Here is a 72,089-nt window from a genome sequence, read left to right on the forward strand (position 1 = left end):
TTTTCATGTAAATTAAACAGCCTCTAAAGCCAGACCTAACTTTTTTCCCCCCAGTGGGCAGTGGAGTAAATGCTGGATGTGTCCAATAGGTGGCAATGTTGCATTGGGAAATGGCTCTCAGTTTCCCAACAGCCATTAAGAATTTGAATAAACCTAATTCCTACCTGTTTCTTGGATAAGACAAGTTCCTCTCTGATCACTGGAGAGGGAACAGGTAGAAGGTAGAGAGGGGCAAGGGTGATATTGCTCTATGACATCTCATAAGTGGTGGTCCCTGAATGGGAGAATCTTCTCTAATACTCATGTCATGGGAGGTCCAAACACCTATCACATCAACACTAGTGGTATATTCAGCAGTGCACATTAATACAGCAATAGATAATCTGCTCTATGTTTCCACCCACAAAGTCACTTTAGTTTTCCTCACTACTGTGCTCCTCAACAAATTCCTCTTAGTTCAATTCAAGTGTCCCCCTGCCCTCATGCAAACTGCTTGGGTGCTGACTTTTTGTTCCTGTACCCTACAGAGTTCTATCAATTTCCATCCCGTCTCCTCAAGTCCGCTAGCATTCTTGGGTGGATGTGCATGGCCTTCTCTCTCTTTGAGGAACGAGGAGAACTTGTCCACTCTCCAGTCAGCTTTCTCCATTAAGCAACTGGGATTGAGTTAGGAAGTCCAGTGGAGGAATTAGAGGATATAAATTAGAGGATATAAATTAGAGGATTGGGGCTTCGTGCAAACAGGCATGGCACTTTTTTTCTGGCTTTTATTTGCCTCTACACTGCATATATCTAAACTTCTGAAGTTTTTGTTCCACTACAAGCTCTGTACTGAATAACAGCTTTCCATATTTATTCCCGTTTAGAGACTCCTTGGGTTAGAAGCCACGGTCATATCGCCTTTTGGTTTGGGCCCTTGAGCTGGCTAACCTAGTTTGGTGATAAGGTGCTTTTTTCTGTCAGAGAAGAAGTAACAAAACCAAAGACACCATCTGGGCAGCACATTTCAACCACACTTCTCACTGCCCAGCCTCCCTACACGAATTTAATGCTTCTTCATCAAGAGATATGACAATGGAGCTCCCATCCCCTGCACACAGCTTTCATTTAGGTGAACATATTCACTAGAGGGTCCCAGAGGTTGTCGCCTTCTGGAAACTCATCCTTCTACCAGCATCTCATCCGCATTGACAAAGTCAATCCTGTGAAGGATCTGAGATCTTACCTATTTTCAAGTTAAGAATTTAGCCTAAAAGAGCTTCATGGATGCTGTCATGAAAGACAAAATTTTTAGGTCAGAGGCAAAGGCATTTATTTATTACTCATGGCACAGCAAGCGTCGTGAACATTGACATATTTGCATCCGTTTCCCTTGCCCCCAGAGTCCCATAATAGAGATGCAGATGGACCCATATAAATGCCCGCATATGAGCTGGGTTGCATTAAATGAGAGAAAGCCAGAGTTTAGACCATCTGAATATTTTCTAATGGGCAGTCAGCATGCCTGAGCTTTGCTGTGGGATCACTTGTAAAGTCTATGATACTGGACAATAAGCACACCTGCCCTTGTTCTGAAGGGAGATGGTATCTGTCTGCCAAAGCTGACTGCTCTATGAACGTTCTTAAAAAGGCAGCTTAGAACAAAGTTCGGACAGGGCCTAGACTCATAAGACATGTGGAAATATAAGACATTAATAGAGAACTCTTTCCTAAGACAGGTACATAGAAGTATAGAATAAAGGGGAAAAAATACTTTTGTTCAATGTTATTAAAAAGTGTTAGTTAAGAGGAGTACTACATATCTTATCATTTTTTTTTACCTTTAAAAATTCCTGTATTGGTATTTCAATGTTATTGTGGATTTGATCCATATTTTTATAAATGCAAGAATTTGTTAATTCTAGGCATTCTCATCTATTTTTACTTGTGTCAAAAATATATATGTGTGGAGTGTATATATATTTTTCTGAAGTATTGTATTTTAAATGTGAGTATATACATATGCAGACAAAAATATAAATACTTGTAGAAACATATAATTCAGAATGTTTGAGTCACATGCTCATTTTCCTATAGACTTGATTGAAATTTCATTTTATAAAATATAGTTACTGATGACACAAAGAAATACAATTTATTTAAATTATAAAAACAATACATATAGACTTAAAAATACATTGTATAACTATGTGCTTTCTCTATGAGAAATTCTACATACACGAACTTTAAAAGTTTTATGCCAGGTATGTGACAAAAACAGCAGTTTTAAGTGTGTGTTGACATCTCAGTTTGGAAAATTATGTCCTGAAACACATAAAAATAGGCTCCATATTAAGGAAAACAATTTGCCGATCACACAGAGTTTTTATGTATTGAAACACGACATGGGGCGACTAGCTGACTTTATTGTACTTTTCCTCTTTGGAAGTTGCATCCCGAGCGTCGCTCAGAGAAGGTTCTTCTGGCTGCTTTAACCATCTGGTCCAGGATACTCTTATTTGCCATTTCAAAATTTCAATGTATAAAAAAAGCTTATTCATCAAACCCTTTTCCCCCTTAATTGTAAATATGCTGTACAGTTTATAGGGAAATGAAAAGGCAAGGTTTATAAACGAATGAGTCAGTTTGTGTAATAAAATAACAATTTCACAATAAAGTAAATATTATAGAGGTTGTCAACTGAATGAGGTAGAGAGGTAACTATGCTTGCTCCCTATTAGTGTCACACCTGCTTAGAGATTAAATTGCACTATTTTATGCTACATTAAAATGGCATTTTCTGGAGTGATATTTTACATTTCTGATAGGCAGTTGTGAATGCTTTGGTGCATTCAGCAACATTCTGTTTTCTACAGTGAACATTTCTATTAGTAACAATTCACGCATAATTTTATTTCAGAAAAAAGGCAATGTCAGCCAGGACACATGTACATACACAGTCTTTTTTCTAAACCGGAGCAATAAGAAATTTTACCATTGTTAATAACTTCTAAACTCAGGCAGATGGAACTTCAATTTAATGCTTCATCTGAATGCCACCGCCTACAAACATTAATTCTGAATGAAAACCTGTATTTTGAAGAAAGAACACAATTTACTGTAATTTTAAATTAGATTATTTTTTAAAACACTGAGGTTATTGACATCATCAGTTATGTGTATGTTTTATTTCTGCTTGAAAAATTTTGATCCTGTGTGCCTATTACGTGGTAATTTTTCCTTCCTTATTTTATTTATAACTGAATATTTATTTGTATTTGATTTACATTCTTGGAATTACAACTACTCAATGTCTAATGACACCATATGTTTAAATCAGATTTCTAGCATAAGTAATTTATTTAAACATCATATATTTTAATGTAAAAATTATGCTTATTATTACTGGGGGGAAAAGGTCCCAGTGTACTCATTAAAATGCTCATGAATATCATGGTTTTTACTCATCCACACAGTTCTTAGTTCATGCTGAGAACTTCCATAGATGGTTTCCTAATAAATATAGGAGTATATACATTTTCATTGGAATTCTAAATTTTGATAGAAACTGCCAATTTAAGGGACACATCTATTCTAAGCATTTTCATATAATTTGGAAAAACAAATCAAATTATGGGTTATTATGTTTAGAATGACTTATCTACATAGAAAAGAAGGAAGGAAGAGGAATGAAACAAAGAGAACATGGATCCAGGTCAGTACGAAGAAACCCTGTAGAATTTTCAGGAAGATGCTCACTTTTTTCCCCCTTAGTATATTTTCAGGAACCAATTAAAATACTTAGAAAAGCTATTCATTCATTTAGTAAAACCATTTTACTGGTTAGTGAAGATTCAATTTCTGCCCTACTTAGGGAACATATTTGAAGTATAATTTTCAAGGCTTCCCATTCTTTTTTTAAGGACCAACAGTGTGATACTTATCGAAGCAATATGCCCAGGGAGTTAAATTATTTCAATGAGAAAATAATGCTGCAATAGCAAAGTAATTTTATTTAAGAAAATTTGCTACTAACAAAGGCAAACAAATTACATTAATATGTACCAAGACATGTAGAACACTGCTATTAGCAAATTAAATGAAGAAATCAAGTGTCTCAGTAAGACCAATTCCTTTTTGGAATCTTGAATACACACCACTCAGCTTTTCTTTTGCTATTTTAAAAGACATATTTAGGAAGTTTATCTATTGAAATGAGTACTTAGCTTTGAAAAATACTCAATCAACTCTTTTATTTGATGTAAAATTCTCCATTTAAGACTCAGTCTATTAACTATTTTAATCTTTAGTAAGAAACATGAAACATGATATTCTAATAATTTCAAAGTTCTATGTTCCATTGATCATTTGGTCTCACATACAAAACTGCTAACAGTGTTAAGCGTTCAAGCATCTGACAATCATTTCCTTTCTCTATTGTTGCTCTGTCTGCTCCCCATAATACTTAAATTTCACTAACTGAAGCAAAATAAAACTAAACTAAACTAAACTGGCTAGGAAAGTCTTCACAGAATTTGAAAATATGGAATTGTGAAGACAGGTCTCAGAAATGCAAGTGAACTCACCTGTCCATTGCTGTACGTCATGTCTGACAGTATTTATGCTAATGAAAGATGATACATTAAACCCGCATCAAAGGCTAAGGGACCTATGGAAAGATTATAGTATTCTCTAGGACTCTATAAAAAGAAAAATAATCTTGGTTAACTAAAAAAAAAAAAAAAAAAAGATCCAGGATGGCTGGATGTCTAGGTTCTCTTTTCAACTGTTACCTATTTAGAAATATGAAATCAAGCAAAAATATATTCACTCTCAGTACATGCAATCTTTAGATATCAGGACCCTGTTTTAGGGCTTATTGGCAGAAGAAATGTTGCATAATACAACAACAATTTTTGTCCATTCTATTTCCAAAATGTGTTTCTAATTTATCCATTTCTCTGATACACCCACTACAATTAACATGAACCAGGCTCCAATTATCGTTCATTGGGTTGATATTAACAAATTCACTGCTTAGACTCTTGTCCTCCTCCCATCTCTTCCGACAGAGCAGTCAGAGGGATTGCTGTAAACGTGAAAATGACCTGTCATAGTCTCCAATTAAAATGCTCCTCTGAGATCTGATTAGATATAAATTAATACTCAACATCTTTACCATTTTATCGGTATACTTCAAGAATAAAAGTTAACCTACAGAAATGATCATATAAATGGGTTAATTTTAGGAAGATATAAAATCACTCTTATATCAACTCCATTTAGGGTAAGCCATGCTGAAGTAACAAGGGAGGCAAAATTCTCACTGATTTATAACCACACATTTTAATTTCTTGCTGACATCAAGTGTCATTTCTTGGGTATGCACTTACCTTTAGATTACACAGTTTGAAGTGTTCTCAACTAATTCTATTTATTTTATTCAGAAATCCATAAGCTAAAAATCTTTCTGAGTATAATTATTAATGTCCCATGAGAGTAGGAGAAGGGACAACCTTATGCACACATACGTTCACACACGTACGTTTAGTGCATAACCTAGTGCTTTATTCATCATAGGTGCTCTATAAATATCTGTTGAATGAATAATCTTATTTAAATTAATCCAAATACGACCTTAAGATTTTGGTATAGGGAAGATCAGATAAACAGTGTATCTTACTTTAAGCAAGTTTAATTCACTCATTAATTATAATACTTCACTTTCTTGCATAGGTTGGGAAAAGCTGCTGTGTCTCTTTATCATGTAGGAGAGTCAACCAATTACAAAATTCAGTTGGCTACTCCTAATGGAAGCTTCTTCAGCAAAGGTCTTCAAATATTTTGTGGACATGTACACTATTAGAAAAAGATGCACATTTACCTCTAATATGTGCATATATTTTTGTCTATAAGTTCTATGCATGGGATAATGATCCAATAAATAATGTAAAATTTAGATTTCACAAAATATAACCTAAAATGATGAAATAATAAATATAGAAATTATTGTCCTGATAGCTTCTCCCAACTGGAACCACTGTCCTACAACATCAGTGGACACTGGGGGAAGTTGGGAACCCTATGTCCAAGAATATGAAAAAGAGTGAATGTTGTTGGTTGGAGTCACATCAAGAAACCCAAGTTAGGGATGCCTGGGTGGCTCAGTTGGTTAAGCAGCTGCCTTCGGCTCAGGTCATGATCCCAGCGTCCTGGGATCGAGTCCCACATCGGGCTCCTTGCTCAGCAGGGAGCCTGCTTCTCCCTCTGCCTCTGCCTGCCATTCTGTCTGCCTGTGCTTGCTCTCTCCCTCTCTCTCTCTGATAAATAAATAAAATCTTTAAAAAAAAAAAAAAAAGAAACCCAAGTTAGAACATTTTATATTATTCTCTTCAAATGCACAGAATATTATCCAATGGGAACAAATGAGATCCAGATCTAAGATTAGATTCATGAAGTATTTTAACAGTATCACTTTTATCTCCTTCAATCTCCTTCCTTAGTGTATGATTCATGTCATACAGATATCCATTCAAAAAGGTGAAAATGTTAATATTTCCATAAGTTTTTCAGTGAGCTACAAAGATGTCCTCTGATGATTGAATGAAATGACACAGAAAAAAGCCTGAGTCAGTGTTAATATGTGTTCTCATTAGAATGCATGGATCTCTTTCCCACTATAGATTTTGCTTCTGGCTAAACACACAGGATATACTTTTCTTTCTTTTTTAATGCACTCTATAGGATTTTTTTTTTAGTGGAAAGTTTTTTGAGAAATCACACTCTGGTGAAACACTCTATGGAAAAGTGTTATTTGTTTTGTTCATCCTCAATTTTGTCTAGGAACTAATACTTCTTTTATTTTCCTACTGAAGATACATAAAATTGTTACATTGGATTTTCATCTACAAAGTGTTCTGGTGGCTATATTATCATTTATATGGAAAATATTATCTTTACAGATGAATACACATTATATTTATATTTTTATTCTATCTAACAAGCAGGATAAGTGCATGATGTTAACTCAGAGTCTAGAAGAATATCAAGTTGTGTATTCTGTAAGATGCTAACTGCCCATTGAAATACATATATATGGTGCCTACATAAATTCTCAATCATTAAAGGAAAGCATTTTGGCAATAAATCTTAGCATTTGCTGAAAACTGCACATCTATAGGTGAGTTTTAAAGAGCAAATGGGAAAGGTGAATGGAGTCTGTTCTCAGGGAAGTCATTGTTGGGAATACAGTGGATTTTGCATCATACAAACACAGCTTACTCCATGAAAGGGGATAGGACTGGTGGGGTTTTAAATAAAAAGAGCTAGACACATAAAGATAAGACTACCAGCAACAGGAAGTTCATTGCTTAAAATTAGCTAATTATCAAAGAATACTTTTCCATTGAACTGAGAAAATTTATTCAAAGCTTACTATGTCCCAAGCAATTTGGATACAGAATAAATAAAATAGTGTCCCTTCTTCAAGGGATTTACATTATATTGCTAGGCACAGAAAACCTAAGTCATAATTGTCCTAGAGTAGAATAAGTGCCATAGATCCGTATTCAGAATATTATGGAATGACATAAGAGAGGCAGACCCTCAATAATTTTGGGAAAAGTGGCATAAAACTGAATCCTGAAAGCCAAGCCAAAGCTAGCTCAAAACAGAGTTGGGAGGAGCATTTTCAGGAAGTGGGAGTAAAGTGTAGAAAGGTTGAGATTCAGGAGAAATTGGACATAAAGTATAAATGGGCGAGTGGTGAGCAAAGCAGGGCAGATCATAGGCATCAATATATGGATTCTCATTTGTTTGCAGGCGATAGACAACCATTGACAAGAAGTGTGTTCCATGAAGATTAATCTTGTAGCTCGTGAAGTATAGAGAATTCAGGACAACATCCCAGCAGACAAAAACCTCAGTCTACTACTGATATGTTTCATCAGATTTCTTTCTTCTCTGAAAATTTTGCAGAATTAGATTTAAATAGATTTTTTAGAAGAATGAAGCAAATACATATATTTCACATATACATTACAAAGGAAATAACAAAATAACATCTAGTTTTTAGTCTTTGTTTTTTTGTCCTATTAATATTTAAATATCTTCCAGCTTCAGAGCTGCTATATATTTGGAAGGTGTGAAGTTGCTAATCCACTACTGTCTATGTTTTGTAATCTGTTTGAAGTATTGGCAATACAGGAGTCTGATCTAAATTATTAATTTCATTTACTGACAAATCTAGATTGCTAAACTCTGCAGGGCCAAAGCTAACCTAGCTTTCAGAAAACGTCCCCTCAAATAAAACTTTCGTATATATCCCCAGCACAGCACTACAACACTTAGAGTAGAACAAAGGAATTTTCAGATAGGTGCTCCATGATGGAAAAAAAAAAAAAAATTTCAAAGAGGCCTATTAGTAGTAAAGTTATCATCATTTACCTAAGGATATTTGTGTTAAATGTGGATAATGAAAATTACTAATAATGCAATATTTTACTTTAACCATTAGTCTTTGACCACAAGGATTCTAGGTATGGTAAGAGAAGAAATACAGATAGAATATGGAATTGGGTAATTGTTTTTCCTAGTCCTGAATTTTATGTGTAACTATCAGTATACATTTATGACTCTTTTGTGTAATACTTTCTTATCACTATCCATGGAAATGCTTAGAAAAGTGAAAGAGGACTCTTCCATGAAATACTCAGTGCCAAAGATCACTACAAGTGTGCAAATTGTGGTCTTGAAATGTACTGTAAATAAATAAGAAACACAGTAACAGGGCTCCCCATATAACCAATTTATTCTATGTTTGGGGTAGAATTTTAACAAATTGAGTCTGGATTATTTTCATTACCAATTAGCATAGAGTTATAATAACTATTAGGGACTTATCAAAAAAAAACTAAGGAGAAAATGAAACAGCATTTGCTGGAAAAAGATGAAAAATCTGAGCATCAAAATCTTTTTTACCATAGGGTAACCTCAGGTCTGTAAGGGAAAACTTCTCATTACATAAGCCTTATTTTATAACAAAAGGAGAAGAATGATGTAATTAGTATGGGATCATTTTTGTAATAGAAATAATTAATGTATTAATGGATCTAGCCTTGAGGATCAGCTAATATCACAAGAAGAGGTACAGTGAGTATCATGAGACTTCTGTTAAAAGAAAACAATATGAAGTAGTCTTGTCAAAAAAAAATCACATAGGAGCAAGATTGAGTCTCTAGTCAAAGCTATCAGTTTATAGATGAAAGGAATGAACAGAGAAACATGTTAAAATATATTCTGAGATGGAATTTGCAAGAAAGAATGAAGGAAATTCTATCTGGTTTTCTCAACAAACGTATTTCAAGGAAAATACAAGCAGAGAGCCGCAGTCTTGCTGAGTGGAGAATATATGAATTTTAATGTCGAGGTAGCTAAATGTGAGGGGTACAATATTGGAGAAAAGCAGATTAAACAGAGAATGAGACCCAGGTATTTGCTGAAGACTAGGCAAGACTGAAAAATACTTAAAAAAAAGAAAAGATTTATTTATTTATTGGGGGTGGGAGGAGAGAAGGAGATAATCTCAAGCAGACTCCCTGCTGAGCACAATCTCCTTCCACAGGGCTTGAACTCAGGACCCTGAGATCATGACCTGAGCCAAAGTCAAGAATCAGATGCTTAACTGACTGTACTACCCAGACACCCCTGAAAAATATGTTGTGTAATCAGAACAATTCAGATAAGAACTCTGAAAAGTCCTATCTTACCAGCTGAGCTAAATTAGTTTTAAGGGAAAAAGAGTTTAGACTTGCCCCAATAAAACTTAAATATAATCCTTGAAAAAATTAGGCTCATTCACAATTATTAATTGCTTGACAAAAACTTTAATAATTTTTAAAAGAAAGAAGAAAAATTCAGACTCTCAACAATATAGCATCTGTATTTTCAGCATCCAATAGAAAATTACACATGCAAAGAAAACATGTGATCCATAATTATGAGGAAACTTATGAATAGGAAAGAACAATAGCACAAAGAATAAAAAGGAACAAGTGAAAGTATTCTTGAAAGTTTCTTACAATACATATGGAGTGTTAAAATGTAATTTGTAGGAAGACTGTGATAAGTTAAAAATACATATCATAAACCCCAAGTTAAAGAGGACCCAAGGAGTATGTAACATAAGCCAATATAAGACATTCAAATGGCAGAATTTTTAAAAAGACCAAAAAAGATAAAAGAGAACAAAGATAAACTTGAGGACATTTAAAATAACTACCAAGATGGTAGGCCTAACCCATGTGTATCAGTAATTGCATTAAATATAAATGATTTCATATTCAAAAGTTAGTAAAAGGCAAAAGTTGTCAGAATGTAATCTGCAGTAAACTCCTTCTACAAAGTAAAAGGATGGAAAGAGATATACAATAAGATATCTCACTATAAGAAACCTTGGCTATCTAATTTAATATATGAAAAAGTAAACATCAGGGTACCTGGGTGGTGCAGTCAGTGAGCATACAATTCTTGGTTTCAGCTCAGGTCATGATCTCAGGGGCCTGAGATCAAGCCCACATCCAGTGCTAGCCCAGACTCCTGTGCTCAGCATGAACTTGGTTTTGATTTCTCTAGCCCTTTTCCTCTGCCCCTTCCCACCCAAAATAAATACATATTTAAAAATATATAGAGAGAAAGCAAACATCTGGAGAAGGAATAGTACCAGATATTAGTAAGAGGATTTTATTATTAAAACGGGATGAACTCAGCAAAAAGAAATAAAAAATCTAAAGCTCTGTATAATGGAGCTTCAAAACACACAAAGCATTATCTGAACCTGTTGAAAACGAAATAGACAAAAGTAAAAAAAATCTACAATTTTGGTTAGAGATTTTCACAGTCCTCTCCTAGTTATGACTAGAACAAACAGAAAGAAAATAAATATGAATATAGAAAATACGTGCCACAGTATCATTCAACTTGACCTGATTGACATTCAGAGAGTGCTACACCAAATTATAGGGAAGTATATAGTGTTTTCAGGTATAGGTGTTATGCACATTTAATTGGTTATATTCTGGGTTATAAGTCTTAAAATGTTAAATGAATGAGAAAGTATCATGCTTTTTCACACAAAGGAAATTAAATTAGAAATTAATTAAAAAGTTATCTAGAATATAAGCAAATAGTTGGACATTAGACCAACATAATTATATACAAGTTATTGATCAAAGGAAAAAAATCACAATAACAGAAAATATTTTAATTGAGTAATAATAATAATAACACAAATAATCAAAATACTTATAATGCAGCTAAAGAAGTGATTAGGTAAAATTATATAACATTAAAATGCTAGAACATTGTATGCTCAGTATCAATTGTATAAACTCTTTCATGAGAAGCTAAATAAAAACAAATCAAATTAAATCTAGTGTAAGTAAAACAAAGGAAATAGTAAAGATGAATGATGGAACATATTAACTAGAGAACAAATAATAAATAAATAAATAATAAAAATAAAATAAATAAAAAATTAAAATACACTTTTTGAAGGAAAAAAAAGTCTTGTTAAAATAATAAACAAAACCAGTAAACTTATGATTAGACCAGTCCAAAAAAAATATACAAATTGCAAGTATAAGAAAATAGAAATTGCAAGTAATACTCCATACAGAGTCATAACTAAAGTTCCTAAAGACCCTGAAAGAACAAAAACATTCTGAATAAGTTTATGTCAACATAATGTACAGATTTCTTGATGTCACAAGTCACTAAAACTGACATAAAAAAAATAGAAAGTCTGAGTATATCCAAATTTATTAATAATTGGAATTGCATTTAAAACTTTCTTATAAAGTCTGTGCCCAGATGTCTGATGAATTCTATCAAACATGCTAAGAAGAAATAAACATTAATTCTGTACAAATTCTTTCAGAAAAAAGATTATATGATCTAGTCCAGGAATAGCAAACCTGCAACAAAAATGAGGCAGAAATTTCATATATATATATAAATTAAAATAATAAATAATATTATAATAAAACTGATAAATTGAGACATGTTTCATACATACATTCATATGTAAGCATCATTATATGAATATAATAGTATTAAAATAATAAATATATTAAACATACAAGACATTTATTTAGGAATACAACCCACTAAGAATAAAAGTGAAGGAAAAAGGATAAAACAGGCAAATTATTAAGGCATTCTATCATCTGTTAAAGAGACGGAGGGAAAATTTGCACAGGAAGACCATCAGCCTACAGCACAGCTTTTCAAAATCTTGATAACATGGGTAGGAATTTCCTGGGCAAGAGTTGTCCACAGAAAGATTTCCATAACAAGTGAGAAGATGCCTATGCTAGGACCCCTGCAACGCCTGTTGGTCAGCTTGGAGCAGCCCAGGGTGAGCATGACCTTTCATTCCCCTGAGCTCCCTGAAGTAGGTCCTCTTAAAGAAAATTTGAGCAGCATTATTTTCATGGCTGTCAAAATAAATACCTGTGGCCCATCCTAAGAGGATTAGAGTTGGTTTAACACTTAAAAATTATATAATAGGTTTCATTGTGTTAACAGAAGAAAGAAGAAAAGCCATTTAATTTCCCCAACATAACCTTTAAAATTTTTAATAAAATCAACCATTCATATTAAAAAAAAAACTAAAAATTCTAGGAATGGAAGACAAATTCTTTATGCTAGATAAATGATATCTATCAAAACGTTAGATCTAAAATTATGCTTAGTTAAAAAAAGAATTTTTTAAAAGATTTTATTTGTTTATTTGTCAGAAAGAGATGGGGCAGGGCACAAGCAGGGAGAGCAGCAGGCAAAGGGAGGAGCAGTCCCTCCACCTAGCAAGGAGCTCCAAATGGGGTTTGATCCCAGGACCCTGGAATACTGACCTGAGCTGCAGACAGATGCTCAACCAACTGAGCCACCCAGGTGTCTCAAAAAATAACTTTTTTATATATAAGATCAGGAACAAGGCAAAGCTGTCTGCCTTCACTACTTTAAATTATGCTCCTAAAGTCCTAGAAAGTACAGGAAAGAAAAAAAATTATATATATATATATATATATATATATATATACACACACACACACACACACACACACACACACACATATATATAAAATTTAGAAATAAAACATTAAATTTTCCTTGTTCATGAGGACATGAGGCAGGTATAAAATATCATAAAAGATCAAAAAAGATATTAGACCATATCATTTTATTTCATGAGTCCATAAGATAATAGGTCAATATACCAAATTCAATTATAGTCTGTAGAGAATAACCATAAATAGAATATAAAAATCAATGCCATTGACAATATCATCCAAAAATGCTATCTAGGGATAAAGTTAACAAAATTTATTTAAATACTATAAAAAGAAAACTAAGAAACATTGCTGAGAGAAATTAAAGATGACCTAAAAACTATAAGTGGAGAGATGGACTATTTTCAAGAACTGCAAGCCTCAATATTGTTACAACATTAGTTCTTCCCAAATTAATTTACAGGGATTCAAAGCATTCTGAAGCAAAATCTCAGCAAGATTTTTTATTTCAGAAATTAGCACTAATTCTACAATTTATAATTAAATATAAATGATATGGAATACCAAATTTTTTTTTTTAAGTAAACTTGGAGGATTTAAACTGCCTACTTTTAAGATTTCTTCTTAAACCACACTAAGTATATTCCCCATGTAAAAACAGACATAAAGATACTGATGTATAATACAGAAATCATAAACATGGGAAAGATAGGAAAAATATAAGAAAACATAAGAAAGGTCTTCATGAAGAAGAAAATTTAGAAAAAAAAATGTTCTGACCTTAGGTTAGGCAAAGACTTTCTTGATAGGATACAAAAGCATTAAGCATTCAAAAATATGATACAATTTATCTAACCTTATTACTCTTTCCTGTAAGACAACTTTTAAAAATGAAAGGGAAGCCTGAGATGGAAAGAAAATAATTGACATAGATTATTAAACAAAGTACTTGGGTACACACCTTAGAAGATCTCTACAACTTCAAGATCAACAGTCCAATGAAACATGGGCAAACATTTGAACATGCACTTCCCCAAAGAAGATACATGAATATCTCATAATCACAAGAGGAGACTGAACATTAATAGTAGTCAGAAAGATGCAAATTAAACCACAATGGAGCACCACTCCATGCCACTAGAATGGCTCATACCAAGACTTGTCAGGTGTTGGTGAGGATGTGGAACAACTTAGTCTCTCATATATTGCTGGTTGCAGTGGGAAATGGTTGGAAAGTTTCACATAAACTTTGTCCATATAATGAGGTAATTTCATTTCTAGGTATTTGGCCAAGAGAAAGTTAAACTAATATACAGAAAATAACTTGCACATGAATATTCACAGTGGTTTTACTTAAAAAAACAAAACAAAAACAAAAAAACTCCAAACTGAAAAAAATACAAATATCAACTGAGTGAATGAATAAACCACAGAACTGTATACAAAATAACACTACTTGGTAATGAACGAATAAACTGCTAATAAACATGAAAGCAAAGACGCAACAAAAACAGCCTGCTCAGCGAAAGAAGCCAGATACAGAAGAACAGAACTTCTAAGATTTTAACCTTTTAATTAGAGAAAGCAGAGAATTGGTTGCCTCAGGCAGAAGAATGATATGTGAAGGATGTGGATATTTGGAAAGAAACCTGTATGGACTATAGAAATGTTTTATAATAATAAGTAAGATGATAGTTCCAAGGTTATATCTGTTTTTACCCTTAATCAAAACATACACCAAAGCATACAACTGTGTACTTTTTATGGAAAGTATACCTCAATAGTGTTAGCTATTTTTAATTTTAAAATACAAGGTAATGGGATGATATTTTTGGTGGCACAATCTTGCAAACATAAAATCAGTTTGTGGTGTCGTATTTCAGACATTTGTGTACATTAATGCATCGATTTAAATATTAATAAAACTGAAAAAAATTAAAAATCTCTCAAATTCATTATGAAGCCTTGACTTCCATGTAAAATTAAGTAGTTGAACCATGTTCCTACATTTCAGTAGTCAGCATTCACATAATAGTCACATTGTCATATAGAAAAAAATAGAACTATTTTCAAAGCAATTTGAGGTTCCTGTGTAAAGATAAATTACACTGCAATACAACAATATTCGTGATGTATTAACTGGTTAATAACATTTTTCTTTTAGTTTTCTGTTCTACTTCTAAGTTCAGCAAAATTGTTTATTCTTTAAACAAAATTATACATACTAAAAGAGTGACTATATCCTTTATAGATATTATCATCAGGATGAAACAATAAAAACACTCCAAAATCCCCAAACTTCTGTGGGTATTATGCTAGTTTATTTGGAAAGTAAAGTCTGTTTGACAAATAATTTTTATGCTTTTATTTTTAAAAAGAACAATTTAAACAGGTCATCTACGAAAAAAGAGATAAAACATCTGTGTTGGCACAGCAAAAGTAACACAAGATTTCATCTCAAGTTCAGTGAAGCTATATGAAAAATCTCAATTGAATGTTAAAGCAAGTAATGAGAAATGCTTTTAGGCTCAAACAACAGTTAGCAGAAAAACCAACCAAAAATAAAACCCACAATTTTAGCGTAAGCAGGAATCGAGAAAACCTGACAACAACTTAAAAACTATTTTGCAGTGAGAATAAAAATGTGAAGGTGATTCTGAGGCATCCAATTAAAGGAAAGGCACATGAACCAGGATTTAAAGGATTGGGGAAGTCATGACAGCGCTTCTGCTGAATAATTCTAGACTAACAACCCAGAGTTTCTTTTCAGATGATATCTTGATTCTGCCTAACTTTCTTTTTAAGCTTTCTTCCTTTTATTCCTTCCTTCCTCCCTCCCTCCCTTCTTTCTCTTCTCTTTTTTTCTTCTTTCTTTCTTTCTTTCTTTCTTTCTTTCTTTCCCTTTCTTTCTTTCTTTCTTCTCATGGTTAAAAACACATAACATGAGATCTACCTTGTTCACAAATTCTGAGAGAAATACAAACTTCTTAACTATAAGCATGATGTTTTACAACCTATCTCCAGAGTTTCATCTTGCGTGGCTAAAACCTATACTCATTATACAACAACTCCCCTTTCCCCCCGAACCCCAAAAGCCCTTGGCCACAATCATTTATTCTCGAGTGTGACTGCTTTCAATAACACATATCCATGGAATCATAGACTATCTTATTTCAATACTTACCGTATATGTTTATTTAACTTTCTTATTTTACTTAGCAAAATGTCTTCAAATTATGTCAGTATACATTTTCGATCTTTCATCTCTTAGCTCTTATGGGTAATGATCAATAAACACGGCATCGCAACTATCTCTTCGAGATTCTGATTTCAACTCTTCTGAATAAACACAGAGAAATGGGATGGCTGGATCACATGGTAGTTCTACTTATAGTTTTTTTTTTTCCAATTTATTTATTTTCAGAAAAACAGTATTCATTATTTTTTCACCACATCCAGTGCTCCATGCAAGCCGTGCCCTCTATAATACCCACCACCTGGTACCCCAACCTCCCACCCCCCCCGCCACTTCAAACCCCTCAGATTGTTTTTCAGAGTCCATAGTCTCTCATGGTTCACCTCCCCTTCCAATTTACCCAAAAGCACATACCCTCCCCAATGTCCATAACCCTACTTATAGTTTTTGAAGAACCTCTATACTGTTTTCCATAGTGGCTCCACCAATTTACATTTCCACAAATGGCAACAGAACATTTGAACAAATGTTCAGATTTCTCCACATTCTTGCCCAAACGTGCCTTTTAAAAAATAAATAAATAAATAAATAAATCATCTTAACTCGTCTGAGGTGACACTGCATTTTCTATTGCTCTTCCCCTACGATTAGTGATGTAGAGCATCATTTCATGTTAATCTTTTTTTATCTTCTTTGAGATGCCTGGATGACTCAGTCCGTTAAGCATCTGCCTTTGGTTCAGGTCATGATCTCAGGGTCCTGAGATTGAGTTCTGCTTTGGGCTCCTTACTCGAGGGGAGCCAGCTTCTCCCTCTGTCTGCTGCTCCCCCTGCTTGTGCTCACTCTCTCTCTCTCTCTCTCTGACAGAGAAAGTAATACAATCTTAAAAAAAAAAATCAGTGAAAAATTGTCAAACACATTAAAATAGCCTGCAATTTACTATCAACACTAATTTGACAATTTTTAAAATTTTACCTTTTTTGGCACTTCTAAACTTTTGATTTTGTAGTAACATATGTCCAATTGCAACTTCTAGACAACTTGTAAATTAAGCATATTTAAGAAAATGCCTTCCCCTGATCAGTCAATTAATACAATATAGCAACAGGAAAAGACTGTTTCTAGTAATGACAGCCAATGCCACAAACAGCGAAATATTTAATGATCAGAACAGATAAGTTTCTTTTTCTGGCTCATACTATTCAAGAGTTTTGCTGGTTTATGTCTCACTGTCCTTCTAGACGTGATTCAGAAATTAAGGATTTTTTTCAACTTGGGACTTTTCCTTAACAGGTGACTTGGGAATTCACCATTAAGCTGACAGAAGGGGAAATAATAAAATAATTAATATAAGAAGGTTTGATGACCAAGACCTGAAAGTTATGCATGTTTTTCCACTTACTCATAATTCACTATCAGTCATAGGGCTGTATTTCACTTCAAAGAAGTATGAAAAATGTATTGCACAATGCATTATTGAAGAAAATAAAACAGGTTTTGGTGAACATCTAGCAATCTCTCCCACCAGATTTTTAAATCCATCTGTTCTTTTCTATTTTCTTTTTCTTTCTGTCTTTCCTTTTTTTTTTTTTTTTGAGAGAAAGTGCTAGCAGGAGGAGGGGCTAGTAGGGGCAGAGAGAGAGAGAGAATTTCAAGCAGGCTCCATGCTCAGCACAGAGTCCAATGTGGGGCTGGATCCCAGGACCCCACAATTATCACCTGAGCTAAAATCAAGAGTTGAAATGATTAACTGACTGAGCCACCCAGGTGCCCTTCCAACTATTCTTAAATTAAAAATCATAGCTATAAATGAACAAACTTTAATGACTGAAAATAAGTTCTAGAATCAAACAGTTAAAAAAAAAGAAGAAGAAAATGTTAAGCTAAAAAACAGATATAAATGTTATCTACAGAAATAATAATAAACAAATTTCTAATCCAGAACAACAAATGGCAGAGATCAACAAAATAATATGTTCAAATATAGTAAGGTAAAGACTCGTCTAACAGGAAATCTAAAGATGACCAGGTTAACATTCTAAAGGAAAGATGACCAACATCTGGGTGGCTCAGTCCGTTAAGCTTCTGATGCTTGGTTTTGGCTCATATCATGGCCTCAGGGTTTTGAGATTGAGCCCTGTGTCAGGCTCCAACCTCAGCATGGAACCTGCTTATCCTGTTCCCTCTGCTCCTACCCTGCTGTCTCAGTCTCTCTCTCTCATATATAAATAAAAATCTTTTAAAAATAATTTTTTATTTATTTTAAGATATTTAATATATGTTAACATATATTTATATGTTTAATGTATGTTAACATAAATATTTTTTAAAAAGATATATTAAAATACAAAAACAAAAGTACTTTATGGCTCCAGATCCCACCAGAAATATATAACTAAACATGTATTTTACTAAAAGGAAAAATGCAAGAAAGAAATTGAGCAAATAATTTAGTAGAGCTAAATGACATTTAACTGCCAAAATAATTGAATAAGCAGTGCATATATTTTGAGATTATGTTACTGTTATGATTGTTCAATCTAAAGAAAAATTACAATAACTAAGTCAATCCAAGCTTCATACATAAAAGAATTTCCCCTTTAGTACCTGATTTTTTTTTTTTAATTATTTATTTATTTGACAGGGAGAGAGAGATCACAAGTAGGCAGAGAAGCAGGCAGAGGAAGAGAGAGGGGGAAGCAGGCTCTCCACTGAGCAGAGAGCCCAATGCAGGGCTCGATCCCAGGACCCTGGGACCATGACCCGAGCCAAAGGCAGAGGCTTAACCCTGAGATACTCAGGCACCCCTACTTGATTCCGACAAATACTGCCACTACTCTCTATTCTCTCTTACACACACAGTTTCTTCCCAGTCAATAAATAATAAGTGAGGCAGTAGAGAAATTGTAGAAGTATATTCCTTAGGGGATTCAGTATGCCATGTATTCTGTACATACAGTTTGAATATGTTGACTGTGGACTGCATGTGCAAACATATTTGCCATAGTTAAGAGTACAAGTGTATTTCTACTCTGGCATTATTACACCAAAACAGGTGAGAAGTTTTCAAATGAACTTCCACTTACATGTTCCATATGGATAGCTATTCCTCAAATGATTTCTTCAGCCACTTAAATATATAATATATCAGAGGGGGGAAAAAAATCTTGGCAGTTCATGCTGAATGTATGTCCATCATGTACAAAATTCAAGCTAACAAAATACTCTTTTTGTGATAAAGTAAAATGAAATAATTCTCAGAAAAAAATTGTTAAATGATTTATCTGATGTAGCTTCATCTTTTATCAAAAAAGACCTAAAACTAAATAAGATAACTTTGTTTCTCGTATCTTAAAATAACAGGTATCTTATGGTCTTTATTAGCCACCACAGACTTGGCTGTTACACATCATTTTGGGAATTTACACTAAAATTATTACAACCCTCACCTGGGGCTCCAAGACCATATAAATATGACAGCAAAGAGAAATCAGGACTATCTCTAACACCGTGCTGGGAAATCTCTTTAGATAAATATCCTAGTTTATTGATACAAGTTCTGCTTTCCACCCAATAACAGAATCCAATACTGCCAAGTATTCTGCCACATTATAGTAAGGACCTACATTCCTCCAGTTTCCAATAGCATGTTTTTCATCATCTTTTGAACTCACCTGAAGTACCTTTAATTTTTTACCAACATACTCTTCATGATGATACATATATACTCTAAGGTAAAAGAAACATGGGGGGGGGAACCTGGGTGGCTAAGTTGGTTAAGCATTTGACTCCTGATTTTGGCTCAGGTCATAATCTCAGGGTCCTGAGATCCAGCTACACATCAGCTCTGTGCTCAGCATGGAGTCTGCTCGATTATCTCTCTCCCTCTTTCTCTGTCCCTTCCACTATTTGCCCCCCCCTCTCTAAAATAAATAAAATAAATAAATCTTAAAAAAAAATTCTCTACCAAGCTTTTTTTTTTCACATTTTCTTTAGTAAGCACTTATTAATTATCGAGAAAAAGTATTTCTAAATACACTTTTAGAAAAAGTATTTCTAAAACACTTGAGATGTCCACTCAGAGAACTTCTCTAGACTTTCCAGCTCTTACTCTGCCCCAAAGCTCTCCTCCTCAAGAGTTGGGTGGGTCCTCTCACAAAAAGCACTTGGGTGTCTTCTACCCACGGCGTCCCCCCAGCTGCTCAGGGCCCACTGTAGGGCCTGAAATGAAGAATCCAGTCCAGGAAGTTGGCATACAGAAAAAAAAAAGTGTACATTCACCTAGTTTTAAAACACTCAAGATGCTTTGTCCTGAACTTTAAGCAGCACATGTGACCTGGTCCATTTGGGTTTCAAGTTCAAAGGCATCAAGCCAGTGTTGGGGGTTAGCAGCTAACATATCTTTCAAGAGCCACTTGACCCCCTCAGACATGGAAGTCCTTAGTTTCTGGGGAATATGCAACTCCATCTTTGGGTTTTCCAGTAGGGCCTCTCCAACAGGGACATATTTGGTCCCCTGTTTGATAGAGGTCCCAGGAGCTCCTTCTTGGTCTCAGAGTCAATGAACGTGATTCTATCATTGCCAAATGATAACACGCAGGGTAAAGATGTCAGCCTTGGCTGCGTGGTGTCCCTCCTAGACTTGGGGGGCCATGAAGACGTCTGAGTGTCAGGCGGAGGACGGCCAGTACTTAACTCATATTCACATTTTTGTTGTCTCGATGGCCCTCTTTTCCCCGGGGGGCTAACCCCACACAGAGCTTGCTTAGTCCAACATCGGCCACCTTGAGGATGGGGGTGCCAGACCTCTCAGTGATGAGGCTGTCGTCTGGCTTTAGGTCCCTATGCACCATGTGGTTTTTGCACAGGAAGGCAAAGGCGCCCATGAGCTGTAGCATGAAGCTTTTGTTGGTGGCTGGTGTGGCCGCCGGGATGGGACGTCCTGCTTCAGGTCTCCACCTTCACAGAACTCATGACAAATCAGAGAGAGCAGAGCTCCTCAGACAGCCCAGGAGCCGCTCTCCTTTGAGCGCCGTCTCCACCAGGCGCAGGTCGAGCTGGGAGCTCTTGCTGTGGCTCCTGACCCCGGCGAGCCCGTCGCGCTGCACCAAACCGCATGACGTTCCGGTGGCGCCGCTGGAGGCTGGTCAGGACCCAGAATTCGGCCAGCGCCAGCTTGTCGCAGGTTGTCGCAGCAGACCTCCTTGACTGCCCCCGGGGGCCCGCAGCGCCCGGCCCCTGCCTGCTAAACCACGCAGTAGCTGCGTGTGGGATCCACCACCACCAACCACCACCACCAACAGGCTGTACCGCGGCCCCACAGACCGGCCGCCCCACTCTGGCCGCCGCCACACCCGGGGAGTGACAGCACTCCCGGGGCCTTGGCAGCCACCGGATCCAGGGCCTGGCCTACCGCCGGGTCAGCTCCGCGGGGCGCCCTCTCCGGTGTTGCACTATGCATGCATATTTCTACCAACCGACTCTGCAGGGCAGTCTAGGCCCTTTGCTCCCAGGGTCTCAAAGTTCCTCCAGCTTCTACCCATCTCTCCATTACTAACTCACTGTGGTGCATTTAGGTATCGGCTATCAGAGCCCCAGTCTCCGTACCCAAATCTGTATCCATTTCTTACGGCTGTTGTGACAAAATATCACAATCTGGGTGCTTTAAAACAAAAAAAAATTTGTTCTCCCATAACACTGGAGACTTAAAATCCAAAATCAAGATGTCAGCAGCGTCATGCTTCCTCTGAAGATTTTGGGAAGAATCTTTGCCTCTGCTGGCTTCGAATGATCCCAGATATTCCTTGGCCTGTGGCAGCGAAACTTCAGTATTTGTCTCCATCTTCAAATTGTCCACTCTGGTGTCCTTTTCTATATTTCCCTCTTCTTATGAGGACCCTGGTCATAGGATTTAGGGTCCAACCTACATTTAAGATGATTTCATCTCAAGATCCTTAACTAATTACATCTACAAAGAATCCATTTGCAAATGAAGTAATATTTTGTGGATGGACATGGATTTTCAGGAGGACAATATTTAATGTGTTACAAAGTTATAGAAGAGTATCTTAAAGAAAAAACCATGAAATTACCTGTTTTAAAATATCATATTATGTTTAAAATAACACAGGTGATTTTCCATCCTCATTCATGTGAATTCTCTTGAGTATGACTGAGCTTATTCTAACCCATCTTAATTCTGGTCCACAAGCAATCTTCTTTTCAGTCTTTTCTCTGTGACATTTTCTTTCTTACAGAATATGTTAACTTTATAACAGTAAGTATTAGGATCTTACCCTTCACAGTAGAAGTGCAGAATCAGGAGTATAATCAAACACCATCTCAAAGCAAGTATTTACCTGTCTGAGTGTTAAACTCTGTGGTGGAACAAAATTTATCCAAATGTCCCACATGTTTGTCTCATCTGTCGCTTCCAGCCATTGACCTGAAATGAAATGCCTGAAGTTACTTCTTTGGGTTTGAAAACAAAAATATAGATAATTTGTAGGAAACATGTGTTACTTGTGCACTGCTTGTGATGTGTCCTCCTTTATTCTTCTAAGCTTGGTAAGTTCAGGAAGTAACCCCATCTAATTTCCTCAGATCTTGAGTAAAAGGGCAAAACATTCCATCAGATTTCCAAGGATCGAAAACAAGCCAAGGACACCTTAACTTTCTTAGTTGCTTTAAGTAGGATGGAACACGAATGCAAAAATTAATAGTAATTAAAATGATTGAATTGTATGCTGGCATGCCTTTTCACGACTATGAAAAATGCTAAAATTTGCAATTAGATTTGCTCTCCGTAAGGATATCATTATCACTAAGGGCATTCATGTATTGGATAATTTTCAGCTGTTCTGCTAAGTTTCAATTATACTGGCACCCATCTTTAATGTGCAATCATAGCCCTAAAACATAAATCTAGATCTTAAGATTTCAAATAAATTTAAAAACTCTCCTCTTTCCTCAAATTTCTGAGGTATATGCAAAACTTGCCATCTTATCTTTTGCTAAATTTTTACATTTATTATTAGAAAAAAAATTTTTTTTATGATAAAAACTACTGAAGATCTTATTTCTCATAGACATTTCCAAGTCATTATTCTCTTTATAGGGTAATTCAGTTTTGTTAATGTTCCAGTGGGCAGCAGAAATAATATAATAAGCTATTAGTTTTTCTTTTATATAATATGGGTACCAACCTTCAATTTCCATTCTCATCAAGACTCTTTAATGTCCATTTTAAGTAGGTTCTCAAAATGTCCCTAGAAGCCATGCACTTTGCAACTATCCAAAATCAAAAACTTTATCCTCTGTCTCATTGATCTGTGACATATTGCTCTAGTTTATTGAAGTTATTATTGCTTATTATAAAATATGGTTTAAACAACATATTCAAGAAAAAAAGTGGAAATAGTAGTTTGATTATCACAGGCAGTCCAATGGAGAAAGATAAATGACTATTTTTTTTTAATTTAAAAGACAAAGAAAAACAACTTCAGATCAATGGTTGCCAGAATTAACACAAGTATGACAAAAAGCATTCTGTTTGTATACTTTCAAAGTTTCTTGGCATATAATACTTGCTAATTATAGGGGAAAACCATAACTGCAGTTGAAAAACCTGTCATACATCAACTTAATTAAGCCTACAGAGTTAATATGATCAACAATGATATCATCTACCTGCTGAAATGATGTGCCAAAAAAGGCACACTGTTACTTCTTTGTATTCTTATTAAAAATTCATAATATAACCAGGAGAAAACACAAGATAAACCCTCATTAAAGAACTGTTTACAAAATACACTTCAAAAATTTTAAGGTCATGAAAATCAAAGGAACAACGAGGAACTATGTTGGAAGATAGTAAGGAAACGTGAAAACCAAATGCTTTATTTGATCCTGGATTAGATCCTGAACCAGAACAAGAAAGTTAGTTGGACAGTTAAATTGAGTAATATCAGATTAGTTATTAGTGTTATATTAATTTAGTTTCTAAGTGTTGATAAGTGGTTACATGACTGGTAAAATTTTGAAGAAACTGAATGAAGGATTTATGGAAATTCTTTGTAATCTCTGTGCTTCTTTCTGTACACCTGAATTTATTCCAAAATAAACTTAAAAAAAATAAGGATTGATGACACAAAAACTAGTGACAGGAATTAGAATATTTAAGTACAGGTAGAGATACTAGCAAAAATAAACTATAGCATTTTGCTTCACTAAGCCAAAATTTATATAAATATAAACCATATTGATATCTAAACTAAATATGATACCAGTTACTCATCTTCCATAGAGGATTATGGCAGCCACAATAAGGTAATAATAAATATTAGCCCAACAATTCAAGAAAATTGAATTGTAATTTATAATTCATTTGTAGTTGTTAATACATATATTGTACATACGTATGTGTATATGCATCTCTCTCTCTCCTTGTGTATGCTGCTTGGGTCCTATTGAATAATTCTGGAACAAGTAAAAGGAGGTATCTAATGAAATATTTGGAGAAAATCAAGATTCAGTTAGAAAAAGGGAATAACGGAATAAACGATATGGTGACCAAGCTCTAGCAGCAGGGTATGCCAAAAGATCACGACTATGACTCAAAATAAAAATGAAGAGGATAAACTAGTGTATATGACTCCTCTCAGAGACATAAAAAAAGTTAGCATCAACATCTACCCCCAAAAAGACTAACAGAGGTCAGACGAAAATGGCAAGACCGTTTGGTCGTGTGACCAGACATCAAACCGGGGCTGATTCTGAAAGTGATCTGAAAGTCCAAGCACCAGAATCAGCAATGCAAGTAAGCTTACAAAGAGCAGTCAAAGCGGCAGCACTAGAAAAGGATAAACTGAACTTTGCACAATTTCTAAATAAAGATGTCACAAAGGAGGAGAGATTATAGAAATGCTAAAACACTCGAATTTTATGTTCAGATGTTCAGGTCTTTGCTTTAACAAAGATGTCCTTCCCTCTGTCACTGGCTCTCTCTGTCTCTCGCACTCTCTTTCACACACACACACAGAGCCACACTCCTTTTCAGTCAAGTAAGTTTATCAGTCTAGTAACTTTTTTAAATTAAAGAAAATAAAGGGTAGTAAGTTTCAAAGAACCAGTTTTATCTCTGGAAGGCATTCACACAAATGGTAGGAATCAAGTTTTCCCTTCTAAAACAGGGAAACAATTTTTTTGTTGTTGTTGTTTTGTGTGAAGTTGTGGTTGACTCTTACATTGGAGGACCAAGAGATACCCACATTTGTATGCTGGCTATATATTTTGCTTGACTTCAAATGAAGAAATCCCATAACAATTTGGCTTTTTATAAATAAATATCTTATAAGAAATTATAGTTTAGTGACTTAGGAAGTTTAAACAAACTCAAAGTCAACCTTAAAGTATTAGAAGGTCAGTCTTTCAAACAAGCTAATTTAATTATTTTATTTAAATTACAAAGTGCGTAGATTCTTTGAACTAGCAAAAGCTAATCTGGCCAAATTTTGCCCTTTTCTTTCCTTTCAATTTCTATTTTCTTTTCAAATGTTATTATATAAATTAACTGGAAATATGCTTGAAAAAATTATATATTCAAGCCTGTGGTTTTATCTAATAACTATATAGGCAACTCAAATGTTATCTTTAACTAACTGTAAACTTTGTTTTGATCTGGAAAGATTCACAAGCTACTACCTGACCTAACCATGGTCTATATATATATATATATATATTTTTTTTTTTTCTCTAAGATGATGGAGATTTAGCAGTCTAAATTTAAGTTCTATTGCCTGAAGTGCAGTTATAAATCCCTGAACTTAATTTTCTTTTAAAGAAAATATTTCCTCAGTAGACTTGAATTTGTCAATCAAATCTACTTCTTTTTTTCTCTTTTTCTTTTTCCTTTGTCCTTGAAATAACTTTTCTTCCCTAAGCATCTACATAGTTATTGAATCAAAACAGACCATCACTATGCAAAACTTTTTGGTGACATAAGTGGGAAAACCAAAAAGAAAAAAAAATCCAATGTTTTAATTCATTTTATTATAAACGGTATAATCTGCTAGGTATTTTTTTAATGAATTGGTTTATACTCTTTTTTTAAAAATTTTATTTATTTGAGAAAGAGAAAGAGAGAGAGAGTGGGGAGGGGGAAGGGCAGAAGGAAAAGGAGAAGCAGACTCCCTCTGAGCAGGGAGCCTCACACAGGCATGTGATCCTAGGACCCTGAGATCCTGACCTTGCCAAGCCAGACACTTAACCAATTGAGCCAGCCACACACCCCATAACATTTTTAAAAATTTATAAATCAATAAAATAATATAATGAAATGCTTAAATGTTAGAACTATGACTTCTTAAAATTTTCAAAATAATTAAGTAAAAATATGTGCCTCAGTATTTTTTGCTCCTTAATTTTATGTCCAGGGACATCCACAGACAATAATTTGTTACATAAACTTCTGGATTTTTTCAAATATATATATAACTTCATCTATAGAAATGTATAACCACACACACACACAGACATACAAATACCTGAAGAATTATAATAATGTAATCATGCTCTTCAAGTGGTCCTGAAGATTTTTCTCCACTGAGCAGAATAAATGGTTATATTTCAGATCAATAAACATATATGTACCTAATTCTTTAGTACGTTTCTTATTTTAGTGACTGATTATTCTACATTTTACTCAACCATTCTACTTTAAATGTTCATGTTAGTTTTTTACAAGTGTTTACAATTATTAACAAAATTTTATTTATCCTAGATTATTTAAATTTTTGGTTTTTATATAGAATATATATCTAAAATATGTTGGTTAGGTAAAAGAATAGTGTTTCCTTAATATTAACTGATAGGTCTGTCTCTATTCCAATATATTTGTATACTCTTCCCTAAGTCAGGTGTATAAGAGTGGCTGATTATCATCAATGTCTTCAAAATACAGAAGCTATCTGACTTTATAATGTTTATTGATCTAAGAGAACAATGTTGTCTATTTTTGTCTTCATTTATGCTTCTCTATGGAGAATTTTAGGATCTTTGTTATAAATTTATTTGCCACATGTCTTTCTTCTTTCATACATTGATTTCTTCATAAACAATCTTTGTACTTTTCTTAGTAATTTGTATTAGCTTTTTATATATTCAGGTTCACAAATTTTGTTTTCAAAATTATTGTCAGTATTTTCTTTCAAATCCTACTATTTAATTTTGAAAAATGTTTTCCATTATATAATAGTTTATTTTAAAAAGCATTTATTTATTTATTTACTTATAGTTTCAAGTTTTTATTTACATTCCAGTTAGTTAACCCAAACATATAGTGTCATATTAGTTTCAGGAGTAGAATTTAGTGATTCATCCCTTTCATATAAAATCTAGTGCTCATCACAAGTGTCCTTCTTAACACCTGTCACTCATTTAACTCATCTATCCACCCACCGCCCCTCCAGCATAAATGCTTTATGTTACCCAAACTATCAATTTTATTTCCCACTATCTTAATCAAACATACAAATGAGAATATCCTTTTGGTTTGGAAAACAACTTTGGAATATAGCCTTGCTCTTTATTTAAAATGAAATCTCTTTCTTACAAAAAGCTAATGGAGAGACATGGAGTGCACAAAATGGCCAAAATATGGTCATACATACAGGAATGTTTGGTTAGAAGCAAACAGCTGCAACTTCAAAATTCCTCCACATACAAAATCATGTAATATACAGCTATTCACTCACCTAGCGAACATATTTTAAAATATATATCCTATATAAATAACCTAAGCTAAAATAATTCTTGAATGCATCAAAATTTTATCACTATAAACACCTGCAGAAACTAAAATGGCTGTAAATCTTACAGATTTGCTTATAAAATAAGTATGAAAATTTATAAGTCAAATTAATCAATGTCTGCATCTCCCTACTGAGCTATTTAATAAACCAAGGAAGGCTTAGAAGAACCCTTTCTCTTAGACTTGGAATTTTTGTGGGGTGTTATTTCCTGACAATATTTTAACATTAATCATTCTAGCCCTCTTAGTCTTACTGGTTTGTTTGTTCAACACCATTTCTTTTCTCTCATGATTTATCTTGGATTCAATTTTCACATGTTTTGTTTTATTTGGCTGGAGTATGTCCTCTAATCATTTTTTCAGAGATCTATATTTGGCAAATTTGAATTCTTATTTCTCTTTCTTTTCCTGTCATATTTTTATTCACATATTATAGGTATCCTTGTTACATGAGATGTTCAGCTCATTACTATAAAAGTGATAGGCAGAATATTATTATCTGTTATGAGCCTCCTTATCTTCAATTAACCTATAGCTAACGTGTTAACAAATGGATTAATAGATATATAACACAAACCTAGTGGCTGAGTTGAACGGAAATGAAGTTAATTTCATTACATCATTGTTTAAGGTAGGAAAAAAATGCAAACTCATCCCCAAAAGCTTTCTACTAGATCTATACCTAAAAGAAATTTTAGAAAATATAGTTTCATATCAAAAACACACTGTATTCATCATGTAGAAGACATGAGTGGGACCCCTTGGCAGAAGTGTCCCGCATGAAGACTTCTGTCAAAGATAAGGGGAAGCCACTAATGTATTTTAGCACATTGTGCATTGACCAAATATCTATCATGGGAAGAGTAATGGGTGAAAGAATTATACAGAAGCAGAAGCATTTTTCTAGGATACTTGGGAAGTGACAGTAATTTAGTGGAATCCTCTTCTTGACTGTGAAATTTCAAAGAAACTTCACCTTGAGACTTTCCCAGCTCTGGGGAAATAATGTGTATGGAGAGAATGGTACTGGCTGTCAGTTAACATCATCCATGCCAAGTGAGGCATTTTTCAGATATATACTGGGAGAGGATTCTGTAGGTGGCTGTTTACTATTCAATTATAAACATTCCATTACACATTCTCCAGGACTGCACCCACAGAGACTCTCACAAAAGAAATCACACCCTACTTCATCCCTTCCCTTTCTATCGCTCCTCCTGTGAATTCTCTCCATCTGCTGCTCTCATGTTTTTACTCTTGTATTTAGCATAATTTGGCTTTATGTAAAATTATTGGTTCTTACTCTTATTTTCGAAAACATTCTGTCAGTCAGCCTATTTGCTGGTGGGTTTTATGCGTTTGTTTGTTTTGTTTTAATTTTTGATCCTGGCAATCATTTCTACTGTGTTTAATTAGTTATCTTTCTTACAACCTGTTACAATTCTATGTTCTTTAGTATGCGTGTAAAGATATTATTTATTAAAGACAATAACACAATTGAATTTTCCTTTAATCTTGGTTTTGTTTGATATTGAAGGGAAAATTACTGCTTCTCTTTGAAGGTGATAGCTTACTTCCAAATTCATGGTTTTGTATTTATCATTGAGTTAGAGTTTGCTTGACTTAGTCTCTGTTTCCAATTTATAGAAGCAGAGGTATGTTCTGCTGCTATGAGGAACATGATCATGATGGATTGTTCCTCTGGTACAGGTATATCATTTTTTGTGCTTGTTTCCTGTCATTCAGACCCCAGGCTCCCTCTTGATCTCAAGATTCATACTGTTTTCTCAAAAATAGGGCAAATATGATCTAGATTCTGATGTTCTAGCAATGAGAATAGTATCTAAAATAAGGTCAAATAAACTAGATGTTCCATATTTAATGGCCCAGATAAATGTTGATAGTTGCCTCAGGGCAACTGTTGTGATCTTCTACCCACTATTAAACAAGCTGTGCACATTTGGACCCCAGCATTCCTTTCTCTCTTTCCTCAGTTGTGTATGATTTATAGAGCGGTTTCCTCCATAGATTGGACTGTATTGTTTTCTGTTGCTGTATAACAGACCTCATATACTTAGCCACTTAAAAACCATCAATTTATTGCCTCACAATTTTATTGTTCAGAAGTCTGAGTAGATCTGTCTGGATACTTAGCTTTGGAGCTCACATTGAAATCCATGTGTTAGCTAAGTCATGTTGTTTTTGGGAGGTCTGGAGAAGAATCCCCTTCCAATCTCATTCAGGCAGTTGGCAGAATGTAACTCTGTGAGGTTTAGGACTGAACCCGCCTTTGTTCTTTGGAAACCATTATGGTCATTGTCAGTTTCAAGAGATCACCTATATTCTTTGAATCATGACCCCTTCATCTTCAAAACCAATACTGGTACGTTTTTTGTGCTTCTAATCTCTTAGACTCTGTCTTCTGCCACCAGAAGGAGAAGGTTCACTGCTTTTAAGGCTTCAGGCTATTGGCAATGAACCCACCCAAGATAATCTTTTTATTTTATGGTCAGCTGCATCTTATAGCACAATAACACAATTATGGGGGTGATATTGCATCATTCAAAGGTCCTGGAGATTAGGATGAAACATCTTTCAGTGGGAAATTTAGAAATTCAATCTATCATACTAACCTCCGATTCTTTCTCACTTCCAAAAATTCTTCCTAATAGTGGTTCACCAACAGAAGCTATTCCTGTTTTTTGGCATTGATACTGATACATTTAATTAGAAGTGGATGAGAAGGGCTGGTAATAGTTTGCAGTTAAATAAGAGAAGGGCTTATTGCCAAGATCTAACAAGGGAACTCTAATTTTTAGCCAAGGAGATGCCAGCAAAGCAAAATATGCTCAACTTGCCACAGGGACACAAAATTAAATTATTTCTTTGGGCATTCAAATGTGAAATATAATTTGGTATCATTTACTATCATATGCTTTGTAATGAAGGGAAAAAGAAAATTATTCTACTGACTCAAGAAGAGACATCAATCACCAAAACTTTAAAATTCATAGAAATTTAATAGATATATTATCAGTATTGGAAAATTAAGTATTTTTAATCCTTACATAACTTTCTAATGGGGATGATTGTTGCCTATTTTTCTATTGGTCATTGTCATGATGTTTGGCTATATCCTTCCCTAACTTCAAGAAAAATGCACAAATAATTAAAACACATGTGCACTCACACACACAAACAATATATCACACACACGAACAATGATATCCTATCATTCTGTGATTTCCCCTTTTCTTTCCACACAAGCTATTTTAAGCAATAATTTTCTGAATATTTTACCTCTTTGCTATGATTCTGATAGGCTAATTTAGGAATTGCATCTAAAGTTGAATAATTCCTCTTTAAGCTGTCTTTATTTTCCTAAAAAAAAAAAAAGTAAATATAATCAAGCTAATTGGATGATAGTTTTTTTTAAATGTCAACAGTAAATCTACTTTATTAAAAGTTTACTCAAAGCCACATAGGTAACAGGCAATTGAAGCCATATTTGAAAAGCTATTTGAATTCTTGCCACCTTAGTATAATAGGAATATTATGAAAATTGAGAAAGCCCAGGAAATAGCAATCTTCTTGGAAATACTATCTCTCCAAAATGTGGAGGAAATTGCATTTATAATTTTAGTGATAGCAAATTATGTGAATGCTTCAGTGAATGTGGCAGGAGGAGAAGAAAGATAATCAAAAAGAGTTTGTGAACATAACTTTGAAAGAATAAACAGGATATTATAAAAATTTAAATTCAAGACTTAAGACAATTGTCTTATACTTTGATATACACAGGGATCTTTGTGGATGTTGCTTTAAAATGTAGCAAAAGGAAATGCACTCTTCAGAGATTCTGATTCATTTACCCTAGAACAGGAGTTGAGAAACTTGATTATAACATTATATATCTCAAAATACTCTAGAAAAAGAACATTAGGAACCATTTTGTTAAACACCAACCTAAGACAACTGAAGAAAACATATATATATTTAATATTGTTCAAATGAAGATAAAATTAATATGGCATTTCCAAATTCTCACTCATAAAAATGAAAATCTTCTAATTACCATATCATTGACCCAAATAAGTATAATTTTAATACTTTTTCTACTAATATAAAAAGTATAGGAATTTATTATAAAATAATTTTTATTATGAGCATAAATGAACTAGTTAAATTTTAAATTCTTAAAAATAGGAATTGGAGAAAATGGGTGGTAAGTTCTTTTTTTAAAAGATTTTATTTATTAATTTAGAGTAAGAGAGAAGGAGAGCAGAGGTAGGGGCAGAAAATCTCAAGTACACTGAGGACTGAGTCCAACCAGGGCTTGATTTCCCAATCCAGAGATCATAACTTAACTCAAAATCAAGAGTCCCACACTTCACCGAGACAGAGTCGTCCAGGCACCCCTGGATAGTAACTTTTATACATAAATTATATAATGCCTATTAAAGGAATAAGTTTCATTGATAGAGGATAGAAGATGTAGAAGGCTTGGGTTGGGGGAGAGAGATAGAGACAGAGGGAGAGAGAATTGCAAAAATTACAAAGTACCCAGAGAGTAGGGAATTAGGAACTGCTAACTACTCAGTGGGTGGCAAGAATGAAACAAAGATAAAATCCTCAGACATTCCCCACAGTTGCAAATAGTAGTTGGGGGATTTCTGCTTAATAATGCATTTTAAGACTACTTATAGCTTTTATCATAAAATTATTGAAAAAGTGATTGTTGTTGCTAGTAGTGACGGTGACTTGGTATTATATTATCCTTCTGAACTAAGTGTCGAAGGAAAATACATTAAGCTATATTTCACCCATTTCTCTCATTTCATGAATATATTTAGAATTATACTTTTCTGAACAAGATCTCGTCCTTGCTAGCCTCCTCTGCCACATATAATCTATATGTTCATTCATATATATATACACACAAACATATATATTCATCATATATGTGCATTCATTTTATATATATATATATAGAGAGAGAGAGAGAGAGAGAGAGAGAATGAATGAGGAGAAAGGGACAGAAGAAGAGGGCAAGAGAGAATTTTAAGCTCCTTGCCCAGCAAGAAGCCCTACTCAGGGCCCAATCTCACAACCCTGAGATCATGACCTGAACAGCAGTTGGGTGCTTAACCGACTGAGCCACCAAGGTGTCCCATTTATCTTATATTTTAATAAATTATTCAAACTATGGGAGAAGGAAGAGTACAGTATTGATGCACATGACACAGCTTAACTGAGTTGCAGCCCTCAACATTCTTGCTACTGATTGTGGAAACATGAATGTAGAGAGTTTAGGCTCCTCTTTCCATCCCAATGCCTTTTGCCCCTTCCAAGACTCAGGACTGAACTACTCTGTTTCATCTCTATGGTTCTCATGAGTGTTTTAATAAGGCCAATTCATACCAATTCATCCACAAACAGTGTTTTAAATTTCTCATAAATAGTACTAGCATGGGTCAGTTTGGTATATCATTACTGTGTTTTATGTATCTTTGTTCATTCAAAGAGCTTTTGTTTACTCCTTTTAATGGTTTAATACTACCTTTGTATAAAAATAATCACAACATACCGTTCAATTCTTTAAAAGATTTTATTTATTTATTTGACAGACAAAGATCACAAGTAGGCTGTGGGGGGGGGTAGTGAAAACAGGCTCTCCACTGAGCAGAGAGCCTGATGTGGGGCTCGATCCCAGGACCCTGAGATCATGACCTTAGCCAAAGGCAGAGGCTTTAACCACTGAGCCACCCAGGCACCCCACATACTATTCAATTCTTTATGGGGTAAACTTTAACTTGCTTCCACATTCAGTTATTGTAGACATTGATAGAGTGGACATTTTGTTTATCAGAAATTTCTGGTTTTATACATAGCTATGGATTTGCCATATCAAAAATGTGCATAATTCAACTTTACTAAATGTTGATGATAGACCTCCAAAATTATCCATATTTATGCTTCCATCAGCAGCTTATGACAGTTCACATTACTACAGTCTCATGAAAATTTTATTTTGGATGACTTTTAAGTTTTTCTGTATCTGATGTGGGGCAATATCTCATTTTTAAAGCTGACATTTTGCTGATTACTGGTCTAATTAGGTGTTTATTAGAAATTCAGGTTTCTATGTATATAAAATTTTAAAAATTTCTTTCCCATTTTTTGTTAGATTATTTTTATTTTTCTAATTAATTAGAGGAGTTATTTATAAATTGTGAAAGCTCAGCTTTTGCTGGCTGTATATTTTAAAAATATCTTTCTGCTTTTGTGCTGATCTGTTTTCTGTGATTATGGTGTCAAGTCCAGGTCTATCCTGATTGGTCAGTCAGATGTCTCCCCCCTGCTGTCCTGAAAAATGAGGTACCACCACATTGACAGGGACAAAAAAAAAAAAAATCCATGCAGTAAAAACTTTAAAATGTATAAAGTGATTTTTATAAAATGAGAATATTTAAGGAAGATATAAATGTAAGAGTTTCTTAGCATGCTAGTTTCCTGAATTTTTAAAAATTTATTTTACACATATTGAATATGCAGTGTCAGGATTTTTAGATTCATGCTGAAATAAATTCCCAAATTTAATCATGTGATTAATATTTACTGAGCCCCTCTCATATTCCTGTTTCAGTGCTCCTCAATAAGGAAGGAGTCATATACCAATCATACCCAGTCCTTGCCTCATGACGCTATTAGTCTAAGAGATGGCTTAATTAAGTAGCGTGAGAGATATTAATAACATCTCAGAAGTATGTAAATATAAACTGAAGGGTCTATACATACCTACGGGTAATATGAGATCTGGTTTATTTGTATCCATCATGTTTTCAAGGCAACCTTTAGATTCAAAAACAAAAAATAAATCATAGAAAAGTAAAACAATCTTCACTGTTTAAAGTATATAGATCTTTGTAGGAATACTTAATTGCTTATAATCTTCTAGGTACTGCTGCATCAAATCATAAGGACAGCAGAAGAGCAAAAACTAAAAGATAAACAAGATATTTTAAATAAAAAAAATAATGTAGAACATCAAAATACTGTAGTAAAGTTTTATGTTCCAAAAACTGTATCCTTTCTTTTAATCAATTAAAAAGAGAAACAAAACCCCAAGTGCATAGATGCACTATAGCATTCCATTAAATTAAAAATATTTTTTAAATTTTTAATAGAGGACATGTCAATTTTATTTTTCTATATTGTTAATCTTCTTATGAGGATTTTTAGAATTTGTTTTTAATTCAGGGATATTCTATCTAAATCATAGTACACTATAATTTTCTCCAGATGAAAAGTATAATGAGATAGTTCACTTTAAGAAAGTCTCTATCTCTCTAATTTTGGTTATCATATTTATTAATTTCTGTGTTTGGATCACCTGGTCAGAGCTTCAGTGTTTTATTTGAAATCCAGGAAATCAAATGTAGCTGAAATTCTGAATAAAGTTTTCTGTAAGTTAAGGAAAGGAAAATGGTATAGAAGAGTGTGGGTTTCTATAGATATCCATCCAGCTGAAAAGCAAATTGAGATAGAAGCCCAAGATTCTTCTATTCACTGCTTCAACAAATACTTAATAAGCACTTATTATGAATCATATATTCAACTAAAACTTAAAAATATGTAATTTATACATACACTACACACTCACGTATACATTTCTTCAGAGCTCGTCGTGAATAAGCATATATTGATAGGCAAGGAAGAAAATAAAACAGCTGTGATAAAGGGGTACATGGTTTAGATAGAGGATAAAATGTAACACTGCTTGAATATTTTGCAATGTAGTATCTAGGCAGTGGAATCATGGGTATAATTCCTTAAGAAAGTGACAATGAATCAGTGATACTGTGAGTTTGCCTGGTATGGTAGATTAGATTATTACCCCAAGTCTTTACTCCCTTCTTCCTTTCTTTTTTAATTTTTTTTTTACTTTTTTAAGATTTTATTTATTCATTTGACAGAGAGAAAGAGGGGAAGAGGGAGAGCACAAGCAGGGGGAGAGGCAGGCAAAGGGAGAAGCAGGCTCCCCACTGAGCAAGGAGCCTGACGCAGGACTGGATCCCAGGACCCTGGGATCATGACCTGGGTCTAAAGGCAGACACTTAACCAACTGAGCCATCCAGGAATACTTTCACTCCTTTCTTGTAAAAAAAAAATCCCACATCATTTGCCATATGATTTTAAAGTGTCTCCAGGAGAGAATGCAAACCTTAAAGCCACACAACATTGATGAGGGTCTGGCCAGATGATCACTGTAGCCAATAATAGGATGTTCAGAGACATGGCATGAACTTCTGCTTAAAATTTGCTTTTGTAGCTTTAATTTTGAACTTCAGTTGAGTTCTTATCTTTCTACCATCTGCCTTGGAAAGAGCATGACCCAAAGGGCTGCAAATCCCAGAGTAAGTGTCTTGTGGAACACACCTAAACCAAATATGTACCCATTAGTGAGAAAGAGAAATGCTTGCAGTCCTATGCCACAGAGATTTGAATTTATTGTGAGGCATTATCATTGCAGAAATATAAAAAATATATGTCAACTATAACATCAGTGTTAGAGAAAATTCTGTAGTAAACAATGTGAGGAAAAAATCCAACATTGTAAAGGGTAGAGGAAGAAAAAAAAAATCCAGATAATAAAGTCTCAATGCCTATCATGAGATATAATAAACATAATTGTTAGTATTTACTGAATGCTTTTGCCATTTGCCAACATGGTTTCAAGTGCTTTAATATATAGCTAAGCATTATCTATTTTGATTAGTGTTTTCATTATATATCATTTTCCACCCTATTTAACATATCTTAGATTTATATAGAAGTCATAATAGTTAAAGGCAACATAAAATTGCTTTCTCTTTAAATCCACTATGACAACATTTTTCTTTTAGTTAGTGGTGTAATTCATTTATAACTACTCTAATTACTAATACATTTGTGTTTAAAAATACCGTTTTATTATATGTATTATGATTTTTCCTCTCCTATTTTTTTGGATTTTTTTTAATATTTTTCTTTTGGTTTACTTGTTAGTTATTAATTGTTTTACTTTTGGTTACTTTACATTGCTTTATTTATCTGAAGTGTATAAGATACAACCTTGACTCATGAAGGTAAAATAAAATTAGCATGTTTCCACATTGCAGAAATTGCAAATATATTAGAATTCTTAGAACACTTTGTTTCAAATGTTTCTCCATGCCTTTTGCTTTCTTGTGTGTATGTACTTTAATTAACATATACTTTAGTTAATTTAATATATATGACTATAATATATAAATACATACACACACACACAGTGTGGGGATTAAGGGCACCAACTCCAGTGCAATCAAAAACCTGCATATAACTTTTAACATCTCAAAAATTTTATTGAAAGCCGCTGATCAGAAGCCTTGCCAATATCATAAACAGTCATGTGACACATATTTTGTACATTATGTGTGTTATATATTGTATTCTTACAATAAAGTAACCTACATAAAAGAAAATATTAAGAAAAGCAAAAGGAGGAGAAAATACATTTACAATACTGTACTGTATTTATTGAAAGAAAATCTGCATACAAGTGGACCCACAGATTTCAAATCTGTGTTTTATTTGTATATACGTACATGTATTTAATACAGTGTATACATAAATATATATAAAGCTCTGTAAGAAATGAATAGTTCTTGTTGAGTTTTCTGATCTACCCAACACATCACTCCTCAAGCCTTCCTCTATCCCCATGGTTCTGTCATTGTTTTCCAACGCCAGAAAATCTTCCTGCAGCATTTCCTTTAATCAGAGCCTTACATAGCTGACTTCTCCCAGTTTTCCTTTCTGAGATTTTACTTTGTCTTCATTTATGAATGATATTTTCACAGGGTATTGAATTCTAGGTCAGCGTTTCAAAGATGTCACTCCATTGTCTGCTGCTTCTTTTGTTTCTTTGGGGGAGTCTTTGAAGGCAATTGCCTTTTGACTGGCTTCTGTAATTTTATTTTCTGGCTGCCTTTATAATCTGTCTTTGTCTTTGTTTCTGGCAGTTTTACCATGATATTTTGGTTTCTGGTTTGTTTTGTTTTGTTTTGCTTTTATCTCCCTTTTGGCTTGCTTTTAATTATTTTCTTGTTGCATGCTTGAGTATTTTTGCCTAAGACCCAGAAATTAGGTCTAGAACATTGCATGACAATTTAAAACTCGAATTGTGCTTTCTTCCAAAAACATTTGCTGAGAGAATCAGTTAAACAGATGTAGATACCTGAATGGAGACGGACATGATCCAAGCCTGGCTTCAATTACTCTGAGTCCTGGTCTACGTGCTGTTCCTCCAGTCTAACATGAATCACTTTAGGGTCCCAGTGGAAATTTTGGTGTGTGATCCAGGACCCTTCTCTCAAGTTGCCCTCGAATTCCAGTTTATGTTCTATCATCAGTCCTGTGCAAATATCTAAAATGTGGTAAATTCCTCAGTCTGTCCACATCAGATGACTTGAGCTTCTCAGAACCCCGACCCCTTAGAATGAATCCTTGAATGGCAAAGGAGAGTCAGAAGGCAGCCTCACCATCTTGAGCCTCCCTTCCCTCCAGGAGAGTGGACCTGTAGGCCTTCAGGGACATGAACTTCAAAATGAGCCATATTGTCTTCAAAATGCTATTTTTCAGTGTAGAGGTCTGTCCCATGGCTCATTTCCTTTTAGCTTTGGCCATGCAAATCAACAAATGCAAAATGTATAAAATCAACATAGAGCTGAGATAATGATAGACACACACTTCTATATTTTAGTGAGCTATTTATTACGTAGGGCCATGGAAGAGATATTCTTTTCCATTATAAAACTAAATTCAGGGGTTGCCTGGGTGGCTCAGTGAGTAAAAGCCTCTGCCTTTGGCTCAGGTCATGATCCCAGGGTGCTGGGATTGAGCCACGCATCAGACTCTCTGCTCGGCAGGGAGCCTGCTTCCTCCTCTCTCTCTGTCTGCCTCTCTGCCTACTTGTGATCTCTGTCTGTCAAATAAATAAATAAAACTTGAAAAAAAAAAAAACTAAATTCAGAATAAAGTATAGGACTTACACGGAGTGTTTTTAATATAAGCTACATTTAAAATCCTGGAATATACAATAGAAATTAAATGAATGGTGGTGGGAATAATGCAATTTTAACTGAAACCATGCTAGATCCAGACCTGGACAAACTAATTTCACAATCGTTTATTTCCAGGCTATCTCTAACACCAAACATCTGTTTCACAAATTGCTTTGTGACAAATGTATAGGTTAAGTGTATACCTGGCACAGAGTAAAGGCTTAGTAGCTATTAATGTAATTAATTCATGTTTGTTGGCTAAATGCAACCTCTCCTATTGCAAGCATCTTGTGTCTTAGTCTCACGCCTTGTTCTCAATTTATAGATTTAAGCTTAATTTCCACTTTATAGTTTTTCCTATAAAAAGTGCTTATTTAGTAAGTGTTAATTAAGGGACTTTGAGGATAATTTAAGTGAAAATAATAAGATTGTGTTGTATGGTATGTTGTATTAGGATGCTTTGGATTTAAGTAATAGAAAACATGGCTTCCTAAAAATAAAATATTAGAATGATAGAAAATAAGAAAACCTTAAAAATATAAATTTTATTATACCTCCTTTCAGGAAGGACATATAAACTATGTGAGAAAGGGATTGGTTGCTTTTAGGTCCTGGGGTCAGAATGACTCATCTTCTACTGTCTCTCACTCATGTTGAGCTTCACGCAGGATTCCCAGGAGAGAGGGACAAAATCTGACCGAACCTAGTTGAGCCATGTGACCTGTCAATAATATCTACTGTCATATGTATTGTACTGAAACTCAGCAATAGGGAATTGCGTAAGTAGTACATCTGAATATATATAACCACTGTCTTGGTCAATTCTGGCTGTTATAACAAAGCGTCATAGACTAGGTGACTTACAAAGAACAAATTTATTTCTCACAATTCTAGAGGCTGGGAGTCCAAAATCAGGGTGCCAGCATTGTCACTTCCTGATGAGAGCGCTCTCTTGGGTTGCTGGCCGTCATTGTGTCTTCACACAAGGGAAAGGGCGAAGGAAGCTTTCTGGGGTCTCTTTTAAAAGGCACTGATTCCCTTCATGAGAGCTCCATCATCATGATCTAATTACCTCCCAAGGTGGGTATTCCCAAGGATTTCCCAAGGAATACCCCCCTTGGCAATTACCTTGGGAATATTCCTTGGGAATATTCCTTGGGAATTACCACCCAAGGGAGGTATGCTCATTCCATTAGGCATGTTCAGGGATACCATCTCCATAACTTTATTCTGTTTAAATTCAAACTATTGTTCTATAAGATAATGTGTTTTATTCCAAGATAAGAGTAGCATGAAGCCCTATATGAGGAAGTCACATGGAGTGTCTCTTTTAATATATGTGGCATGGAAACCTGTCTGGTAGTTAATAGAATTAATAAATAAAATCCAATCTTAATATTCTGGGGGATATCGAAAACATGGTGAATCTTCTAGAGGCAACAGAGTATCACTGGAATCCTGAAATCATAATTGGTCAGATATGTAACCACTGGAGTAGTACTTAATTTCCTTAGGAATTATTTTCCTCATTTATAAAATGCTGACAGTAATAAAACCTATACCAGAGAACTATACAAAGAATTGAGGGAGATAATATTTTGAAGTTGAATGTTTGGTATATAGTAAGGACATAGGAAGTTACTATATCTAAGTTACATACTTAACTAATATTTAATTATCATATAATTTAAATTAATTGTTTAATTTTTTATATACTTAAATTAGCATTTATTACTAGTATAGTTGACTTACTAGTACTGACAGTTGCTCTGGTCACTGAGTGAGGCCATTGAACTCTTTTCTACTGGGAGTTATAGAATAATACACTTTACATTATAAATATCCTGTTCACACATTAGCACTACGTAGTTTCAAGCAGAGATGAAATTCTGCAGCTTAGGTCCATCAAGCTGAAATGTTTGGTTCTCTAATAGAAGTGCACAGAGCTCACATGTGAGATCACATTTTCTAATTCTCTTACTGGACAAGGCTATCAGATGCATGTCATCATGGGACACCAACTTGATATTTGTGCTCCATGGGGTTTTTAATGGATGTACAGCCCTAATAAAGCAGTGTGGCCCATATTACAGGTGAAATAGGTAGAAACAAATTAACTATTAAGTATCAAGAGCAGTTGCTTCTGTAAGGCAATGAAAATGTAAAAAGATACCAGCTTTAGGTACAAGACCAGTATTTGAACCCACAATGAAGGTTCTAAACACCAGTAACTCATTGAATCCGGTGAACTATTTGATATCTGACAACTTTAAGGTAGTGTTAAACCACAGGAAATTGAAACATTAAACTTTCTGGTAGTTACAAGCCATGATGGCCCTAACAAATCAACACAGGATATTTCAAATAACATATAATAGCTCATAATTCGTATACCTGAAAGTCGAAGGAGCAGAGGCTTTTGTTGCTGCTTGTGTTTTAATGGTCTCCATGTTCTCTTATCCGTTCGCACTGTACATTGAAATGTGTGTAGCTACTGCATACTTAACCGCATGAGGAGGGAGATTTTGAGAAATTAATACATTAGAAGCCAAATTGTTTTATAATGTAGGTGATCTCAGGTGAAAGTTATGCTTAAAAAGATTTCTGTTTTTATTCTATTTTATTCTAAGATAAACTCGGTGTCTTCTGAAATCCACACAATAAAAAACAGATTGCATTTCCTAAAACTAGGTGCACAGATCTATAAATAAATGTCTCGGGAGACAATTTTTGTATAATAGAGTCATTTAAAAAAAGAAAAGGATGTTCTATGCATCATCTCCCTCTACCACAGAAATGTTCCTCCATCTGAATACTTTATTATTATTGTTTTAACATTAATAATAATATTATTATTATCAGCATCTTATGTAGTAAAGTTTTATAACTGATGGAACCTGAAATATTTTGATAGAAATTATCCAGTTTTGTTTTATGTTAATTACAGAAAAGCATGACTTATGTACTATATCTCATAATCTAATGTTATAAAATTTCAGTAACTATGATTAGATTCCTATGCGAACCATGCCTAAAACTTAAAGACACTTTTCTGCTCAAATTATATGTCACACCCTTGAAAACTCATTTAAAGTATTTTTCTTCTTCCGTTCTGTTGTCTCTTTCATACAAGGCCTTGGGGATAATAACTGAAGAGCGAGTTCTTTATTCATTTATTTATTTATTGCTACACTTTACATAAGAGGTTTAGGGTTTTAGAGCATAATAGTTTGGGGTTTTCTGGCACTCATTCTATTTTTTCTGACACTTAATCTGCTATTTAGCAAGAAAGAGATATAGAAACAAGCTTTCAGAAAATGCTTTAGGCAGGTAAAAAGGAAATAGCAGGGAATTTTTTTTCTATGATTGAAATTGGTAGAAGAATTCTCAAACAACAGTGTATACAGGGTGGTGAGAAAATATGTACTTAATTTTAAGACTATTATTTGCAACATATTCATTTCTTATAAATGAATATTTTAGAATATTTTTATTATTCACACATTTAAAACCAACTGTAGTATACATTTTTGTATGACAGAATGAAAAATATTGCCTCATGGTCTTCAATATGTCTTTGAATATTAATTTTAAGGGGGGATATTTTCAATAAATAAGACAAAAAGGAAAACATTCAGAAGTAATGAGTAATAATTTTTGTGTCAGAAAATACCACATTATTTTTAACTATACAGAGCCAAGTACCATTACTAAAAAAAATAAAACTTTAGAAAGCAGATTGCCCTTATGAATATTTATCAGCACATTTAATGAAATGTTTGTTTAATAAAAAATAAAATAGTTTATGTCAATGAATATTGAATCTTTCAACTTTGCAAATAATTACCTTTTAAAATATCTTAAAGCCAATCAAGGGACTTTCTGCAAAATTCCGTTGTCTATTTGCAGTCAGTAACAAATATTTTTTCAACCACTTTAAACATTAGCAATGCTTCTTGGATATAAATACTCACATTAAAATAAATAGAGTGATTGATTTTAGTGAAGGGGCCACATTTGAATAGCACAAAATTCAGCTCACGAGTGTAAGAGCTCTTTGGTCATAAGAAATGCACGTGAAGCACATAGCCCTGGGGCAAGCAGCTTTTTAGTGGCCCTGTTGAGAAAACAGAATTTAATCAGTTAAGGTAGCTGTGTGCACCTGGGCATTTTGGAAGACCTGTGGAAGAAGTCCCATCACTGGGGAAGAGCGTGTTAGGTAGAGACGTACGGCAGAGAATGGTTGAGAAAGGAAGCAAGATGGCCCCAAGCAAATAAAACAAATACAGTTTTTACCTAACATAACAATCACAAGATCGCCAAAGCTAGCAGGTTTACAAGAATTGTTTATCATGAAAATAAGAACTTCTAACATTATTAACGTATCTGTATCAGGGATCACCTATTTTTAGACATTGGTATTAAAAAAGTCAGCATAGAGTTGGTTTATAAAGTCTAACTTAGATTGGAGGGGTCAAGCTGCACTGATTGAAAGACCTATGTAATTAGACAGGGTGACCTTGTGTTCTCTGGTTTCGGGGTGCTCATTTGGGTTTGCTGACTGAGACACATGTGCACTTAATCTCCACACAGGCAGCAAAGGAGTTTTCTGTTTTGTTTCTCCTCAGTCTCCTTGGCCTCGGGCTCTCTGGAGCCTTCACTTCACACGACCATTAGCTCCTTGAGCCACAGTAGTTCTTCAGTTTCTGTGACAACATCCCCTTCAATTTGCCTCTTACCTTTCTAGTCACTTCTCTCCTATCTTTCTTGTTTTCTTGTCTCTCCTTGACCCCTGAGACCTTTTAGCTTCTGTTTTGTTCTGTTCCTATTTTTGTTTTGCAGTTTATAAATTTTTGTTTGTTTTCAGGCCTCAGTTCTCATATAATGGGCAAACATTGCACCAGACATGGGCAATGTTCTTTACATAAATGAAATCATACTTATTTTCTCTTTTGTGTCTGGTTCATTTTGTTCAATATCATATTTGGGATATCTGCTTCTATTATTGCTAATATGCAGTTGTAGATCATTTGTTTTGATTAATATATGGTATTCCGTTCTGGGAAAAATAGTCCATATTATTGTTGGGCATTTGGAGAATTTGCAATTTTATGGCTACTCTGAATATTACTGCTATGGACAGTCATACATATGCTTTATGGTAAACACATGTTTTTACATGTAGTTCTATATCTCCTTGTGGGATTTCTCATTCACATATTCTGCTTTAGTAGAGACAGCCAGAGAGCCTTCCAATGTGGTTACACATCTGCCCACCACCAAAAGAAGAGAATTTCGGCTTTTCCACCTCCTCCCCAAACTTGGCATTGACTTTCTTTTTCATTTTGCCACTCTGATGAATGGTTGGTGGTACCTAATTGTATTTTCGATTTCCCTTTACCTCATAACTATATTAACCCTCTTGTCTTTTGTCTGTGTCCATATTTGGGTTTTTTATCTTTTTCTCATTCATTTGTTGAAATTCTTTGTATAGTCTGGATATACTCAGCTGGAAACAAAGCAGCATCATTGTCTTTAAGTTATACCTTACTTTTTACTCTTCCAGTTGAGTCTTTTGATAAGAGAAGTTGTTAACCTTAATGCAGTGCAATTTATCAATTGTTTTTCTTTTCAGTTTAGCACTTTATTTTCTGCTTAAGAACACTTTGCCTATTCCAAGACCATAAAAATATTGTATTTTCCTCTAAGTCATAATTATTTACTTATTACACCCAGGTCTAATTCCATCTTGAATTATTTTTTTGTGTATGATAGGAAGTAGTGGCCAAGATTTTTTTTTTAGCCAGTATGGATATCTGATTGGTTTTTTTGCCCTATTTATTGAGAAAACCATCATTCCCTTATAGCACTGAATTGTCAACTTCATCATTAATCAGGACTGACATATAAAGTCCTCTTCCTTAGAACTGGAGAGTGTTAGTTTAAGAACTCACATTTAATTATGTCACAAAGTATAGTCTGAAGGGTAGATCTAATTGAGAAAACACACAAGTAAGGGACATAACCCACAGAACACATAGCATGATGGTAATTGGAGTGGGGCAGAGTGGAAAGATGGATGTTATGTATTTAAACCACAATTCCAATCTGATTTAAGAACTAGGCAAATACAGGACATGAGCAAGGAGTTCAATAAAAAAATTCAGCAGTAAGTAATTTCAAGATTAGCATAGCAAATGAGAAAAGTTGATTTTAAAATATTAAATGAGCATGAAAAGTTTTATATATATTGTGTGTAAGTTTCTGGTAAATAGGATAAGGGGGTTGTCCAGGCACAATTTGAAAATGCAATGCCCTGAACTCAAATTAGAAATCATTTGCATAGAGATGATTATTGAATTCTTGAGAGTGGAGGAAATTCTGAAATTAGGGAATAAATACAGTAAAACAAGAATATCAATATAACCATTCTTGTATTCATTCATTCTTCACAAAGAATAATTAATACAGTCAAGTTTTACTGCCATGAGGATGGTTATATGTTACCTATTAATCAAAAATCAATTAAGGATTATTTTATTTTCCATTTCATATTTGCCACATAAACCATTATGCATATATCAGTATGCATGATTATAAAAAAAAGGGAAAGAGTCTAGAAAACTAGCATATCATTTACATTTCAAATCTAATTCTATTTATTACAACCTTGCCAGTGAAAAACAACACCACCAATAATGACAAAAAGTATTTTGCTTGCTATCCTTCTTAGAAGAAATTGAACTGAAAATATTTCCATTCCTTGAGTAACTTGTAGCTTATGGGATTGATGTTCGCATTATTAGGGCAGGCAGCTGCTCTATTAATGTGATTTAAGGAAATCTAAGGAAGTCTCCCTTGAATAAATTAACTCCCAGTTGGATCTTTTTAAGTTTCCAGCATTAGTGGTTTTCCCTGTGGTCTTTTTATAGGAGATGTACACAGAGAGTTAGGCATTACATTTCCTTGGAGATGTAACACATTATCTAGCTAATGAATTAATAGAGAACAATTGGTTGCATTTACTACCACTATCCACATTTGTACATTAGATAGATGGATTCTGCAGGGAGCACTAAAGTAGAAAACTGGGAAACATAAGCAACAAGAAAAAGTAAGAAAGTCAGAGAATTAAAAGGCAATATTTTTCATCTGGATTTTGAACTTGTGGCATGAAAGGTCATGTAAAGAGAAATGAAACTGTGCCTTCATGTATGTGTATGTACAAACACATGTACACATGTATAGATTTGTTTATGATCCTTTCTTTGTACTAGGTGTACTGAAATAAAATGTTATTTATTTTCTCAACATATTATAAAATTTATGATATTTTAATTCACCCAAAACTTTGCAGTTTCTAGGTATGTATAAATAAGGTACAATTTGCATGGATTTATAAGTTGTACACTAAGTTGTAATCTAAAACATAAATCCAGCAAGCAATTATATAAATCTTTCCTTATACAATTTTTCTTGATTAACTCTATTGTTTTTTTAATCTTTTTTTTTTTTCCCTTTAGATTTAGTGAAGATTTTCAGCTCTGGTCAAATGTACCTCCTTATATTAATTTCATAGTTCTTCTTAAAATAATACTCTGTTCAAAGAAAATGGATAACAGGGGTGCCTGGGTGGCTCAGTGGTTTAAAGCCTCTGCCTTCAGCTTAGGTCAGCATCCCAGGGTCCTGAGACCGAGTCCCACATCATCCCTTCTGCTCTGCAGGGGGCCTGCTTCCCCCCCGCCCCCCACACCCTTTCTCTCTGCCAACATCACTGCCTACTTGTTGTCTCTCTCTCTCAAATAAATAAAATCTTAAAAAAAAAAAAAAAAAGGAAATGGATAACAATAAATCATTTAATGGTTTGGCACTTTTACTTAGAGGAATATTATGACAAACTTTAATTTTTTTAAAAAGATGTTATTTACTTATTTGCCACAGAGAGAAGGAGAGAGAAAGAGAGAAAGAACACAAGCATGGGGAGCAGCAAAGGCAGACTCCCTGCTGAGCAGGGAGCATGATGTGGGACTCGGACCCAGGACCCTGGCATCATGACGTGAGCCAGTTAGACTCTTAACTGACTGAGCCATCCAGACACACTGAGAAATTCTAAAATTTTACACCTAACATAAAATGTCTCATTTTGCTGAATGTAAAAGAGATTTTTCTCCTCTTCATACATTTCTATACAGTATTCTGAGAAAACAAAACAAAATACTTGTCTACACCATATTTTCCTATTGTTTCAATGTTCATTTATTATAATGTCGTTTGGGGCTTTTTTGTTTGTTTGTTTTGTTTTATTTTGTTTTTTCTTATTTCTTCTTTCTCTACTAGAACTTATAATTTTGAAGGACCAGATTGTGGGTTTGGTTTACTACCTCTCTTCATCTATACTTTCTTCCTATAAGGACCCATAAAGGCAAATGGTCTTAAAAGATCTCTGTTGATCACAACCCCCAAATGTATATGCAGACTTTTGAACTCCCTCTTGATCTATAAATATTTATCTCTGCCTGTTTGTAATATCTACTCAGATGTCAAAATTGAAGACTCCTTAGAGCTCTCTACATTTTCCACACCTTCAACTGCCACCTTCCTCTCGATCTTCCTTCCCCATTATAGTACTCCAAGCCATCACCCTGCAAGATACCAACCCCCCATACCCTGCCAAATTTCCCTTTTAATGTGCCTTATCCCTTTTTCCTACAATCCAATTAGCAGTTCCTGTTGGAAACCTCTCACATAACAATGTCTCATCATTCCCTCTGCTTTTTCTTTTACCCAAAACTTCATTGCCTCCAATGTACACTGTTGTGGTGTCCTGTTACCTGTTGTGTTTGTTTCACCCTTTTTTTATGTAGCAGCATGATGCCAGAAAAGCAAATAACTAACTAACTAAATAACTAAATAAATACATAAATAAATGTTAGGTAGCAAAGATAATAATGTTTGATGGTAGAAGAATTAATTTTGTGCCATGATGAAATATTTGGATATATTCCTGCCTGTGTTAAATTGACAAGCAAATAATAAATCTTAAATTAAGAAGAACTTGCAACTTTGAGGGTAATATGTGGAAGACAGAATTTTAGCACCATTGGAAACTTCAGTCAATTTATACTACAAGGTACAATGAGAAAGGGAGACTCTGAGAAAGAAGGAAGGAAGGAAGGGAGGGAGGGAGAAAGGGAGGAAGCAAGAAAGAAGAGAAGAGGGAAGGGGAAGGGAGGGAGGGAGGGGAGAGGGAAGAAGGAAGGAAGGAAAGGAAAGAATGGAAGAAAAAAAAGAAAGAAGGAAGGAGGGAAGAAAGGAGAGAGGGAGGAAGGGAGGTCCAGTTTGGAAATAGATATGATGGAAAGGAAGTAGAGTCAGTCTAGATATGCAGGATTGTAAAAAGATAAATTCTTATCTTCATTCAGTAAAAAATTAAACTGAGAATGTGTTTGAGCCTTGTGACTAAGCCTTATGACAGGATCCAAAAATCATATGGCCATTATACCCACTGATAAAACTTCTGAAGGGATTGATTGTTTTCAGTAATTTTTTTCCCTCTTTTTCTCTCTCTTTAATATAGCTGATTAAAGATAGCATCCTATATCTTTGTGTCAGGTGTAATATGAAAGAAATAATCTGAAACAATGGACATTTGGGACTATGGAACAGACTCTCAATATTCTACCCATATCCCACTTGTCATTAGTATTTTACACCCTGGCTCATCTCTCAATTGTCAGCACCTCACTGGAGGCCCTGGAATCCCCTCATATCCCTGTGTGAGTCAGGCCAGACGTGGGAGAATTAGCAGCCTATATACAACAACATACAATGACTTGTGCACCACTGTTCCGACTTGTTGCTTCTCAGCATGAATGACTCTTGAAGAGCAAGTTGGATACCATTTCTCAGGTTTCTTCAAGAGGATGAAGCTGCAGTTGTAAATTTCCCCATTAGATAAACTCGTACTTGCTTCTGTCCTTATATATCTCACTTACTGCCCTGTTGTTATTTCCGGGGACACCAACCTAATAAACTACAATCTTTTCATTAAGGTTTGCTTCTGGGAAATTTCAAACTATGGCAATTGGTATAGGAAATACTCTAAGAGATCTGAATGTCATGATAAAATTATGGAATTTAGTCTCTTGACAGCCAGATAACAACAAAAGACATATGACTGGTAGTAAGTGAGATGGCAAATTCTATAACATTACAATTATTAAAACTCTCCCATGTGGCGAGTTGAGGACGAACTTGTGACAAATTGGGTTCTGATACACCCAGGTCAGTATGTACTGGATTGTGTGCCATGTCCAACCTTTGAGAAAAAAGGGAGCAATGTGAATAATATGAACCTATTGATTTTTTTCCCAAAGATTTATTTATTTATTTATTTATTTATGAGACAGAGTGTGCAAGCAGGGGAAGGAGCAGAGGGAGAGGGACAAGCAGACTCTGTGTTGAGCTCAGAGACAGATGCGGGCAGGATCCCACAACCTGAGATCATGACCTGAACCATAATCAAGAGTCTGGTGCTTACCCAATTGAGCAGCCAGGCGCCCTGAATCTAATTGATTTTAAGTCAAATGCTGAAATTAAGTATGGAAAAAGAGCAATATTGAGGCTCTGATGTGTTGGTGATCTCCTCCACAAAATTTTTGTGTTTGTCCTTGATTTTACCTGGCGGTTTGGGAGAAAAGCCAGGAAGTTAGGCTACAAGTATACCAGATTCATGCAATCAACAAGAGATACAGTTTTGGATTTGGATTTCAGTCTTCATGAGAGTTTGTGCAACTTCTCAACCACACAGTACATCTTGTAAATCAGCAAAGTTCTCCAGAGGATACAGTGGTTGAACTTACCTTTAACATTTCTTCTTTTCAGACTCTTCCTTTTGGAACTCTTCATTTTCTTGGAAGCACCCTGATGAATTCAAAGATATATTCTGTATATTCTACATAATATATAATTATTAGTGTATAAATAAACTATAAATATAAGACTTTTCATAGTTACACCATTTTTAAATATAATTTTTATTTGATAGATATGAATATTTCATCTATTCCTTTTTTGCAAGATCAAGCAATTAATACCCAATATTAATAAATATTTCTTTCTTAGCTAAGACATTTCAGGTATTTTAAAAACAAAATTATGAGTTATATTTTGACTAATACATATAAATTTTTTAAAAAACTTTATTGAAGCATAAGATTAATGAATGGGTATAATATTTGCCAAACACGACCTTTTCCTTTAAAGTGTCCCACCTGGTGTTAATACCAATCAAGCTACTGTAACAAAGGTAAATCTGAAAAACAAGGTATGTCTGGTATTATTTGTCCTGCAGTTATAGTGTTAAAGTTTATACTTATGTGCCGCTTTGGTTTTGAGTGCATCACTCCCCCATACAGCTGAAATATTTTCCTTATAAGAAGAAAACTATTTTAAACGAGCACATATTTCTTGGAAATTACCACAGACTATACTGATAATTTTTTTACTTGAAAAATGCATGTTTATATTTTTTGGCATGGCTCACAATGTAATTAAAAAAGTGACTTGGGGTTCATAAATGACAGACCATCCCAAATGATCTAATTCTGCAGTTGGTTATGGTGAATTTTCCTCTTCCCTTGCAAAAGTAAAGAAAAAGAAGTAGGATAATTCTGAGGTTGTTCTGACCGTTTGTGCTGTCATATGGACAAAATCCCAATTCTTTTGAATTTGGGCTCCAATTTTTCACCCCAAATTCTTTCATATTCTTAAAAGAGTTTGAGACTAGATATTTTAGGTGAATTGGTTAGGTGTCATTAAAAATTAAATTTTCATAAAAAACCAAAATATTTCTATGCTATTCCCTGTTGTGTGAATGCAACTGTATTGATTACCTCTTAAATTAGAATATTATGGGTGCTTGGGTGACTCAGTCTGTTAAGCATCTGCCTTCAGCTCAGGTCATAATCCCAGAGTCCTGGGATCACGCCCCATATTGGGCTCCCTGCTTCTTGGGAAGCCTCCTTCTCTCTCTCACTCTCCCATTGCTTGTGTTCCCTCTCTCACTGTGTCTCTCTGTGTCAAATAAACAAAATCTTAAAAAAAAAATTAGATCATTAAAAAATTTTATCTTTTAGCTACTTACATTTATTATTTTATTTTGCCTTGAAGAACTAGTATGAAAAGATGGAGATAGTATTTGTTAGAAATAAGATTTTTGGGGACGCCTGGGTGTCTCAGTTGGTTACTCGGATGCCTTCCGCTCAGGTCATGATTCCAGTGTCGTGGGATCGAGTCCCACATTGGGCTCCTTGCTCGGCTTCCTGCTTCTCCCTCTGCCTCTGCCTGCCTCTCTGTCTGCCTGTGGTCACGCGCTCTCTCTCTAACAAATAAATAAATAAAATCTTAAAAAAAAGAAAAAAGAAAAAACAAAGAAAGAAGATTTGGGGGGCACCTGGGTGTCTCAGTGTGTTGAGTGTCCAACTCTTGGTTTCAGTTCAAATCATGATCTTGGGGGCCTGAGATGGAGTCCCGCCATTAGGCTCTGCACTTATTGCAGAGCCTGCTTGATATTCTCTCTCTCCCCCTCTCCCTCTGCCCTTACTCCCACTTTCTCTCTTTCTCTCAAATCAGTAAATAAATCTTTAAAAAAAAGAAGTAATATTTTCATAAATTGCTTTTTTTTACTATTATTGATTGATATTTAGAATAGATATTTGAATTTTAAGTTGGAAATCTTTTTTTTTTTTTAATTTTTTAATTTTTTATAAACATATATTTTTATCCCCAGGGGTACAGGTCTGTGAATCGCCAGGTTTACACACTTCACAACACTCACCAAAGCACATACCCTCCCCAATGTCCATAACCCCACCCCCCTTCTCTCAACTCCCCTCCCCCCAGCAACCCTCAGTTTGTTTTGTGAGGTTAAGAGTCACTTATGGTTTGTCTCCCTCCCAGTCCCATCTTGTTTCTTTTATTCTTCTCCTACCCACTTACGCCCCCATGTTGCATCACCACTTCCTCATATCAGGGAGATCATATGATAGTTGTCTTTCTCCGCTTGACTTATTTCGCTGAGCATGATACACTCTAGTTCCATCCATGTTGTCGCAAAAGGCAAGATTTCATTTCTTTTGATGGCTGCATAGTATTCCATTGTGTATATATACCACATCTTCTTGATCCATTCATCTGTTGATGGACATCTAGGTTCTTTCCATACTTTGGCTATTGTGGACATTGCTGCTATAAACATTCGGGTACACGTGCCCCTTTGGATCACTATGTTTGAATCTTTAGGGTAAATACCCAGTAGTGCAATTGCTGGGTCATAGGGCAGTTCTATTTTCAACATTTTGAGGAACCTCCATGCTGTTTTCCAGAGTTGTTGCACCAGCTTGCATTCCCACCAACAGTGTAGGAGGGTTCCCCTTTCTCCGCATCCTCGCCAGCATCTGTCATTTCCTGACTTGTTGATTTTAGCCATTCTGACTGGTGTGAGGTGATATCTCATTGTGGTTTTGATTTGTATTTCCCTGATGCCGAGTGATACGGAGCACTTTTTCATTCGACCTCAGCCGCAGCAACATCTTCCTAGGAACATCGCCAAAGGCAAGGGAACAAGGGCAAAAATGAACTATTGGGATTTCATCAAGATCAAACGCTTTTGCACAGCAAAGGAAACAGTTAACAAAATCAAAAGACGACTGACAGAATGGGAGAAGATAATCGCAAACGACATATCAGATAAAGGACTAGTGTCCAAAATCTATAAAGATCTTGGCAAACTCAACACCCAAAGAACAAATAATCCAATCAAGAAATGGGCAGAGGACATGAACAGACATTTCTGCAAAGAAGACATCCAGATGGCCAACAGACACATGATTAAGTTGGAAATCTTATTGTAAATTATTCAAATGGACTTGATAAAAATACAATTGTATTACATCTAGTCATACAATCCTTTTTCTTATGGAAATCTCAGAGGTCAATATTAAAGGGAAGTTTTGAGGTACACATTTAAATTTCATTGTCTGTACATATTTATGAGATTTATCAAAGATACATATATTTTACTGTTACTTTCTGTTTACACTAATGAAGATAAACATTAGTGGGAATCATATGTACTGAGGGGTGAGCTTTCACTGATTCTTAGCTGACATTCTAAGATATAGGAATAGGGAAATTTTCTTAAATAGAAGATCCTGATAGAAGTATGAAAAATAAATTATATAATGATAACTTTCATTTATAAAATCACCCCTTTCATATTTCTAATTTTTGCCTTTTGGAGTACCACCACTTCGTCCTTTACAAAGATTTGTCATAAATAACTACTACTTGGAGTATAAATTTTCTAATTTCCTGAGGAGCAATTTGGGAATCGCTATTATTATTAAAAAGCATTCAAATTCAACATTTAGATATTTAATTTATAGGCATCATCAAAAATACTCATAAAGTTTTCTTGTGTAACAACATTGTAGGGTTAATAGATAACATCTTGAAAATAAAACAGGGTATAGCAAATACTGATATATCCATACGATACGTATGAGTTTCCTGGGGCTGCTGTAACAAACTCACAAACCACATGGCTTAAAACAGCAGAGATTTATTCTCTCGCATTTCTGGAGCCCAGAATTCCAAAATCAATACATTGGCACAAAGTGGTCCTCCCAGTGGCTCTGAGAGAGAACCTATTCCAGGCTCCCCTCCTACCTTCTGGGGGAAGCTGCAATCCTTAAGCCCCCTTGATTTGTGCATGGAGGACTCCACCAATCTCAGCTGCAGTGTTCACAACACATCCTCTTTTGTGAGTCTCCTTGTCTTCTTCTTCCTCCTAGGACATGTATCTCTGGATTTAGATCCCACTCAGTAAATCTCTCCTCTCAAGATCCTTAACTAAATGATGTCTATAAAACTCCTTTAACAAATAATATCATATTCACCAGACATATATGAGGGGGATGCTATTGTTCAATTTTTACAGATAAGACGTAATACAGCTTTTAAAGTTTTTGAGTAATACTAACAATATGGCAAAGTGTGTACTGTAGAATATTCCACTAAAAATGGATATACATTGTGGAGTTATTTCAAATACCAATGTGTGTGTATAATATATTATGCAGTATTTTACATATAAATTATTGAAAAACAATAAAAGAAATGATAGTAATGAAAACTGATCTCAGGACAGTGGGGATTACAGTTGTATTTTTATTTTCCTTGGTGTTTTCCTGTTTTCCAAGTTCTACAGATGATCATGACTTACTTTTATAATGATATGTTATAAATCAATGAACTGCTATATATTTTAGCATTATTCGCTATACTTATTTTATTAATTTTCTTAATTTGAAAAATAAAGCAAACATTTATATAGCATAATATGCTTAATTGTGATCACAACCAGAATTGTTACAAGAAAAGACTAGAAACAGAAATTTTCATGTGTCTTGGGAGCACTTTGAGCTATATTAGTCCCTACAACTTAATTCTCTTTAAATGGACCCTATTTTTTTAGGTCCTGTTTGAAAATTAGAAGCCTTGTTATAGCTATTTGCAATTAATTTTTTGGTTCAACAAAAATACTGTATTTTTGGTTGTGAATGTATGGTGTATGGTGTACATACCATACACACATTACACTGTACGGTGAAAGTTGAATATTTCTTTCCATTTCGACCAAACATAAAACTACTTTTTGGATTTTGGATGATTCTAGTAAATCTGGCTTTTCTCAGGAAGAAGCATTTATGTAATATGAAGTTCATCTTCACTTTGGTAATTTGTATAGAGTTATTTCTTTACAAACCTTCCTGAATACCAACCAAAAGTTGAAAAACTAAGGTCAAGTCCAGTTTTTGTAGATTATAGGATACTTGACCTTGGGTCACTCTTCTCTTGATTAACAAAACAGCAATAATGTTTGCTACAATTTTCAGGGCTGGATATGTAACATTATCCTCCAGTTTGAATTCAACACAGAAGTATGAGATGGGGACAAAGGTTGAAGAAATTGTAATTTATGATAATGATAAAACTAATTGGATAAAAGAGGTTTAGAAATTCTGTCAAATGAATGTGCTAACAATTTCTCCTGAGTTAAAGTCAACTGTATCCCATCTTACAGGTCTCCCCAAGGCAAAGCCTGATCCAGCACATTTACATGTTAGAAGAAGAGTAGAACACACTCTGTTAGAAAGTTGGCAGAGAACAAAGAGAGAAGTTGGAAACCAACTGCTAGAGAATGGAGTTTCCTCTCAGTCAGGCTCCCATACCAGAGAAGCCATCTCTTGCTCTGGAAGGTCAATGGTGGAGTATAGAAGAGCAGAAGTACAACTCCCACCCTTGCCTTTCTTTCTCTTTCCTTTTATTTCCTTCCCATGGAAATATAAAATGTGAGCCATAAACATTCTTCTTCCTGTAGGATTGGCTACTCATGCCCCTGAGGTGAATGTGAGGATCTGGTAAAAGCTTAGTTTGGCTTCCCGCCATTCATTACCAACCACATAAAATGATGACCGTAATCCACCAAATACACATTTCTAAAATAAACATTGCCTGTCAATAATTTTATGTTTTCTCCATATTATTCTCTCATTATTCCCATTTGATATTTTCCTTTTCTGTTACAGCTTTGTCCATTTTCTTCACATTATACAAGCAAATTTAATTCTTGTCTTTTATTTCCAGATAATTCTCTTTCCATCTTTGTAGTAAAATGCAACCGGCTAATATTTGAATTCTGAGTGGTTATGGCCAGTACCCACTGGTTGTTAAATACTTTAACTATCTCCCCTACTTATTTATTATGTTAAATACATTAACTATCTCCCCTACTTATTTCATTACACATTGTGATATTTTAATAATTAAGTTAATTAAAAGTACCTTAAGCCTGGGCTTTGACTTATATCTATGATGTATCTGTGTGTGTGTGTGTGCTTATCACTATGCATAATATGCTTGTGTTATATAATACAAAATCCTTCATAAAATACAAAGTTATACATAATACTAAGGCATTTAGCATTTAAACCCACCTGAAATGGAACATCATTGATTATTTTTTTTTTAATTATTATTTTTTTAAAGATTTTTTACTTATTTATTTGACAGAGAGAGATCAAAGTAGGCAGAGAGGCAGGCAGAGAGAGAGAGAGGAGGAAGCAGGCTCCCCGCTGAGCAGAGAGCCCGATGCGGGACTCAATCCCAGGACCTTGAGATCATGACCTGAGCCTAAGGCAGCGGCTTAACCCACTGAGCCACCCAGGCGCCCCATCATTGATTATTTTAAAGAAAACAAACTCCAAATAATACAGAGTAGTTTAAAACATTCTCAGTCCAGGACTTAAGGGGGGAAAAGAATTGTACACATACACACACACACACACACACACACACACACACTATTTCTTATGTATTTTCCATAACTAGTTTTCAAACTCATAAAAAATATATTTAGGCTAATGACCTACAACAGAAGAACTGGAAAACAGATTACTAACCTCTCTCTCCTTCCTTTAGTTTACTTTTAACAAATACCAGTAGATCTATTACATTAGGTAAGCTGATAGCATTCTCTCTTTTTTGTTTCTCCATCTCAACTCACATATGCAAAGGTCTTTGCTAAATATGTTTAATATTTTCTGAACTTATTTTTTTTCATATTATGGATTCAAGATCTATTACGCCCCTCATCTCTTCTCCTCGGCCTCTGTCCACCATGTTCTAAATGAGACAAAACCTCTCCTTGGGGTACCTGGGTGGCTCAGTGGGTTAAAGCCTCTGCTTTCAGCTCAGGTCATGATCCCAGCATCTTGGGATGGAGCCCTGCAAACAGGATCTCTGCTCTGCAGGGAGCCTGCTTCCTCTTCTCTCTCTGCCTTCCTCTCTGCCTACTTGTGATCTCTGTCAAATAAATAAATAAAATCTTAAAAAAAAAAAATCTTCTCCTAAATACTATACATTGTTATCACTTTTATTACTCATGTCAATTAGCAGAAAGATTTATACAGAAAATCAGTCTTGCTTTCAGAAATCCTGAACAAGAAAAGTAGTTAGCAATGGGTACCAGGAGTGATAGACAGAATCTGGGGGTACTTTTAAAGACAAGATTTGATACAAACCAAATGTTTTAATTTAAAAAGACATATCACAAAACATTCCCCAAGATGTGACCCACTGGCTCCCCACATCATAATTACCAGCAAAACAATTGTTAAATATGCAGATTAGTGGGCCTCTCTGGAAAACTGAGTTTAGGGGATTGGATCCTAAGGATCTGCATTTTTCAGACTGATCTGGTTAATGTTTGTACTTAAGTAAGTCTGAAAACCACCATTTGGTGGGCACTTTGGCCACATATTTCTCAGTTTCTCAAGGTTTCCTCTATCAGGCTGTCTTAAAATCAACTCTCCATTGTTTGTGAACGGGATGAATTCTACATTCTGTTGACGACTCCAGCTTTCCATTTAATTTTAGTACAACTTGTTTCTGACAGTGATGAAACTGTTAAAGTCTAAAAATGATTAATAAGACATTTTCAGAAAGTAGGGGCTTAAAATTCTTGACTCAGACCTCATTCTGTAATCCATTAGCTCTGTCTGGAACTTGACACTTGCTGAGCTTCCTGAGGGATTTCCACCCCTGGGTCTATCAGCACATTGTTATAAATGCCTTGTGCTTAGGAAGGAGATTTCTGAGAAAGCTTTCAACCTTATTATGCTAATGTAAATCTTGGCCTACACATAGGGATTCTATCATTCTGTCCTTAGTTGTCTTCTTTAGACTTTTCAAATAATAACATTTACAATTGCTAGAACAAATGGCACTCTGTGATTCAGGAGTCCTCTGCCTATCTTTCAACATGGTTACAAGTGTTATTTGGCAACCTAATTTGTCTTTAATCCAGTTTTAATATTATCCCTCATAATGAAGTCTCAACACAGACAATAGTTTTAGCTCTGTAACTCCAGTATAACAAAGTTTCTATAAGGTATAGAACAGTTTCTATTAAGTACAACTGTGTTAAAATATGTGTGTGTGTGTGTGTGTGTGTGTGTGTGTATATGTCAGCCCAAGAAACTGCCCATACAGTAGTCCTCCCTTATCCACAGTTTCAGTTATCTATGGTCAACCACTGTCCAAAAGCAGATGATCCTCCCTCTGACTTACTGTCATAAAGTCAATACAGCCTGATGCTACGTCACAATGCCTAGCTCATCATTAACCTCACTTCTTCTCATCACATAGGCATTTTATCATCTCACATTATCAAAAGAAGAGTACAGTCCAAGAAGATATTTTGAGAGAGAGAGGCCACATTCACATAATTTTTGTAATAATATATTGTTATAATTATTCTATTTTATCAGTGGTTATTGCTGTTAATCTCTTACTGTGCCTCATTTAGAAATTAAACTTTATTGTAAATATGTATGTATAAATAGGAGAAACATAGTATATGGGGTTTAGGTATACATGGTTTTAGGCATATGGGGGTTTTGGAAAGTATCCTTTCCCATAGATCAAGAGGTGAGTACTGTACAACTATAATAAATAATTTAAGGTTGCATTCATTTTAAAATTATTCACATACATGTTTCCAGGTAAAAAATTATAATCTAAAGTATGTGTAACTTTTTAAATGAATGGCTTAAGGTCCTACATATCCATGTAGGGTTATGAGGTAAAAATAAGCATACTAAAATAGACACTTCAGTTAAACCAACATGGTGTTAAAATGGTTAAAGCCTTAAAATTAAATTACACTAGAGATTAATTACTATACTAAAACAACACAAAAAGTCATTGATAAATATTATGTTCCTTTTCTCAGGGCTTATTCAGGAAAACATTGCATAATGAAATCATAAATTACTATTTTTTAAAAAGTTGCCATTTTTCTTTCCCAGGGGTTCTTTTTTTAATACTGTTTTTCTTTGTGAGACCATTGTGGCCAATCGTGTTTGCTAGCATTTGGACGGTGCTTTGCACAAAAGTCCTGGAAGGAAATAGCTGTAATGCATTATTGGTCCTTGTGTTGCTGTGGTAACTGCTCTTGAATTAAACCTCATTCCAGGTGCAAATGTTCATCACTCTAAAGATGTTTTCATTTCATTGGGATGAAATAACACTAGACACAATAAATTATGTCCTTTGGGTGCTTAATCTACAGAGTATGATTCATGGAAATGATATTTTCATTTTATTCTTTATGAGCAGTAAGTTTTGACTCATTAAGTTTTTAAAAGAATACATTGTCACCATGTTACTCCCCTTTATCTGTAGAATATCAGCTTTCAAGATAAATTGACTATATCATATGTACAAATTTGATTGACATTTAGATTAAGTGATACACTGTTTTCTTTTTTCCTTAAAACAGATTTTCAAATTTTCCTGTATTTTCAGCTATGATGACAGTGAATTCTTACACTGAAAGTGTGCTAAAAAATGAAATATTTTTCATTAAAAAAGCTCTTAATTGTCTAATAAATATAGTTGTATTATATGTATGCCTCATACATTATTAACTTGGAATTTTAAATAAAAAGATCATATATATAATTATAATATAAATATTACTGAAAAGAATATTTATGAGTAGAGGAAACTCAAGCTGTCTTCAGGAATTACTGGTGTTATAGAAAACCCATTAGTATTATAACAATAAAAATATTTATTTATAATATATCTGAACCCATTTCCATAAATGTTATGCAATAGAGCATAGAGATAAAATAGATGAAATAGATGTCCATATGATAAGAAGCATTTTGGTATAAAAAGAGATTGTTGGATTAATGAAAGACTATTTTTTTATTTGAATCACATTATGTGATGGATATATATACATATATACATATATATCCATCATATATATATATACATATATATATGTATATACATATATATATGTATATATATCAAATATATATACATATATATACAAACAATATATTTGATATATATATATATATGTATATAAAATCTCCATTTTAATCGCTCCACAAGAATTTCCAGGCAATAGTTGATCAGTTTTTGTGCTGGGTTACAGATGACCTTGAGTAATTCATTGGCTATCTGTATTTCTCTCTATAAAACTACTTGAAGTCTGCTTATTTTTAACAAATGGGATTTTGCCTTTTTTGAATCCCAAGCTTTTTAATGACTTCTGGGTACCCTGTGTTACCACAAATCCAAGTGACAGAAAATTAACTGACTTACAGTGTATGAAAATAATTAGCCTTACTTCATTTTAAATGATTCAGATTTAGAAAGATGCCATAGAATAAGTTTGCTCTAGCAGTGAAATCAAAGGGTCGACTAATATAAGATTACTATTACATGGAAGCCATGGTTAATGAAGAAGTTACCTAAAAATATAGTAGTGGTGCTCCTCCAGGATTTGGGAGGTAATACCCTCCAAGTACTTTCAGGGGAGATGATTCAGTCACAAGATCTTTCCCAAGCTAAACCTTCACCTCCCGAGTAGACCATGACACTGGCCAGTCAGGCTACATCAAGATGCATCAAGATGAGGACAAGTTACTTGAGAAAAATGAACCCAATAACCCAGCTGTAACTTCAGGACAGAGCCTCAGATGTCTTCTCTGCCCACAGTGTTTGCAGCTGAGAAGCAGGCAGCTTATGACCCACATGATAGCTTTTCATATGAGAAATGGAAGCAGTGAATGTGGCAGCCAAACCAGAAAAAAAAAAAAAAAAAAAAAAAAAAAAAAGACTTGTCCTCGGCAACTCTTGCCTTACCTGTAAAATGGCAACCTGCAAGCCTTAAGATCTTAAGTTTATTGATAAAAGTTTATGGATGCATCCAAATCATAAATATAAAAAATATACTAAATCTGACTTTCCCTACATCAAAAAGAATCTCAGTATTGTCTTTTCAAAAAACATTAACTATATTGCAGTATAGAAGCAAATCAACACGTTAGACTCAGCTTACACTGTGTTATATGTCCATTATATCTCAGTAAAGCAGGAACAAAAGCAGCTATGACATCAACTTCACATTCTAATAGCTATCTTTGACATTTTTTATTGGCTAATAATGAAATGTTTTTATTATCTAAAACACTGAGATTTAACTGTCAGTTTACAAAACCTTTCAGGCTTACCATCCAGCAATTACTACACCACCAACATGCCTCAATATGGATTCAGTCTCAAACCTGTACAAAACCAATGCCTACCAGAATCTCTTGAATTTTTTGAAAAAGTTTTTATCTACAGATAAAAAGTACAGATATCTACAGATAAAAACTACCCTAGGGATCTTGTCTAATCTTTGAAAGTTGGGATATGTCATTTTATTACAAAGATTTTCTCTGTAATGTGTTTAATTTTTTTTAAATGTGTATATTTATTAAGCAGTCTTATATGGGTTATTGTTCTGTTACTATGATAAAAAGTCTGTATAAAGAGCAACTAAATTTTATTGTCATTCAAGGCAAAAATGAAAAAAAAAACAAAACAAAAAAACGCACACACATGAACAAGACATAATATTTTAGCCCTAAATTTTAACAATATTTGCATAGCTGTAATTGTCAGCACAATGTTTTTCAACCCTTCTCATAGATTTATGTGCAAATCCAGGAGCCTTATTTAGAATGACACAGAGAAACTCCAGTTCCCTGTAGATTCATTAGAAGTAAACCTCAGCATGTAGCATACCTACTAGTGGTCCAAGCATCAGAAAATACTATTTGATTACACTATAGCCTCTCTTGAACCCTGCTATCACTATGATGCTGATGATTCTTCTCACTATTCTTGATCTTTGGTTAGATCAGTTGGTTTCTGGGAGAAAATGTGGGGAGCTTTGAATCCTCTTACTTTCCCAAGAATAAAATTACCTATATTTCAATAATTAAAGACTTTTGGAGAGAATGCAGATAAAGCCCAACTTTTAATTGATTCTTCTTATGCAATTAATAGTGTTTATCAATAACCAAGGGCATAAAGAATGAAAAATAAAATCAAAGGTAGGTTCTTCATAAAAGTAGTTCACCTTTTGACTGGGCTGAAAGACAAATGAGCTTGTATAAATATTTTAAAACTTGAAGTAATAATTGACAAAAGTAAAAACATGGGATCAAAAATAACCCCTCTAAGGTTTCAGGAAATGTATGTAGGTTGGATTAGTACTGGAAGAAACTGAGTCTTGAGGAAATATTACTTCCTTTGGATATTGTGAAAAGGAAAACAAAAAAAATTATGATCTGTTCTATTACAACCAAAGAAATAAAAAGAACTTAAACCATAAAATGATCCAATAAGACCATTTTACACAACATGTTAAGATTTAAAACTTTTTAAAAATAATTTGAAAGCTCATAAAAGTGTCTCTAAAATAACAAGGATTACAAACAGTAGGATCACACTATTGGCTGCCAATTACCTGGTAGTAGTAGCAGCTTGTCTTGATGTGACACAGCATGAATTTTTTTCCAGCGGATAATAAAGGTTTGCTGTGTGGTTTTTTTTTTTTCCCCTGTTTTTTGTTGGTGGTTATATATAGTATTAACTCAGAATCTGTGTTGTGGAACTGAAAGATATTTTGTTTTCAGCCTCAATTTCTCTATGAGCTATTCCCATTCCCATTTTGTTTCCAAGATACTTAAACTCATAAACTGAAAATCCAAATTGGTTTCCTCTAATTACTGTTACTCTTTTTTTTGTAAGTCAAGGTAATATTGATAGTAATTGAAACTGTTTCTTCACCTGAATATAATTGCATTTATTTTTATGAGCCATCATAAAAAAACTTAGTTGCTGGAATTAGCTAATTATAAAATGATAGAAAAAAACAAGTATTACACAATTATTTGGAATGTATTTGAGGAAACTCAAGTAACGTCCTCAATTATACTCAAATATAATGATCCTGATATTGCTTTTTTTCAGGAAAATAAAATTCCATGTTGGACATAAATCAGTAGTAGTAGACTTTTAGATTAACAATCTAAAATGAGAATTTAATAATTTGGACTAATGTTATTTCTATCATAATAAGGAAAAATGGGTTCGTTTTGGAATAATGAGAAACAATGAGGAAATTTTTGTTTTATCTATGTCAGTAGTCTCAAATGTTAGCATTGTATCAGAATCACCTGGAGGGCTTGTTTAAAAAAAAAAAAATTGTTAGGACCCATCCTCAAAGGGACTGATTCAGTATATCTAGGGTGGTGCCCAAGAATTTGCAATTCTGAAATGTTTCCAGGTGATGCAGATACCACCCACACTTGGAGAATGACTGGCAGAAGTACTACATAAAAGATTAGTTGGAAACGGTAAACAAAGCAACAATGATAAAAGGTTAAAATGGTTCCTTATTTTATATTTTCACCTATGCAATGGCAATTCTAAACAATGCCAATGTTAGTTTAACTCTTCCCATGGAATTTTCATAGGCAACACTTCTCCCCCTATCCCCACCCCACCTTTTTGAAAGAGAGAGAGAAAGAAAAGGAAAGGAGTGGGGAGAACAGGACATGGAGAGAGACTGACAAATGCGAAGATAAATAACAGGAACTTAGGCTTGCCTGGTGTACACCCTACTGTTTCCAACACTTTCCTGTTTTCTGGGAGGGGGGGAGTATATATGTATATCTCTATATATCAAACATGACATATACCATACATATGGGTTAGGACAAAATCCCAAATGTAGAATCTACTGTTTTTACAACCCAATGTATGCCTCAGAGCATTGTGACTCCTTTTATATGGTGGAAGTGTGAGATACAATGATTCTTTCTTTACATTGGACTGTATGGTTCAGACCATTGACTTTCTAAGCATTTCACTGATATGATGACTCCAAAACTTGATAGAGTTTGTAGCATATTTATCTCTCAATGCACTTGTCATTTCCTCTTCATCCCACCTTATTGCAAAATGTCATCAATATAGCAGATCATTTTGATATCCTTTGAGATGTCTAGACAGAACAATTATCTTTAACAAACCAGGAGAGGTAGCACAGCTCTAGTGCAAAGATTGGATATATACACACCATTTTCCTACCTGCATAAATTTGAGCCTTTTTCGATCCTCCCTTTTTGATAGAGATGACAAAGAATATAATGAGTAAATGTTCACATACCATGTATCTGAGGTCAGGATAATATTCTGTAGTGAAGATGCCACATATTGAGCATAACAACTGCAATTAGGGATCCTAATTAGTGGAATCTTTGGTAGTATACAGTCATTCTCTTATATCTGTCTGGCTTTTGAAGAGGCATGTCTGGTAAATTCAGTCAGGTTTATGTTAAGGAGCATTACCTTTGCATCTTTTCCAAATTCTTTCTTTTTTTTTTTTTAAGATATTATTTATTTGACACAGAGAGATCACAGGTAGGCAGAGAGGCAGGCAGAGAGAGAGAGATAGAAAAGCAGGCTCCCTGCTGAGCAGAGAGCCCGATGTGGGACTCGATCCCAGGACCCTGAGATCATGACCTGAGCCGAAGGCAGCGGCCCAACCCACTGAGCCACCCAGGTGCCCCTCCTTTCCAAATTCTTAAGAGTAACACTATTGTCTTTTATTTATGTATAGGAAAACATTATTTTTAATTTACAATCATGGCAGGGCATTTCAGACTGCCACTTCGATCTTGCCCAGACTTACCCACAATTTAAGAAACCAGTATACATTTTGTGCTACCTACTAACCTTGTCCTTTAGGTACTGAGGGACAAAAAATCAACAGATGGGTCTATTGACCCAGTGAGCCAAGGAAGAAGTAGAACTAGGCAGACCGTAGTTTCCATTTATTGCCCTTTCTAACAAAGGGCCTTAAGGATGCTCCATTTTCCCTACCATCAGTATCAGTTAAAACTGTATAATAGTACCCCGATATATCAGGTATTTTCCCTTTCTGATGGACTCCTGCCAGACAAAATGGCCCTAGTTCCCACTGGGGAAGAGCTGAGGAAATCATTACTTTATACACTGGCCATAAAGTTTCAGGACTATTCTGGTTTTTCTTGTTTTGTTTTGTTTTTGTTTTAATTTTTATTTATTTTTTAAATTTCTTTTCAGTGTTCCAGCATTCATTGTTTATGCACCATACCCAGTGCTCGATGCAATATGTGCCCTCCATAATACTCACCACCAGGCTCACCCAACCTCCCACCACAGTCCCCTCCAAAACCTTCAGTTAGTTCATCAGAGTCCATAGTCTCTCATGGTTTGTCTCCCCCTCCAATTTCCCCCAACTCCCTTCTCCTCTCCATCTCCCAATGTCCTCCTCCATGTTATTCCTTATGCTCCACTAGTAAGCGAAACCATATGATGATTGACTCTCTTCTTTTGACTTATTTCAAACTTATTTGACTCTTCCAGTCCCATCCACATTGATATAAAAGTTGGGTATTCATCCTTTCTGATGGAGGCATAATACTCCATAGTGTATATGGACCACATCTTCCTTATCCATTTGTCCGTTGAAGGGCATCTTGGTTCTTTCCACAGTTTGGAGACTGTGGCCATTGCTGCTATGAACATTGGGGTACAGATAGCCCTTCTTTTCACTACCTCTGTATCTTTGGGGTAAATACCCAGCAGTGCAATTTCAGGGTCTTAGGGAAGCTCTATTTTTAATTCTTAAGGAATCTCCACACTGTTTTTCAAAGTGGCTCCACCAACTTGCATTCCCACATGCAAGAGGGTTTCCCTTTCTCCACATCCTCTCCAACACATGTTGTTTACTGTTTTGTTAATTTTGGCCACTCTAACTGGTGTAAGGTGATATCTCAATGTGGTTTTGATTTGAATCTCCCTGATGGCTAATGCTGACGAATGTTTTTTCATGTGTCTATTAGTTGTTTGTATGTCTTCATTGGAGAAGTGTCCGTTCATGTCCTCTGCCCACTTTTTGACATGATTATCTATTTTGTGTGTGATGAGATTTAGGAGTTCTTTATAGGTCTTGGATATCAGCCCTTTATCTGTAGTGTCACTTGTGAATGTCTTCTCCCATTCCTTGGGTTGCCTCTTTGTTTTCTTGACTGTTTCCTTTGCTGTGCAGAAGCTTTTGATTTTGATGAAGTCCCAAAAGTTCATTTTCACTTTTGTTTCCTTTGCCTTTGGAGACATATCTTGAAAGAAGATGGCATGGCCAATGTTGAAGAGGTTACTGCCTATGTTCTCCTCTAGGATTCTGATGGATTCCTGCTTCATGTTGAGGTCTTTTACCCATTTTGAGTTTATCTTTGTGTATGGTGTAAGAGAATGGTCGAGTTTCATTCTTCTACACATAGCTGACCAATTTTCCCAGCACCATTTATTGAAGAGACTGTCTTTTTTTTTTTTTTTTTCCTTTTGAAGGAAGTGGATTGTTCTTTAGACAAAGGATTATGGGCCTAAAAATGTCTCTGATCTATAACTGAGCAATAGAATGTGACTTTTTATTAGCATGGTGCAGTGCAAACTCCCAAACAGCTTTTGTATAGACTGACCAGTTAGTTTCCTTGTTGGCTTCCTATCTATCTTTCCTCTAGGGATGCTGTTTTTTGATTAACTACCTCTTCTGGTTCTTGGGGGGCGGAGGGATGGTGTCAGATGCCCTTGGCTGCCACTCCAATCTTGTCACTAGTAATAACTGTGCCCTCCTTGATTCTGTCAGTTAAGAACTACCACTTGGCTTTTATAATTGTATCTTTCTTACTGCTATCAGTAAGCCAAGTTTTGAAATGGCATCTCCTACTTTGTCTCTTAAGGAACTCAGGATCTAACAAATATATGCTGCCAGGATTCAGGGGAGCAAAGGGAGGCCTGATCAAGGGCAAATAGAACATAAAGTTGATCAAGGGAGATACAGATATAGGTACAGATATAGATATATAAATAGAGAATTTATAGAATATACCACCCAGCCAAGGGATCCAGTTGCAGACTGATCACTAAACTCAGTGACACCAGGACCCTCTCACCAGGGCATTCCTTATTAATCTGGCCACTAAAATATGTCCTGGGCCCCTCCTTGAAGACATACTCATCTGGTGGACAGTCCAGTGTTTCACAGTGTAATCATTCTGTGTCCTCTCTCTGAACATTTTGTTCTATACTCCCAATTTTTGCAGTGCAGTATCTCCTACATCTATTTCATTTAGTGTGAGCCTTTGCCAGCCTGGGTTTTGAGGACATTTTTGGCAGCACATTTGTACTGTGTCTAGGGTTCTCTTTTGGTGGTGTATTTTGTTAATTATGTATCTATAGATCTATATCCATATTTCCTTAAGAGTCCCTTGTGCCCTTAATAGACTCAGCACTTCACCAGACAGGTTATGTTTTGGCTTAACCCAATTATGGAACATATGATGAGGAAGGCCGCAGGTCGGGGGGCTGACCCGCAGATCTTGAGGAGACTGTTTTGACTCTCAGGGCAGAGGCATCTCGGTTTTCTTCCAGCAAGGAAAGACTATTATGCACTAAAAGGAAGGAATGAGCCCTTTCTTGAGATTCAGAAGACTCAAGCTCTTGTGGAGTCAAGAATATTGAATGCATTTTCACAGATGTCTCCATTCATTATCACAGAATCCCATTTTCCCCATTCAAGGCTGGACCTTACCATAACATATATATTTAGGATGAAATTTAAACTTCCCTAAAACTCAGCTCTTTCTATGATTAATTTGTGATCCTAGTCCTGAACTTTGTTTGCTCTCTAGCTGAAGGAGATGAATGTCTCCTAATAAGTTGCCAAATTTATCATTGGCAATTACATAAAGACTTCAAGTGATGATTAATCATCCTCAGCCTTTTTTTGTCTTTCTCCTCATTAGCCATCCACTTCTATTGTCCTTATAATTACTATCTCTGCTATATTTCTCAAATGATAGAATACAACTGCTACTGTATGTCCTTCCAATGGCATGCGACACTGGTCAAAATTTTAACAAATACACTGCTAATGCATGCCAGGAACAAGCACTGTCCATCTTTGGCCCTCTAGTGATGTCCTTATTACCAGCCCGCAATTACTGGTCCAGTTCCAACATCCTATCTTAGTGTCTGTTTTCTCAGCCCACTTCTGGAAACATCCCTGACTATCAGTTTCTGTAGAAAGAATACTTAAATGAAAATGAGCAGGCAATACATTTCTTAACCAGTGCTCTAAAGATCAACATGTATGAGGGCGGGGAGGAGAAAGAAGACATGATTAAACAGAGGGAGAAACTGGATTTCAGTGCAGTATAAATACATATTTCAGCTGACCCTGTAGGGATATTGAAAATGGATGGCCCTTCAGGGATGTGCTGTGTGAGACAAGAGACTAGCTCTTGTACTTGCATAAGGATCAGTCACCGGATGCAGAAATGAAGAGACAGTTGAGGAACATAAATTTCTTAAGCAAAGGGCATTTCAAAAAGAGGGCTGAAAGCCAGACATGTTATCCAGCTTTGCTCCCAGAAGCTGGGAGAAAAATCCTTCCATGATGAAGGAGTTTTTAAATGATGCATTATAATGTCCACTATTTTTTTTTTTTAAGATTTTATTTATTTGAGAGAGAGCAGCTATGAGTCAGGGGGAGAGGTAGAGGGAGAGGAAGAAGCAGACTCCCCACTGAGCAGAGAGTTTGATGAGGGACTCAATGCCAGAACCCTGAGTTTGTGACCTGAGCCTAAGGCCCATGCTTAACCTACCAAGCCACCCAGGTGTCCCTAGTGTTCAATTATTTTTGCACACTGGGCTATTTCTCTTCTCGTGCTGTGGAGAAAATAATCAAGGTCCCCAAAATCTCTGCTTCAAACGCACAGAATGTTTTTTAGGATTCTTGCTATGGCTCCAATGTTCCAATTAGATAGTTGATTTAGTTTCTCCAGGTTGCTATAAATAAGTCTTTGAAGCTATTCTAAGGAGTTATCTCTAACTTTACACTGCCTTTTTCCATTCCAGATCTCAAGTAGACAAAATCATGCTCCTCACTTTGTCTTCCTTTACTTTTTTAATAATTGCAATTTCATTCTTCTGTCTACTTACAGAAAATATTTCCACCTGAGCAATGGATTGATTCTTTTCTCAGGAAACTTATTCTAGGAGTTAACCATATTCATATTGGATCCTTCAGAGTTTTCCATTTCAGCATAACAAATTATTAAAAATTTCAGAGCTTACAAAAATACAAATTTGAAAAAGAAAAACCAACAAAATGTGTTACTTTTCAATGTCTATGTTTTGGGAATCCAAATGGTGGTTATCTGGGTTGAGATCTCACATGAGGCTTGGGGTGTTCTTCCAAACTCATGAGATTGTTGGCAGATTTCAGTGTCTGTGGTTGCATGACCGAAGTCCCTATTTTCTTCTTAGCTGTTCTCAGCTCCTAAAGACTGCAGTGAATTTTTGCCATGTGTCCTTCTCCACAGAACCATTCACAGTCTGATAGTTTACCTTTTCAAGACTGTCAGTATTGTAATTCTCTCTCATCTGTGACAAAACAGTCTTAGAAAATGTAATGTAATGATGGAAGCAAATAGCCTATCAAGTTTTATAACATAACCTAATTATGGGAATGGCTACCCCATTATATTTGCAGACCTCATTCACACTGAAAAGTAGATGATTATATAGAAAATGTACATCACAGCACCAAAATTTAAGGGGTCATCTTAGAATTCTACCTACAATATTGCATGAAATTTGTCACTATTTTTCTTAATCATCTTTTTTTGTGTGATTTTTCTTGTATCTATCTTTGCCTTAGAGAGTTTTAGCTAAGACTACCACTCACATCTATATTGTTAAATCTAATTGCAGTTACAAATAATTGTAATTAGATACAAACAACTGTAAACTATCATCTTTCTTGACCTCTTATCAAGATGCAACCTCTTGATCATTCCTGAAACACAAAACTCCTCTAATTCAATAAAAAGGATATGTATCATTATACATTGTAGGGCTAATGGTAGGACAATACCTAATAATTCTTTGCTCTTCCCAAGCAATGGGTTACAAGTATTCTCAGTAGTAGGCAAAAATTCTTAACTAACCATTTATTTGGTATTTTCACACTACTCATTATTTAGGAAATATATGAAATTATCCTTGTTCTTTCACAAATGTTAGAGTTATGCCAAATCTTTTAACTTATATAGCTGTCCTGGGGTAGATATACATCCTTAAAACTGGGTTTTCTTGGATCTTGATAAACAAGGCTGGTACTGGTGATAATAAATATACTATTAAAGTACAACATGAAAAGTTAAACCTATTTTTAAAAAAGCTTAGCTTCAGAAACATAGACTCATAAATTTAAAGAGATTGATTAAATAGAAAAATAGATATGAAAGATCAGTGTAAAAGTTTTGTATAAAACATGCTTACCAGTGCTGTCTGAACAGATTCATAATTCTTGCAGTTACCTGTTGAGCATTAGAAAACAATCTCAAGATATTTATGTATCAAATTTTTATTGAAGTATATCAGACACAGATCTAAAATATTTATTATATATTTCTGGTTACCATTAAAATGAATAAATGTAATTATGTTGCATACTAATATTACAAGTATTTGATTTCATATTTGTAAGTGTTTGATGGCATGTAAAAGACTTATTAAAACTCTGAATTTCTGTAGCAAAAAATACTATTAGTATACAATTAAGTATATTTCCTTGTTGGGTTCTCATTTCTATTACTCTTTTCAATAACTCATTAGGTAACTCTGCCTTCTATCCATTAAAATATTTGTATTTATGCACTGCATAAATTACAATTACTGGACATAGTACAACTAATATATATGGTATATGTCCTCATTTAGGTGACCAAGGGAAATATTAGTTGAATTACCAAGTGTGCTAATTATACCTTTATCACATTAAGCACATATAATTATGAAACCAGGCTAACCAGTAGTATTCCTTAGAGACAATCCTTCATGTACAATCCTGACAAGTATTTACAATTTAATTGCTAATATGCAAATGATAAACCATATTTGCTTTTATAAGTACATACATGCAGGCAAATTTTAACATAACACAGAAGCTGCATGAATTTATATCCAGAATATTTTATTGTAATCATTTATAGTCTTATTTATATAAAATCTGAGTGTATCTATTGTTTATAAATGTGGATTAATAACTACAAATCAAATTGAACAATGGTTAGCCAGTATGATTCTATATCAAAAATGTAAAAATATAATGTATTATATTTAATTATTCTATAGCAATTTAATTTTTTGGACACAATAGATACATATTATTTCTGCTTCATTCTTGGTTAAATTTATGTTCTTCAGTGATGTGTCTATCCTCTGGGGTTATACAGAGCATCAGAAATTCAGGGGAGGGGTTGAGGTGACATCTAAGACTTTAGTCAGAGCTTCTAAGGTTCCAGGATTTCTTTTTTTTAGTCCCCATGGGTTCTTGGTCAAAGCACTTGTAAGAGTGAAGACTTAGACCCAGGAGGAGTGATGGGCAGCAAAGCAAAGTTTGCTAAGTGACCGTACAAAGGCTCCTGAAGAGGGAGGGATCTGACAGGGTTGCCATTGGAGTTTCTAAATCCATGAGATCTTTGGGGGGTTATTATAGTCTGATTAGCCCTCCATGCACTTCTCACCCAGTCAGGTTTTGTTCACCTACATATCAGGTAGTTGTTTCTGTGGGAAAGACGCAGGACTCCTTTCAGAGTGGTGTAGAATAACAGGATGGGCCCTTTTTCTTTTTAAGGGTAGTTTCCTCATAGGACAGAGCCCCTTGCCCTGCCTGCCTTTCTTCAGGACTATCCTCCATTACTAATCTGTCATTCATTACTGGGGTGTTCATTTCTCCTTTCAGGTCCACTATTTTCTCCCGAGTACTGAGCCTTTCATGTGGGCACAACATTCTCAGGAATTTGGGAGGTTAAGCTTTTTATTTATGGTTTTCTTTTTGATCCTTAAAC

At 34.7% G+C, this 72,089-nt stretch overlaps 1 long non-coding RNA gene and 1 pseudogene across 1 annotated transcript; both read right to left on the reverse strand.

Annotated features, from left to right (window-relative positions):
* Positions 1-20,563: 20,563 nt before the first annotated feature.
* Positions 20,564-21,706, reverse strand: LOC122895588 (annotated as a pseudogene).
* A 965-nt stretch (positions 21,707-22,671) lies between these two features.
* LOC122902332 lies at positions 22,672-50,030 on the reverse strand. The gene is made up of 3 exons (XR_006383794.1): positions 50,004-50,030; positions 34,853-34,906; positions 22,672-22,690 (listed from the first exon to the last, which is right to left on the reverse strand). It is a non-coding gene; the product is annotated as an uncharacterized LOC122902332 (long non-coding RNA).
* Positions 50,031-72,089: the final 22,059 nt, after the last annotated feature.

This window comes from Neovison vison, chromosome 1, assembly GCF_020171115.1.
Source record: "Neovison vison isolate M4711 chromosome 1, ASM_NN_V1, whole genome shotgun sequence".
NCBI classification, from domain to species: Eukaryota; Metazoa; Chordata; class Mammalia; order Carnivora; family Mustelidae; genus Neogale; species Neogale vison.